General features: G+C 39.7%; 1 protein-coding gene across 1 annotated transcript; it reads right to left on the minus strand.

The window, feature by feature from the left end:
* Nucleotides 1-3224: 3224 nt before the first annotated feature.
* On the minus strand, nt 3225-41406 carry elovl6 (ELOVL fatty acid elongase 6). Its single transcript, XM_061976595.1, has 4 exons — nt 41077-41406; nt 15254-15385; nt 12394-12545; nt 3225-4008 (listed from the first exon to the last, which is right to left on the minus strand). The coding sequence occupies exons 1-4, from the start codon at nt 41157-41159 to the stop codon at nt 3563-3565; spliced, it is 813 nt and encodes a 270-aa protein (XP_061832579.1). The 5' UTR covers nt 41160-41406; the 3' UTR covers nt 3225-3562.
* Nucleotides 41407-62500: the final 21094 nt, after the last annotated feature.

Raw genomic sequence — 62500 nt, forward strand, 5'->3', positions numbered from 1 at the left:
TAAAGTCATTTTGATAGTAGGCTAATATAGACACTTACATTATTTGTTGTCTTCATTATAACACTTATGTAAGACTTTTAAAGTCATTTTGATAGTAGGCTAATATAGACACTTGCATCATGTGTTGCCTTCATTATAACACTTATATAAGACTTTTAAAGTCATTTTGATAGTAGGCTAATATAGACACTTACATTATTTGTTGTCTTCATTATAACACTTATGTAAGACTTTTAAAGTCATGTTGATAGTAGGCTAATATAGACACTTACATCATGTGTTGCCTTCATTATAACACTTAGATACAGCTTTTCATTTTTTTGCGGCTCCAGACAGATTTGTTTTTAGTATTTTTTGGTCCAGTATGGCTCTTTCAACGTTTTGGGTTGCCGACACCTGGTCTAAGCAACGGCCCAAAAGGGGCGTGGTCACTGTTCAACACCGAGGCCATTCTAGGGTTGCTAGTATTAGGATGCTGAAATAAGCATATTTAATTCAGGAACAGAGACGCTAAATCCTGTGATGTAAGATTTTAGACCAGTGTGTTTCAACCTTTTTTGAGCCGAGGCACATTTTTCGCGTTGAAAAAATGCGGAGGCACACCACCAGCAGAAATCATGAAAAAACTAAACTCAGTTGACAGTAAAAAGTCGTTGTCGCAATTGTTGGATATGACTTTAAAGCATTACCAAGCATGCATCACTATAGCTCTTGTCTCAAAGTAGGTGTACTGTCACCACCTGTCACATCACACCCTGACTTATTTGGAGTTTTTTGCTGTTTTCCTGTGTGTAGTGTTTTAGTTCTTGTCTCGCGCTTCTATTTTGGTGGCTTTTTCCTGTTGCAGTTTCATGTCTTCCTTTGAGCGATATTCCCCGAATCTACTTTGCTTAAGCAATCAAGAATATTTCAGTTGTTTTTATCCTTCTTTGTGGGGACATTGTTGATTGTCACGCCATGTTCGGATGTACATTGCGGACGGCGTCTTTGCTCCACAGTAAGTCTTTGCTGTCGTCCAGCATTCTGTTTTTGTTTACTTTGTAGGCAGTTCAGTTTTAGTTTCGTTCTGCACAGCCTTCCCTAAGCTTCAATGCCTTTTCTTAGGGGCACTCATCCATCCATTTTCTACCGCTTGTCCCTTTTCTTTTCGCCTTTTGTTTATTTTTGTTTAAGCATTAGATACCCTTTGACCTGCACGCTGCCTCCCGCTGTTCCCGACATCTACAAAGCAATTAGCTACCGGCTGCCACCTACTGATATGGAAGAGTATTACGCTCCTATTTTGGTGGCTTTTCCTGTTTTGTCGGTATTTACCTGTAGCAGTTTCATGTATTCCTTTAAACGATATTTCCCGCACCTACTTTGTTTTAGCAATCAAGAATATGTCAGTTTTTATCCTTCTTTGTGGGGACATTGTTGATTGTCACGCCATGTTCGGATGTACATTGTGGACGCCGTCTTTGCTCCACAGTAAGTCTTTGCTGTCGTCCAGCATTCGATTTTTGTTTATTTTGTAGCCAGTACAGTTTTAGTTTTGTTCTGCATAGCCTTCCCTAAGCTTCAATGCCTTTTCTTAGGGACACTCATCCATCCATCCATTTTCTACCGCTTGTCCCTTTTTTTCACCTTTTGTTTATTTTTGTTTAAGCATTAGATACCTTTTGACCTGCACGCTGCCTCCCGCTGTTCCCAACATCCATCCATCCATCCATTTTCTACCGCTTATTCCCTTTGGGGTCGCGGGGGGCGCTGGAGCCTATCTCAGCTACAATCGGGCGGAAGGCGGGGTACACCCTGGACAAGTCGCCACCTCATCGCAGGGCCAACACAGATAGACAGACAACATTCACACTCACATCCACACACTAGGGCCAATTTAGTGTTGCCAATCAACTTATCCCCAGGTGCATGTCTTTGGAAGTGGGAGGAAGCCGGAGTACCCGGAGGGAACCCACGCAGTCACGGGGAGAACATGCAAACTCCACACAGAAAGATCCCGAGCCCGGGATTGAACCCAAGACTACTCAGGACCTTCGTATTGTGAGGCAGATGCACTAACCCCTCTGCCACCGTGAAGCCCCTGTTCCCAACATCTACAAAGCAATTAGCTACCGGCTGCCACCTACTGATATGGAAGAGTATTACGCTCCTATTTTGGTGGCTTTTCCGGTTTTGTCGGTATTTTCCTGTTGCAGTTTCATGTCTTCCTTCAAGCGATATTTCCCACACCTACTTTGTTTTAGCAATCAAGAATATGTCAGTTGTTTTTATCCTTCTTTGTGGGGACATTGTTGACTGTCATGCCATGTTCGGATGTACATTGTGGACGCCGTCTTTGCTCCACAGTAAGTCTTTGCTGTCGTCCAGCATTCGGTTTTTGTTTACTTTGAAGCCAGTTCAGTTTTAGTTTCGTTCTACATAGCCTTCCCTAAGTTTCAATGCCTTTTCTTAGGGACACTCATCCATCCATTTTCTACCGCTTGTCCCTTTTTTTCACCTTTTGTTTATTTGTTCATTAGATACCTTTTGACCTGCCTCCCGCTGTTCCCGACATCTACAAAGCAATTAGCTACCGGCTGCCACCTACTGATATGGGAGAGTATTACGCTCCTATTTTGGTGGCTTTTCCTGTTTTGTTGGTATTTACCTGTAGCAGTTCCATGTCTTCCTTTGAGCGATATTTCCCGCACCTACTTTGTTTTAGCAATCAAGAATATGTCAGTTGTTTTTATCCTTCTTTGTGGGGACATTGTTGATTGTCAACGTCATGTTCGGATGTACATTGTGGACGCCGTCTTTGCTCCACAGTAAGTCTTTGCTCTCGTCCAGCATTCGATTTTTGTTTATTTTGTAGCCAGTACAGTTTTAGTTTTGTTCTACATAGCCTTCCCTAAGCTTCAATGCATTTTCTTAGGGGCACTCACCTTTTGTTTATTTTTGGTTTAAGCATTAGACACCTTTTTACCTGCACAATGCCTCCCGCCGTTTCCGACATCTACAAAGCAATTAGCTACCGGCTGCCACCTACTGATATGGAAGAGTATTCTACGATTACTCTGCCGGGCTCTAGACAGCACCGACACTCAACAACAACCCATCATTTGCAGACTATAATTACTGGTTTGCAAAAAATATTTTCAACCCAAATAGGTGAAATTAGATCATCTCACAGTGGTTGAAAAACACTGTTTTTGACAAACGATATACTTAGTCACTGACACGCCTCAAAATTAAGAACTTTATTGACAGGTGAGCAAAAAAACAACACTGGACAGACAAACAAAAGTTCACTTATTTCATCTTTCATATGCTTTTTTTTTTTTAAAAAGTCAAGTAAACACTTGTGGCAGAGTTTTTGATCATGTGATTTAGACTATGAGGGTCATTTTTTAGTCGCGATGGCTTTGTCACGGTGGCGTTGCTTCCTTCCATTGGGTTATTTTAGATTTTTCACATTAGGTTTAAGTGCAAACATCCACCTTTCATCCCCGCCATCTTGTCTTCATACAAGCTTCAGACCCCGACTTATCCCCACACGTTTTCTCCCTTTTAATTTTGTGCTCTACTTGATCTTCTTGGCGGCGGCGGCGGCGGCGGGTGCTTTGGACGTGCCGACGTAGGCCCCGACGAAGAACTGGATGAAGAGCACGAAGTAGCTGAGGTACATGAGCGAGGACCACACGATGTTGTGCATGTGCGACGGGCACTCCTGGCCCCGCTGCATCCAGGAGTACACCAGGTAGTTGACCACGCAGCCCATCAGCATCTGGGTGATCTGCGTCAGCGTGATGAACATGGCGTAGTTGCGCGACACCTTGAAGCCGGCCGCCCGCAGCGCGTAGTAAGAGTACATGACGGCGTGCACCAGGTAGTTCATGGTCATGAACCAGCCGCCCCCGGCCACCATGTCCTTGTAGGAGTACCAGGAGTAGAGCAGCACCGTGATGTGGTGGTACCAGTGCAGGAAGATCAGCTTCTGCTTCCTCAGCACGATGAACAGCGTGTCACCTGCACCACAATCATCACAATCATTTAGAGAAACTCACGATTTTTAAGTTAAACAGGCATGTGATTTGACCACAATGAAAAAGACTGAGAAAATTTCCGGGGGTCTGGGGGCCAATTTAAAATGCTAAAATGAACAAAGACAGCACCATTTGAAGAAAATATTTTAGTGTTTAAAGACATGAAAACATCATTAATAGAACATACATAACCCAATTATCCTGGAGCTTTCCTCTCGATGTCTACGGCAGTTGTCGATGTAAACAAAGGATGAAGTCTGTAAGGTTTGCTCACTTTCGGTTGACATTCAAAAGTACCAGCTAGTGAAAAGTTTGTTTTCCTTGCTTCAAGTTGTTTCATATGTTTTTGGCGTTTCGCATGTACTTCCAAAGCCTTGAAACCTCGTGATCTATAGTCAATATTATCATGACACCACGTGCACAAAACCTTTCCGGGACGATCGATTTTCCGAATAAAATCACCGAACAAAGTCGTAACTTCCTTCTTCCCAACAGTATCAGTGATTTCCCTTTCCATCCAGTCCCATCGAAACTTATTTTTGACATGTTTATCAATTTATTTTACTCGTAAAGCGTCCTTTCTCTCGAGAACAGACATCGTTTACATATGGAAAATGGCGGTAATAACCATTATGAATGATGACGTTATTAACGTCATCATTCATAACAGATGTCCTGATCGGTCACAAGGAACATATCGACCGATCAACTCCGGCGTAATTTAAACTACGTCTCGAATCTTGATTTCGGGTCGGAAAAAAAACCGGAAAAACGGGAGATAACTTTTTTTTCCCCGAGATTAAAAAAGACGGAATTCCGACTTTAGACGGAAAAATCACATGCCTGGTTAAACACAAGCTCATATTTCAACACATTCCCCCGTAGAAGCTACATTGATTCACTAAGATCCAAAAACCATGCGATAAACATAAAGAGTACAACAACAATAAATGTCAGATTAATCAAGATTCTTAATCGAATAAAAAAAAGAAAATAAATAAAAATTCGGATTTTTTTATTCATTTTAAAATGTATTCTTTTAACTATTTTCAAACTGTCCTGTCCAGCCACTCAGGCAAATCCTATTGTTGATGTAGATGATCATATCTGCTATACTCTTAAAATCCTTCTTTTTGTTCTCAAAACTCGACAGTGCGCCTTAAAACCCGGTGCGCCTAATGTAAGGAATAAGTTTGGTTGAGCTTACCGACCTTGAAGCTATTTTATTTGGTACATGGTGTAATGACCAGGTGTGAGCAGTAGATGGCGGTCAAACATAAGAGATACGTTTAGACTGCACTATGATGGCAATATGACTCAAGTAAACACCAACATTTTATAGGTTCCATTGAAAATATAGAACATTACACACGGCGCTCAAAAATCTACCAAAATGGTTTTGTACGACTTTGGCAAGCTATGAAGTCGCACCGCTTGATGGATTGTACTGTGCTTCAACATAAGAGTATTATTATGGTGTGTGTATAAGGTAAAACATATTATCTGGCGTTTTGTTTCGCAATATTATGCAAAAGAAACGTTTCTGACCTTCTGGTACTTGCTGATCTGTATTTGGGATCTGCATAAATCCTGAAAAATTGTGCGTTTCCGCCTTTGTACTTCGTGCCGACCCCGTAGTGGATAAACCTCTTCTTTTTCTCTATCTTTTTGTTATGTGACATATATCCTCCACAGTTGCCATTTCTAATATAAAGTAGTGTAAAGTTCTTACTTATATCTGTCAGTAAACTCGCCATGAAAGCGCTAAAACATACCGGTGTAGTGAGTATACATTATTCACCCAAGGATCTTTGGTTATTAGAGAGTTCCGGTCGGACGGTTTTTCACGGGACAAATTTCCCGGCCTTGTTGTTTCCGGATGAGGAGATGCTGCTCCGTTATTGATTAAAGTCAAGTCTGAATGTCATTAAAACAGTTAGCGCCATCTTTTGACACTTCTTCCACTCCCGTCCTTGCACGCTACACCGCTACAACAAAAATGACAGGGAGAAGACGCTGTCGAAGGTGAGCCACGTAAATAACGCTCACAAAACGGCACATCCGGAAGCGAATGTCAGAAAGCGGCTTGAAGATGATGTGTAAAACATCATCTATGCAACATTTTGACCAAAGAACCACCATTACATGTTATGTAGACCACAAGGAAGTCTTTTACATTTAGAAAAAAATTATAATAATATACTCCTTCAATGCGCCTTATAATCCGGTGCACCTTATATATGAAAAAAGATCAAAAATAGACCACTCATCGGCAGTGCGCCTTAAAATCCGGTGCGCCCTACGGTAGTTACCCCCAGGAAATATACTTATTAACATCAAGCATTGTGTGTGGTCGTTAATACTTCAAGTTATTTTGGTTTACAGTAGGAATTAGTGGAAATTTGAATTGCAGAAAAAGTAGCATAGAAATCCAGTCAGGGTTATGCATCGTAAAGTGGTGCGAGGTCATCATATGTAATCCATAATGTTGCCTCACTTTGATAAGATCTTTCCTCAGGTACATTTTACACAGCAACAGATAACATGTACACTGGCAGTTGACAAAATTCTCTTAGTTGATAAAAGACAGGAGTCAACGAGGCCAACAAAAGGCAGTTTTGAACTAAAGACAGCTAAAAACGATGTTTACATGACATATTTAAGTCTGGTCCTTCAATATTATTTCATACCTTTTAAGTAGCAGTAGAATGGACAAACAAGTTTCCCCTATATTGAAGCTATTTTCATAAACATCTTATTTATAACACCAAAAGACTTACAAAGTTAATAGATATGATCAAAATAGTATCAATCTCACAGAGATTCCCGAGCCATTTTGAGAAGATAATGAGCAAGCCAATCACGTGATCTGTGTCGTAGAGATGGGAACCACAGATCCCTTCCACATCAACAACAATGCAAATCATGTAGACTTTGTGAGAGCCAAGACTATTTGGGAAAAATGAAAATCCAGAACTGTATATTTTGTTAGCCTGAGTATTAGGAGGGTCATCTACAAGTTTTAGAAGCTGCGTGCTAAGCAGATCCAGCTTTAGTAAAACACTAAGCATCATGCAGCAATATTGCTAAGCGCCAAACAAGAAATACAAACTGCGGACATGACAAAATGATCGCTTACTGCACAATGTCTGCTCTCGCTGCGATGATGACTGATGGTATATTCATATCTTCCACACGAAGGGTTAAAAGGAAAAGATGCTGCCTGCAGAGACCGTCTTAGGTTTTGTGTCTTTGTCTCAATCGCCAGGTATGAATTGAATGTGACAGATGAACAACTTCTAGATTTATAACTAAATCTTGGATGGTCTTTTATGACTCCCCAATTGAATCCATTATTAGCAATAGCCAGATAGCAGCAATGCAACTGCTTTTATGTTTTGGCTTCTCGTGTCTTTGCTAGAACTGGGCAATGCATCGATTTTTTTCAATGAATGAGTTTTTGTTGCAGACGATTTGAAAAATAAAAAAAATCTATTTTCTTTTATCTCCTCTTGCATTATTTTTGCCCTCGCCCGCCCCCTTAGTTCCTTAGCGGACATTCAAAACATGGCTAACGCTAACAAGAGTGAGACGTTCGTTCCAAAGGAAAGGAAAGTGTTGTCTGTACTTTTGTTTTGCGGCAATCGGTGTGCAGGGGATTTCTTTTTAGGCCATATTGCCTAGGCCTAGTCTCTGCTAACATTATATTCAGGTGTTGAAAGTGCAAATATGCAAACAACAATGCTTTGAACAGGATAAACAAAGGAGCAATGTCACAGCCACTAACCACTAATTAAAACTGTAGCATGTTGTCTAGACAATATAACGACAATAGAACATTTTATATTAAATGAGTCCTATAATCCAGTTCGTCTTTTCAATAAAAATGAACCTGAATAGACCCGCTGTGTGCCTTTTATTAGGTTCACATTTGAAGTTGAATTGCGAAAAAATGAATGGCCTTTTACACGATTGAGTTGTCTGAGTGTGCGACCAAGTCGGACGGGGTTCACTGTGTATCACACGATTACCCTTGGCAATGGAGTCAAATGTAAACAGCAGCAGACAGTTGTGTAATGATATCGATATGGGACTATTTACGTGATCCAATATTGACATTGTGCAAGTGTCGCGTCTCCAGCCTGCTGACTCAAGCTGAACTGCTGCATCATCACCACCATCCCTTGTTACCTTGCAGTGCCTTGAGTCTAGGCTAAAAACCGCTGAGGTGGAATGTGTCTCCCCTTTGAAGAGCCCCAACTCTGCAGGGCTTTTAACATTTTGATGGAGATTTTTGCTCTGAATTCGCAACCAGGATGCACTTTTTCGTTTTGATTATATTTAACATTTCTAAAAGGGACGACGTGGATTTTTTATGTATTCTGCAGTGTGTATTGTTTCTGTATCATATCTCTCCTGTACAGTGTATAGTATAATTGAGACTAAACTATGTTATCATCCTTCGTATTGTGAGGCACATGCACTAACCCCTGTACCACCGTGCTGCCCTGTACACCGTGTTTGTTTCTGACCTAACGTATATTCCACTGTATACCGGATAAACCACAGAAACCTCGACTATATATATATATATATATATATATATATATATATATATATATATACACATACATACATACATATATATATATATATACATAAAAGACTTATACTTCCTTTTTATTGTCGTTCAAATTTGAACTTTACAGCACAGATAAGAACGAAATTTCGTTACATAAGCTCATATATATATATATACCGTATTTTCCGCACTATTAGCCGCACCTAAAAACCACAAATTTACTCAAAAGCTGACAGTGAAGCTTTTAACCCGGTGCGCTTTATATATGGATTAATATTACGATTAATTTTCATAAAGTTTCGATCTCGCAACTTCGGTAAACAGCCGCCATCTTTTTTCCCGGTAGAACAGGAAGCGCTTCTTCTTCTACGCAAGCAACCGCCAAGGTAAGCACCCGCCCCCATAGAACAGGAAGCGCTTCTTCTTCTACTGTAAGCAACCACCCGCCCGCGTAGAAGAAGAAAAAGCGCGCGGATATACCGTACGTTTCATTTCCTTTGTGTGTTTACATCTGTAAAGACCACAAAATGGCTCCTACTAAGCGTCAGGGATCCGGTTCATGAAAAGACGCAATCTCTCCATCCGCACACGGATTACTATTTCACAGCAACTGATATTCCTGTGAACCGCACTGTGGATACAACGGGAGCACGTACGGTGAATATTCGCACCACAGGGAATGAGAAGTCATCCTTCACTGTGGTTCTAGCTTGCCATGCTAATGGCCAGAAACTTCCACCCATGGTGATATTCAAAAGGAAGACCTTGCCAAAAGAGACCTTTCCAGCCGGCGTCATCATAAAAGCTAACTCGAAGGGATGGATGAAGAAAAGATGAGCGAGTGGTTAAGGTAATTTTAAGTTTACGCGAAGAGGCCGGGTGGCTTTTTTCACGCAGCTCTGTCCATGTTGATATACGTATGTTTGTGATTGCACATTTGCGTACATTTTGGGAGTGAACAGAGTTGTTAGAACGCTGGTTTTTAATATATTATTAAAGTTTGACTGACCTATCTGACTGTTTTTTTGACATTCCTTTAGCGCAGTTAGATGCGGCTTACAACACCGGGCGGCTTATAGGTGGACAAAGTTTTGAAATATGCCGTTCATTGAAGGCGCGGCTTTTAACCCAGGGCGCCTAATGGTGCGGAAAATACGGTATATATTTATATATATATATATATATATATATATATATATATATATACACACACACACATGTACATACTAGGGTTGTGAACGATAAACCGATGCGACCGAGTATTCGATTCAACAAGTGAGCGATTAGGCTGCATCGGTAGCAGACTCCTCAATCAATGCGAATAATTCATGAATTCCTAGCTGAATCGGTTATAGAGTCATGGATCGGTTATCGCGAGACTTTGCATGGGTTGGCTAGATTACAATATGCGCCAGAGTCTCTAAAACAACGCGAGAGCTGAAGCTACTCGCCAAACGCGGTAGCCGCCTAGCTGGTATTAGCACGAGTGATAAACAAGAGACAACACGGAAAATGAAGGAGGAGGAGAACGAAAGCGTCAGTCTGACCGAAGGTGATAATGGACCGAGAAAGATTTTCAACGCATCGGGGAGACAGAAATCCAAAGTGTGGAAAGTTTTTGGGTTTTATAAGAAGGAAGGGAAGCTCGACAGAAGCCATGCTATTTGTAAATAGTGTCGAGCATCGTTGACGTACACTGGCAGCAGGTTGAAATATTGAATCTTTGTTACCTACCTCTAGTGTTCAAAACTATGCTCAGGCTGAAATATTGCACTTTGTTGTTACGATTCTGTGCTACTTTTACCTCTGGAGTTCCCATCCTACAATTCAGCCAGACTTTTTTTGGTCCATGTCTAAAAATAAATACATTGACATGTGATTTTGTTGTTCTGTTTTTTTTGCCAGTGCCATAAAGCCATAATGCTTGGGGATTTGGAGTCTTGAATATTAACCGTCAAATCGAATCGTATCGTTCGGAATCGAATCCAATCGAATCGGTCTGTAATAAAAGGATATCGTTTTTGAATCGAATCGTAACCTGTGTATCTAGATGCATATCGAATCGTTTATCAGAGAGAGATGTGCAACCCTAATATATACTTATATATACACATACATATACATACATACATACATACATACATACATACATCCATCCATTTTCTACCGCTTATTCCCTTCGGGGTCGCGGGGGGCGCTGGAGCCTATCTCAGCTACAATCAGGCGGAAGGCGGGGTACACCCTGGACAAGTCGCCACCTCATCACAGGGCCAACACAGATAGACAGACAACATTCACACTCACATTCACACACTAGGGCCCATTTAATGTTGCCAATCAACCTATCCCCAGGTGCATGTCTTTGGAGGTGGGAGGAAGCCGGAGTACCCGGAGGGAACCCACGCAGTCACGGGGAGAACATGCAAACTCCACACAGAAAGATCCCGAGCCTGGGATTGAACCCAGGACTACTCAGGACCTTCGTATTGTGAGGCAGACGCACTAACCCCTCTTCCACCGTGCTGCCCTACCTACATACATACATATATATATATATATATATATACATATATATATACACATATATACATATACACATATATATATATACATATATACATATATATACATATATATATATATATATATACATACATATATATACACATATATATATATATATATATATATATATATATATATATATACACATATATATATATATATATATATATATATATATATATATATATATATATATATATATATATATATATATATATATATATATATATATATATATATACATATATATACACATATATATATATATATATATATATATATATATATATATATATATATATATATATATATATACATATATATATATATATATATATATGTATATATTAAATGTTTAAACATGTCCTCTTAAACCAAGGCACGTTATTTCACATTTTGTTCGTTTGTGTTTTTCTTAGCTAAATAATTGAGCAAAGCTAAATGTTTTTTTTAAAGATTCGAGATTATATTTGACATTTCTCGTAATATTTTCAAGGCTTTTTGTCAAGGATCCTATTCTTGCTTGTTGGAACCAGTTTTTGTGTATTAGGATCCCCCCATCAGTCCCGGAATTTTAAAATCAAGACAAGGTAGAGATATTTATTTCCATTTATGGGTTAGTTTATGGGCCAAACTATATCGGGATAAGAGTTTGGTTCCATATGGCCCAGCCCTACACTCATTTTACCGACAGAGCTAGCACTGTTTAGGGATGTTCTGTATTGAATTGAGCGTTGCAGTAGACCTTATGATAGCATTGTGGTTATATGTATGAGAGCACATGTGTACCTGTGTTAACAATGAAATTGTGATATTTTTTCTGTAAAACAAAAAAAATGATTTCCTTCATTTAGTAGCACCGTTGCTACTAGTGAAAAAGCTAGCCGTACAGCCCTGATTTGTATGTATAAAATATACAAATCCCAATACGAATCGCAATCGCAAATTTGGAAAGAAAAATCGTTATTAGGTTTTTTCTCAAAATCCTGCAGCCCTATTTTAGACTGCAATATTGTTCAATTAAGGACACTTACTTCAAAATGTCTAGCTTGTTTGCTATCGTGTGCTTAGCTGTTGTGTAGCTGCTTGCTCATACACTTGTGCATTTGGCGATAACCCGGACCCATATCCAATTTGATTATTGACTTTGGAGGTTCTACCATATGTTGATATGTGGTATTTTACTCATTTAAAAAGGGGGAAGAAAAAGCCACTACTTACCAAGTTCTGGTGCTTTACTTAGTACAAACGCATAGGCCCAGAATTTGCTGACCGGTCCGTTGTAAAAGCTCTGGTCGCAGACAGATTGTTTAAGCCCTTTTGTCATCAGGATGTACGTCATGTAACTTCCGGTGCGGACGGCACCAAATATACTGCAAGGGAGGAGAGAGTAAAAAAAAGAAGAAATATGAGTAAACATCATTAACTTTGACAGACAACGTTGATGCACACTTGTAAAGGTCTTTTGTGTTCCATGTCTGCACCATTGAGCCTTGAAACTGGTTCTTAAATCTACAACATTCCATCAACTGTGGAGCAATGGGAACAAATAACCCCCCATATTACGCGTGGCGAAGTTGGGAGAGTGGCCCTGCCGGCAATCTGAGGGTTACTGGTTCAATCCCCACCTTCTACCATCCTAGTCACGTCTGTTGTGTCCTTGAGCAAGACACTTCACCCTTGCTCCTGATGGGCCTGGTTAGCGCTGTGCATGGCAGCTACTGCCATCAGTGTGTGAATGTGTGTGTGTCAATGGGTGAATGTGGAAATAGTGTCAAAGCGCTTTGAGTTCCTTAAAAAAGGTAGAAAAGCGCTATACAAGTACAACCCATTTACCATCTTACCATTTATATTAGTCCAGCTCAGCTTGGTACTGTTCAGGTTGGCAAATTGTATTTAAAAAAAATAAATAATCAAACCTTGCGTCGTGGCTACATGAACTGAAACGGCAGTGATTAGTCAGCTTTTACTACGTAATTTTATGTATGTATAAATCTTGTTTTGATGGCCTACCTTCGTCTTTCACACTGCAATTTATATGTTGCGTCACAGATAGTGGAGTCATGTCAGATTCTGCAAAAGTCTTAACTTGTTTTGTCGCTCGTTGCTTTTATCAAAAAGGACTTAGACTTAGACTTCCTTTTTATTGTCAGTCAAATTTGAACTTTACAGCACAGATAAGAACGAAATTTCGTTACATAAGCTCATGGTAGTGCAGGATAAAAAAGCAATTAGGTGCATATATAAATAAATAAATATATATAAATAATATATAAATATATATATAAAATATCCATCCATCCATCCATCCATCTTCTTCCGCTTATCCGAGGTCGGGTCGCGGGGGCAGCAGCCTAAGCAGGGAAGCCCAGACTTCCCTCTCCCCAGCCACTTCGTCCAGCTCTTCCTGTGGGACCCCGAGGCGTTCCCAGGCCAGCCGGGAGACATAGTCTTCCCAACGTGTCCTGGGTCTTCCCCGCGGCCTCCTATCGGTTGGACGTGCCCTAAACACCTCCCTAGGGAGGCGTTCGGGTGGCATCCTGACCAGATGCCCGAACCACCTCATCTGGCTCCTCTCGATGTGGAGGAGCAGCGGCTTTACTTTGAGCTCCCCCCGGATGGCAGAGCTTCTCACCCTATCTCTAAGGGAGAGCCCTGCCACCCGGCGGAGGAAACTCATTTCGGCCGCTTGTACCCGTGATCTTGTCCTTTCGGTCATAACCCAAAGCTCATGACCATAGGTGAGGATGGGAACGTAGATCGACCGGTAAATTGAGAGCTTTGCCTTCCGGCTCAGCTCCTTCTTCACCACAACGGATCGACACAGCGTCCGCATTACTGAAGACGATCCACTCTTCCCTCACTCGTGAACAAGACTCCGAGGTACTTGAACTCCTCCACTTGGGGCAAGATCTCCTCCCCAACCCGGAGATGGCACTCCACCCTTTTCCGGGCGAGAACCATGGACTCGGACTTGGAGGTGCTGATTCTCATCCCAGTCGCTTCACACTCGGCTGCGAACCGATCCAGTGAGAGCTGAAGATCCTGGCCAGATGAAGCCATCAGGACCACATCATCTGCAAAAAGCAGAGACCTAATCCTGCAGCCACCAAACCAGATCCCCTCAACGCCTTGACTGCGCCTAGAAATTCTGTCCATAAAAGTTATGTATATATAAAATAAATACATAAATAGATTACTGTACAGATAAATATATTGCACTTTTTCACATGCGTCCACGTTTATGGATGTATGTTATATTGTCTTTTTTATTCCAGCGAGTTAATCCATTTTTGGGGGGAGTAGAGGGGATAATTTAATTATGATGCGTTCAAGAGTCTTACGGCCTGAGGGAAGAAGCTGTTACAGAACCTGGAGGTTCTGCTTCGGAGGCTGCGGAACCTCTTTCTAGAGTCCAGCAGTGAAAACAGTCCTTGGTGGGGGTGGGAGGAGTCTTTGCAGATTTTCTGAGCCCTGGTCAGGCAGCGGCTTTTTGCGATCTCATGGATAGGAGGAAGAGGAGTCCTGATGATCTTTTCTGCCGTCCTCACCACTCTCTGGAGAGACTTCCAGTCTGAGGCATTGCAGGCTCGAGTCCAGACAGAGATGCTGAGTACCATATTTTCCGGACCATAGGGAGCACCGGATTATAAAGCGCACTGCTGATGAATGGTAAATTTTTTATCTTTTTTCATATATAAGGCGCACCAGACTATAGGGCGCATTAAAGGAGTCTTATTTGTATTTTTTTTTTCTAAATGTGAAATAAAAACTGTAGCATGTGTCAAGAAACAAAATATTTCACTCTGAAAAATGTGTTAAAAGTGGCAAAGTTAGCATACATTAAGTACCAAAATATGGCTAGTATAATACGGCTATAGAAGCCAGCCAACTAACGTTAGCATGCTAACAGATTAGACACCGAAACGTATACCTACAAAATTAGCAAAAATAAATGCTCTCATACTAATATTAGAATGAACGATTATGTTGCAGGTTGTTAAAAAATTAGCGTGAACTCGACAATCAATCACTGAGAATCCTGTCTTTGATTTTGAACGATCAGTCATTCTGCTCTCACCTGAAAACGGCGAGTGTGAGGGACCACAGCACCAAAGGCTTCCGCAGTTCAAACTTCTCCCTTTGCTTCATGACATGGCGACCGCCCAGGATGCAGGCGGCGTAGAGGGCGGAGAAGAGAAAGGACTTCTTCCTGTTCAAAGAACAACATCGGAGGACGATTACACACCTTCTGTTCAGAGGTCAAACATACACAAATGTTCTTGGATGCAATTTACACTTATCCAACTATGGGAAATTACACGTTTGTACTAGTCTTGTCCCAATACCAATAATATTTCAATACTTTTCTAAATGAAGGAGACCACAAAAAATTGCATTATTGGCTTTATTTTAACAAAAAACCTTAGGGTACATTAAACATATGTTTATTATTGCAAGTTTGTCCTTAAATAATTATAGTGAACATACTAGACAACTTGTTTTTAGTAGTAAGTAAACAAACAAAGGCTCCTAATCAGTCTGCTGACGTATGCAGTAACATTGTGTCATTTATCATGTTATTATTTTGTCAACATTATTAAGGACAAGTGGTAGAAAATGAATTATTAATCTACTTGTTCATTTACTGTTAATATCTGCTTATTTTCTCTTTTAACATGTTCTATCTACACTTCTGTTAAAATGTAAAAATCACTTATTCTTCTGTTTTTTGGATACTTTACATTACTTTTGGATGATACCACAAATTTGGGTATCAATCCGATACCAAGTAGTTACAGGATCATATATTGGTCATATTCAAAGTCCTCATGTGTCTAGGGACGTATTTCCTGAGTTTATAAACAATATACATTTTTAAAAAGCGAAAGAAAATAGTGTGATGCTAAAAAAATATTGATTTAATCAGAGTAGTATTGACTAGATATGCTCCTGTACTTGGTATCATTACAGTGGATGTTAGGTGTAGATCCACCAATGTCGTTTGTTTACATTGTCCCGCCGGTGAGCTACGGTGTGTAGTGAAGCACGTTTAGCTATTCCTCGTCCTGCAGGGATGATACTTGTAAGAGACTTAGTCGCCATGGAGGCTTAGTGATTTAGAAGTAGCTAAAACACTGCAGACCGGGGATGGACGTTAGCCGCTAGCTAGCTAGCCATGTCAATGCCAGGGCGTTTCAGTGTTATAACTTCACCTTTATCTTAAATGGTGTCAGTTCTCCCTTTTCTGTCGACACACTGTGTCTGCTTGTAAGTACTCCGTGATTGTGCGCTGCCGAACATGCTCCTTTGCTCGTAAACCAGCAATGTCATGACGTGACGACGACAGGGGTGCGGGGGGAGTTGGGGACCGGTACTTTTAAGAGGCGGTATAGTAATGAATATGATTCATTAGTATCGCGGTACTATACTAATACGGGTAAACTGTACAACCCTAGTTTGTACAAACACATGCATGCTAAAAAACTTTTTCATCAATTGTTCTTTAAACACATTCTTTACACATGAGAGATGAGCAGGCTGTGGCAATCCTGCACTCCAAATTAAAATTGTGTCATCTTCAAGAATCACAGGCATCTGCGGTAAACCCGTCTTTCAACGTATTTATCCGTGCAGGGCCACACAAGCACCTGTTTGCAGTTTAAAAGACTCATCACTGCATGGTTTTACGCAACCATCACGTTATTGTCATTTTTCTTTAAAGCATGTAGCTCCAACTGTCCTTGATTGTTATCTGCGCTTCCATTCTGGCTCAAAAGCACCCACCAGGCTTCTTTGTGTGTCGACGACAAGCAGGTGGCGACTTGACTGGATGCAGTTTAATGCCAACATAAATACACGGCAGGTGGACGGGCAAATCAACAATTGTTGTTGTTTTTGACTGAAGCCAACAACAATTAAAGCCCAACCTATGCCATTAAAGTTGCAGGTGCCTGTGGGAAAGGACACCTGCCAAATAGTTTAGTGGAAACATTTAATATTTCTGCCAAATTGTACATGTTTATTGTTGTATAGTTTGCAGCACAGTACAATACGGAAACATTTAAACATTTTGGGGAATCACACATGGCGCTAGTGCTGGGCGATTATATGATCGTGATCGTTAGTCGCGATTATTGAGTTCGATCGCGGTGATCAGTTTTTAGAATATTTCCTCAAACATGGTAGAAATGTCAGTTAGAAGTTACTGCCATAGTAAATCAGAATCATCAGAATCAGAAATACTTTAATAATCCCTGAGAGGAAATTAAATTAATTTTCAGCGCAATCCCATTCAAGAGCAGACAAACATTACAGGGAGACAGAACAGGATTGCTGACAGGTCTGCCAACTTCAGCCGCCCCTTACAAAAAAGGTGAGGAACAGGTTAACGCTGGGGAAGGGGGGGTTGGGGAAAAAAAAAAATTCAGTCTAAGCCTGGGCCCCTGGAGAGGGGGTCCAGACTGAGGCCAAGGAAAATAAAACCTCATAGCCATTGCACACAAGAGGGAAACATCAAAGATCACAAAGGACACTAAAGAGGAACATTATCACCAGACCTATGTAAGCGTCAATATATACCTTGATGTTGCAGAAAAAAAGACCATATATTTTTTTAACCAATTTCCGAACTCTAAATGGGTGAATTTTGGCGAATTAAACACCTTTCTATTATTCGCTCTCGGAGCGATGACGTCACGTTGTGACGTCACATGGGAAAGCAATCCGCCATTTTCTCAAACACATTACAAACACCGAGTCAAATCAGCTCTGTTATTTTCCGTTTTTTTCGACTGTTTTCCGTACCTTGGAGACATCATGCCTCGTCGGTGTGTTGTCGGAGGGTGTAACAACACGAACGGGGACGGATTCAAGTTGCACCAGTGGCCCAAAGATGCGAAAGTGGCAAGAAATTGGACGTTTGTTCCGCACACTTTACCGACGAAAGCTATGCTACGACAGAGATGGCAAGAATGTGTGGATATCCTGCGACACTCAAAGCAGATGCATTTCCAACGATAAAGTCAAAGAAATCTGCCGCCAGACCCCCATTGAATCTGCCGGAGTGTGTGAGCAATTCAGGGACAAAGGCCCTCGGTAGCACGGCAAGCAATGGCGGCAGTTTGTTCCCGCAGACGAGCGAGCTAAACCCCCTGGATGTCTTGGCTCACACCGTCCCTTATGCCACCGAAGATGATCAAGAGAAGAATATCGACCCTAGCTTCCCTGGCCTGCTGACATCAACTCCAAAACTGGACAGATCAGCTTTCAGGAAAAGAGAGCGGATGAGGGTATGTCTACAGAATATATTAATTGATAAAAATTGGGCTGTCAGCACTCTCAAAGTGCATGTTGTTGCCAAATGTATTTCATATGCTGTAAACCTAGTTCATAGTTGTTAGGTATATTTACAAATATTTCTGAACTCTGATCATGACCATACAGATAAACACCAGCATTTAATTTACTAAAATAGTTATTTAACAGTTTTATTTACATGATACCTCTCTCTAGTCCCATGTCCTGAACGGCGAATAGCGTTGCAAATAACTGCAACCTCTGCCGCGACTCGTTCAGAAGTTGCACATGTCCATCTTTACAAATGTGATTTCCTTTGGTTTAAAAAGGTAAAACGTCCATTAGAGGTAATCTGATGATTGTGAATGATTAGTTCCAGTGTAGAAACATATGTCGATGTCACTTGACAAGAAGGAAACACAGTATCTAGTCAACAACAGCTGCAGTTGCTCTTTCTGGAGACACACTTAGTGTTTTGGAAGAGAATTACAGCTATAGCGCCACCCCCCACGGAAGAACTACTCAAATTAATCAAACAAGACGCCGACGTGAGAGTATATTCCAGGTTTAAGAATGGGCTGCAGGATGACATCATGGGTTCTGAAGAGCTCTGGACATTGAGTGAAACATCTGTTGCGAGGCAGGTTCATGATCACCTCATTACAACACCCTATTCTATCAAAGTTAGATGTGAATTCAGTAAAGTACATGGACAAGTCTGGTTGTAAATGACCTACTGGATTTCCTCATGTATGTTTGTATACAAGTTTAATAAAACATAGTGACTGTAGAGCACAGGTGGAAAACTTAAAAGGCCGGGGGGCGCCATAAGTGGCCACCACATCATTTTATGTAGCCCGCAAAAGCCTGAAAATATTGCGTTAAAATAATGGACCTATCTTTTCTTACTAAATGTATTTCTTCATTCCATTTTGACATTACAAAAATGTACTGCATTTAATGGCATATCATTTAAACTTTAATAGTGTCTAATATCGCAATAAAATATTATCTCGGGGCATTCAATCGATCGCAACTGGACTTTTTGGTTTGTCCTAGAAGACGTTTCGCCTCTCATCCGAATAGGTTTCATCAGTTCATGCTCATATACTTAGATTGGTCAGATCAAGTCTTAAGACTTGGATTGGTCAGATCTACTCTAGCGGCGAGTGCCAATACCTCATTAAGTTTCATCAGACTAGATTTGACTAATCTAAGTCTAAGACCAGATCGGACCAATCTGAGTATATGAGCATGAACTGATGAAGCCTACTGAGGTATTGGCAGCAGCCGCGAGACATGGCGAAAAACGTGTTCTACTACAAAGTGTCCAGATGTTCCTGACATGCGAAGGACAAAACTGAACATGCTCAACTTGAATGCCGCAATTGTCATATTTGCATAACTGGCTATGATGCATTTTCTACAAATGAATAAAAAAGACACGAAAAGGAAAACAAATATGTTTAGAACTACAAATTAAATTATCTTTTGTCTGTTAGCAAAAAGACAAAGCCGCCTGAGAGAGCATGTAAGATACCCAATACGTGCTTTGACATCAGACTCTACAAACCAGTTCCAAGGTTTCTCGTTGTTCCTGTTGGGTTGAATTTTTCATGGGTCTGAGCTGAGGATGTTGTTGTGGCTTGTGCAGCCCTTTGAGACATCTGTGATTAAGTGATTTATAAGTAAACTTTGATTGACTGATTGTAGGGCTGGGCGATATATCAAGATGCGCGATATATCTGTCTCTGTGCGATACAGAAAATGACTATATCGTGATATTTGAGTATGCGTTCTCACGCAGTTGCTTTTAGCTGCGGGCATTAAACTACATGCTCTACTTGCTCTTTCCTGTCTCTCCTTCTCACAGACAGCAAGCGCACCTTCTTACACACGTCACATACTGTCACGACATACGTCACATACGTATACGCCCTCGCTGAGCAGAGAGGTAGCAGCATGGCTAACGTTAGCTGTGATGCTAGCGGTAATACGAGCGAAAGAAGGTGTGACTCTGGTAACAAACGAAGGAATAATTAATTCCCCCAAAAAACAGCAGGGGGCTTAATTGTCTGGCGGTGGTTTGGCTTCAAGTGGGAATATGTCGAACAGACAACCGTAATTTGTCAAGTGTGGGGCGAAAGCGTTGCTATAAAAAGTAGCATTACTGCTAATATGTAGCATCATTTGAAAAGTCACCTGTTAAAGTTAAAGTACCAATGATTGTCACACACACACTAGCTAGAGAATGAACAGTGCTTACTCCGCACGTCAACATCTCCGTTCGGTGCCACACGCCCACACCATCAAAATGCCGAGGCAAACATTTCCAGATCAACACCGTATGAAATTTTTTTTGATTTTTTTAGTTGTGATTTCCTTCTCTGCATGAAAGTTTAAACGAGCATATATTAATGCAGTATGAAGAAGAATGTTTTAATGTAGACACATAGAATCATCATACTGCTGTGATTATATGCATCAAGTGTTCATTCAAGGCTAAGGCAAAATATCGAGATATATATCGTGGATCGCGATATGGCCTTAAAATATCGCGATCTTAAAAAAAGGCCATATCGCCCAGCCCTAATTGATTGATTGATTGATTGATAAGTTAGCAACACTAATCTATTCTGATTTGTTGTCTTATGTTCTGGCAGACAAGAGCCCTCTTGTAACAAGCTAGCTCAGACACAAAAAACGGTCATACGCCCTTTTTCAAGGAAAAAAAGAGATGTGTGCTGCGTCATGCAAAATTCATGACTTAAGTACAGATACTTGTTCAGGCTGCGGATACTTTGGCGACATCCAGAGATGGTCGTTCGGGCTTTGCCAACATTTGATTTCAACAATGTAAAAAGCATCGAGACAAAGACACAACATTCACTTTTTCGCCAAAGCATTTTAATCAATCAATCAAAGTTTATTTTTTCAGCCTTAAATCACAAGTGTCTCAAAGGGTTACACAATCGTATGTTTTGAAGATTCTGTCTCTTGTTTTAGAGAAATCAATGTGTGTTATGGCTATTTCTAATCTGGAATAATGCTGACTGTGTAAAACCATATAGCACAATTTAATACTTATTATTCGCATTTATATTTGTAATTAATTTATCTAGGTGATAATTTTTCCATCTATAACTTATATTCCGACAACTGAGAGTGAAAACCAGTGGTGGTCACCAAGCCAAGATGGCAGCGCGCAAACTATTCGAGACCTACTCAGTGGCCTAGTGGTTAGAGTGTCCGCCCTGAGATCGGTAGGTTGTGAGTTCAAACCCCGGCCGAGTCATACCAAAGACTATAAAAATGGGACCCATTACCTCCCTGCTTGGCACTCAGCATCAAGGGTTGGAATTGGGGGTTAAATCACCAAAATGATTCCCGGGCGCGGCCACCGCTGCTGCCCACTGCTCCCCTCACCTCCCAGGGGGTGATCAAGGGTGATGGGTCAAATACAGAGAATAATCTCGCCACACCTAGTGTGTGTGTGACAATCATTGGTACTTTAACTTTAACTTTAAACAAGACGCTTAAACCTTCCTTAAAAAAGCATAAACAAGCAAAAAGTCACAATGTGCAAGGGAATAGATCCCTATACATTATCAAAAAAAGATTTGTCGAGTGATAAAGGATTATAAGTCAGTCGCGTTCCCAGACATATCGAACTATTGTTCTCCAGACGCCATTCTACACGACAAGGGCATTCTTTGCGAAAGGCTAAATGGCGCCTAGTACCTATTGAAAACAGAGCTAGCTTGAACACCTTTATTTCCATATTCGTTGAGCGGGTCGTTAGCCGGGCGTGACATCAGTAACATTCCAGCAATTGCTGTCAAAACGTGTTCCTGTGACTCCTTGGTTGCGTAACATTAGCACCAGAGACACAGGAGGATGTCACATATACGACTGCTAACGCAAGAAGCTTTCCTGTGTTTTAATAATAAATTGAGTAATCGAACAAGAGTCAAAGTCCTTTGTTTTGTTTGTGATTTGCTGGCATGTTTACATTTAAAAGATTGCAAAATTACATCATTTTCGAGCGTTGTCCTTATTGGGAGGTGGGGTGGTGACCCATGGAGCAGTGAGGAGGGGACCACCCGCCTACAGCCAGTTGCAGCGACTATATCTTTTTGAACACTGGTATGTTTTGGTGATGTACAGCCATCTTTTTCTTCCTGTTTTGTTTCAGCCTGTCTGTGGTTTTCGGAGCACACGGTATTCTCAGTAGCTCAACCCAATCACAAGGAAGAAGCACATCCTACTGAGTCCTGTCAGCCACACGGCTATTTTCAATATGGTTTGCGTATTTATAAGGGGGCGTGATAAGCCAAGCAAAGCAGGCATCAGGGATCAATTTAAAGTTGATCGACGTAACAAAGAAATGTGCTTGGATTTGTATGCGCACACACTTTCATACATCTGAATTTTTCCTTGCGTACGTTGTTTTCTGGATTTGAACTAATGTTGTCCCGATACCAATATTTTGGTACCGGTACCAAAATTATTTTGATACTTTTCGGTACTTTTCTAAATAAAGGGGACCACAAAAAATTGCATTATTGGCTTTATTTTAACAAAAAATCTTAGGGTACATTAAACATATGTGTATTATTGCAATTTAATCATTAAATAAAATAGTGAACATACTAAACAACTTGTCTTTTAGTAATAAGTAAACAAACAAAGACTCCTAATTAGTCTGCTGACACATGCAGTAATATATTGTGTCATTTATCATTCTATCACTTTGTCAATATTATTAAAGACAATTGGTAGAAAATTAATTATTAATCTACTTGTTCATTTACTGTTAATATCTGCTTACTTTCTCTTTTAACATGCTCTGTTTACACTTTTGTTCAAATGTAATAATCACTGTTTCTTCTGTTGTTTGATACTTTACATTAGTTTTGGATGATACCACACATTTGGGTATCAATCCGATACCAAGTCGTTACAGTCAAACCAATCTTTTATAATAACACTCAAATGACAGGAGTAATTTTCATGAGATTATTTTGTAATATTAGTGATTTGGCCCACTTGTAATGAAAATAATAGAAATCTTGGTTTTCATAAGCTATGGATTTGTATTGTGCAATATGTCTGGGTGGGGGTCCTGCTTTGGAAATCCTTTGTACCCCTTTCAGAGATCACATTAGGTCCCCTTAAACATCCTCATGTTGCATAATGAAATGTAAGCATAGGATGAAGTGTGCATTCCTGTAACTTTCTCTTGTAACAGCATTCAGTCATAGTGTAACTTTGTGTGGTATTTGAGTTGTCCGACTTTTTATGTGGCCATAAACGCACCAGTGGCTTAGTGGTATGCGTGTTGGTGACAGATGACAAGTTGCTTTTGGCCTGATTTGTACGGCAGAAAATGACTAGTTTTTCGAGATAGAAGTTTTTTACTCATGTTTTTGGTGCGGTTATGGCCGAATATAAACAGTTTTGCTCAATAAAGTGATCGATATAATTCCTGTCCTCGAAGCATCTCGATAGACGTTACAATAATTGAACGGTGTTCAATTGAACGGTGTTGACGAACACCGTTAGGGCCGCTTGTCGTCACTGTCGCTCAGAGTTGCATTGCAAAATTACACAGAATAAATGTGTTTATTTTGTTTAGAATTCAGATGGGATTTGATTTTGTGCGCGGCATATATTTGCTGTGCGCAGAGGACGCTTGAGCAGTGCGCAATTGCGCAGGCGCGCACCTGAGAGGGAACGTTGGTCATATTCAAAGTCCTCATGTGTCCAGGGACATATTTCCTGACTTTATAAACATAATATGAATTTTAAAAAAACGAAAGAAAATGTGATGCCAAAAAATATCGACGTAATCATAGTAGTATCGACTAGATACGTGCCTGTACTTGGTATCATTACAGTGGATGTCAGGTGTAGATCCACCAATGGCGTTTGTTTACATTTTGACACCGGTGAGCTACGGTGTGTAGTGAAGCATGTTTAGCTATTCCTCGTCCTGCAGGGATGATACTTGTAAGAAACGTACTTTATTTGTCGCCATGGAGGCGAGGATTAGTGATTTAGAAGTAGCTAAAACACTGCCGACGGTGGATGGACGTTAGCCGCTAGCGAGCCTGCCACGTCTTAAAGCACCTCTTCCTGAGGGCGTTTCAGTGTTATAACTTCAACTTTATTGTCAGTTCTTAAGCCAAAATGCGTCCATTCTCCCTTTTCTGTCTACACACTGTGTCTGCTTGTAAGTACTCCGTGATTGTGTGCCGCCGAACATGCTCCTCTGTTCGTAAACCAGACGTGACGACGACACGGGCGGGTGCGGAACCGGTAGGTTTCAGAGGCAGTATAGTACCGAAAATGATTCATTAGTCTCGCGGTACTATACGAATACCGGTATACCGTACAACCCTAATTTGAATGTATGTTTATTTTTAATTGGGAAATTAGTGTAACTGTTGTTACATTAGGTCCCGGGTGCATTACAATGTGTTTATCAGCAAGGGTGAACAGATTGCACCAAATCTAATTGTGGAGATCCAAATTTATTTGTGGCAAGCTGCTGTTAGAGTGAATTTAAGTGTGTATTTGCATTTAATTATATGTAGTTTTGAACTGGATTGACTTCAATGACTGTTTTGGTTAAGCGCACACGTGTGTCTCTTTGGCCTTCAGGCCTGCTGATTACACAATCTTATGTTTTGAAGATTCTGTCTCTTGTTTTAGAGAACTCAATGTGTGTTATGGCTATTTCTAATCTGTAATAATGCCGCCTCGGTGTAAACCCATATTGCAAAGTTCAAGGATATTAATATTTTAGATCAGAAGAGTAATTTTAGTTGGCTACACATCCTATCTTTTTAATTAGTTACACAAATTCCTTGCATCGATTGATCGCACTACATCTTCATGAACTGTCGTTGGACTCACCCACATCTTCGCAAGGACTCTCTAACCCAGTGGACTTGTGACTATAAAAATTACTGATGTATGCTCATTCTTAGCAGGGACTTGCTTATGGAGAGTGAGACCAACACGCTAACAATTACCTGTGACCCGTTTTGTATAAATCTTTTTAAATATTTCAGAAGACCTGGCCTTTGACTGTTCAAGAACACAGGTAGAGTCGAACACCGCTTTGTCTCATCTTCTAGATTCCTGTAGTTTTTCGGCCCAAATGTTCAGTGTTCTTTTGTGTGTACGTAATCTGCCCCATGGTCTGGCCACAAATACTACTTTGAGGTGGCAAACAATATTGAGTACAAATAACTTTGGCTTCTCACGTCAGCCAGTAGGGGGAGAAAAGCCATCATCTCTGGTCAATGGAGAGCATTCAGAGGTAGCACAAAACGTAATATCTCGGAGTAATCTTTGATTGAAACTTTGCTTTCAAAGACCATGTTAAAAAAATACCTTCCATAGATATATTTAACTTGGCAAACTTTAAACATATAAGGCCATACTTGACGGTAGAGTCTGCAAAGGAGATCACATTATTATTGACTAATGGCCTATCAAAATAGTAATTTAGTTGCAGCCCTTATTTGTACCTGTGGCGTTATTGTTCTTCTATTGTGTATTACTGTGTGTTAGTGTTTTCCTAACTATCTTAGGACAATGGATGCAATGTAGCTGTTTTAGCATATTTATATTGAAGCTGTTTTGCTGACATATTGATTGATATGTACTGTCCTAATTCAAATAAAATAGGACTGGAGGTGGGGTAAATAATCGATTATAGATGCATCACAAGTCAGACATGGACAATAATAGAATTGATTAGTAAACATCAATAATCGATAAACGATTTATTTATTGTAAAAGAAATGCAGACAGTTATAAAATGTGGCTGACTGCAGTGAGCCACCTCACCAAGAGAGCCGACCAGCTCCTTAACTATCGGGCACTTATGGTCCAGATTTACATTTTCATTAATTTAATAAATGTGGGAATTAATTTAACTGTTTCTTATTCCAAATGAATTGTTTTTTTTAAAGTTGCAAGTAGGGTTGTACGATATACGGTACTATACCACCTCTGAAAAGTACCGGTCCTACACCTAACATACACTGTAATAATACCAAGTACAGTAGCGTTTCTAGTCGATACTACTATGATTACGTCGATATTTTTTGGCATCACAACATCTTCTTTTGTTTTTTTTTTTAATTTATATTATGTTTATAAACTCAGGAAATATGTCCCTGGACACATGAGGACTTTGAATATGACCAATGTATGATTCTGTAACGACTTGGTATCGGATTGATATCCAAATTTGTGGTATCATCCAAAACTAATGTAAAGCATCAAACAACAGAAGAATAAGTGATTATTACATTTTGACAGAAGTGTAGCTAGAACATGTTAAAAGACAAGGAGGCAGATATTAACAGTAAATGAACAAGTAGACTAATAATTCATTTTCTACCACTTGTTCTTAATAATGTAGACAAAATAATAGAACGGAAAATGACAATATGTTACTGCATATGTCAGCAGACTAAATTAGGAGCCTTTGTTTGCTTACTTACTAATAAGACCAGTTGTCTTGTATGTTCACTAATTTATTTAAGGACTAACTTGCAATAATAAACATATGTTGAATGTACCGTAAGATTTTTCGTTAAAATAAAGCCAATAATGCAATTTTTTTGTGGTCCCCTTTATTTAGAAAAGTGTCGAAATAATGTTGGTACCGGTACCAAAATATTGGTATCGGGACAACACTAGTTGCAAGTGATAAATGCGTTTTTAGTGAAACGAAAAGTAATGCAAAACCGCATCAATATATTGTACATAAATTAAAAGCTGCCTGTCTCTCTGAGGTCTTTATCAACCATTGGTCCCTTTAAAATGTCTCTTTTTGTTTATTTTAAAACTGAATGCCACTGTATGTAGTATGTCCTTGGTTGGAATTAAATGTATTAATATTATATTTATTTTACTGCATTACATGTTATTCTTTTGTAAATATTGTAAATTCTGGGAGAGCTGTGTGAGTTGAGAGGTATCTTAGCGCAATTGTCTTTAATGATTGTCTGTAATTGTTTGTTGTGTAACTTGTCCTGTGTTGTACTGTATTGTGTTCATTTTAAATGTATTTGGTCCCCCTTGAAAACGAGATGCTGCATCTCAAGAGGTTTTCCATTAATAAATGAAAAATTCTAATTCAATTATCGATCTTTAATCGAATCGTAGCTCCTGAATCGTAATAGTAATCGAATCGTGAGGTGCCCAAAGCTTCCCACCTCTGATTAAGACCACGGTGGTCCGGCATATTCTGTAGTCAAGTCTGTATTTCTGACACATGTCTGTGAATTCACATCATGTCAACACTGAAGGAACTCATTGTCAAGTTATAAATATAGACTTGATGCATTTGGTATTGTCATGTAATGAAATGAGGATGATTATGTATGGATAACACAAACTGTACATCTCATCTGTTCTATCCAAGTAAGTTAGTGGTACTCATGCTGGTGCAGCCAAGCATGAGTAACGAAGGAGGAAGTTGGAGTATCGTGCCAAATATAGGAATCCCTTGGGTGCAACTACCCTCCCCTCGCCCCACCGGCAGCACTGTATGGAGCTGCTGGCTAACCTGCTGTGGAACTTGGATCCCTATTAGCCGGTCCAGGAGATTTCAGCAGTTACGTAATCCCGAGTTTGCAGTCTGAGGATGAGTCTGCAGTCTCTTCCTGGCGACGTGCGCTTACAGTGCGCTAATGTATGTAAACTATGTAAACGTCGGCATGCAGCAGTCGCACACCGTCGCAGGGGAAGGATATTTAATTTGCAGCACAGGACACGTGACTGCCATGTAGCAGGGAGCCTCAAAAGGACCAAAAGGTTCGCAAGGAAGCAGGCACATGTAATCCAATTAGCATAGCACCCCCGGTACTAATTACATCACACAAAGAACTGTAAAATGAACGAGTCAGTACAGTGCAAACACCAGTTTTTTTTAATCCCCAAATCAACCCTAAACTTAAAGGGAAATGTTTTTATTTTTTTATGTATTCTAAGTCGTAAATACAGCCAGTACGTGGTGGCTAACAATGCAACTAATAGAAGTACTCTATTGCGCCCATAAAGCCCTCTCAAAACATCATCCAAAAACTGCCAACAATACTACATTTACACTTGTGACCTGAATTTTGACCAAGTATTCGCAATATTTTTCTTATAATTGCTAACACAGACAAACAATTTTTAGCTGTGCCATGATCAAAAGAGCTAACTAGCTCATGCTGCTATATTGACATATTGAGCTGGTGAGCTGCTGCATCGCCTCTGAGCTGGTGAAAGTTAAATCATGCTTCTCACTTGTATTGTAGAAGGATGTGGCCATAATCCGAGAAATTGGTAGATTTTGACATTCAACTTTTTACCTCCGGGTGGATTATGTTTAATTCTTTATCTAAAAGGGAAGCTATAAAGATCCAATCAGTCCGCATCCCAGTGAGTAATTATTGTTTTATGTTCATAGTTTGTATATCTTGTGTAGCACTTCGTAATATTGCTACATTATGCTGAGTGTATCACTAAAGTTTAATTATCCATCAGCTTTTAAATCTTGTAGAGCCACCTCCTCAAAAATATCAGGTTTTGGATCAACATTTGTCCCAAAGTAGTCTTTGTTGTCTCATAAATTCTGCCATGATTAGCAATGGTGTTGTTGACCAAAATATGTAAATATCAGATGCTATGAATGTGCCGGTTACTATGTTACATATGTACTGTACTTACAGTGTGTTTATAAAACGGAGCGCTTGGCTGAAATTTGCTCGTGGCTATTTACGAATTAGAATGCGTAAAAAAAGCAACATTTGTGTTCTTCTCTTACATACACTATATTGCCAAAAGTATTTGGCCACATGCCTTGACTCACATATGAACTTGAAGTGCCATCCCATTCCTAACCCACAGGGTTCAATATGATGTCAGTCCACCTTTTGCAGCTATTACAGCTTCAACTCTTCTGGGAAGGCTGTCCACAAGGTTGCGGAGTGTGTTAATAGGAATTTTCGACCATTCTTCCAAAAGCGCATTGGTGAGGTCACACACTGATGGTGGTCGAGAAGGCCTTGCTCTCAGTCTCCGTTTTAATTCATCCCAAAGGTGTTCTACAGGGTTACGGTCAGGAAACTGTGCAGGCCAGTCAAGTTCATCCACACCAGACTCTGTCATCCATGTCTTTATGGACCTTGCTTTGTGCACTGGTGCACAGTCATGTTGGAAGAGGAAGGGGCCCGCTCCAAACTGTTCCCACAAGATTGGGAGCATGGAATTGTCCAAAATGTTTTGGTATCCTGGAGCATTCAAAGTTCCTTTCACTAAAACTAAAGGGCCAAGCCCAACTCCTGAAAAACAATCCCACACCATAATTCCTCCTCCACCAAATTTCACACTCGGCACAATGCAGTCCGAAATGTACTGTTCTCCTGGCAACCTCCAAACCCAGACTGGTCCATCAGATTGCCAGATGGAAAAGCGTGATTCATCACTCCAGAGAAGGCGTCTCCACTGCTCTGGAGTCCAGTGGCAACATGCTTTACACCATTGCATCCCACGCTTTACATTGGACTTGGTGATGTACGGCTTAGATGCAGCCGCTTGGTCATGGCAACCCATTCCATGAAGCTCTCTGCGTAGTGTACGTGGGCTAATTGGAAGGTCACATGAAGTTTGGAGCTCTGTAGCAACTGACTGTGCAGAAAGTCTTTGCACTATGCGCTTCAGCATCCGCTGACCCCTCTCTGTCATTTTACATGGCCTACCACTTGGTGGCTGAGTTGCTGTTGTACCCAAACTCTTCACTTTTCTTATAATAAAGCCGACAGTTGAGTTTGGAATATTTAGGAGCGAGGACATTTCACGACTGTATTTGTTGCACAGGTGGCATCCTATGACAGTTACACGCTGATAATCACTGAGAGCGGCCCTTTCTTTCACAAATGTTTGTAGAAACAGTCTCCATGCCTAAGTGCTTAATTTTATACACCTGTGGCTGGGCCAAGTGATTAGGACACCTGATTCTGATCATTTGGATGGGCGGCCAAATACTTTTGGCAATACAGTGTATGTGAAACATACGAGTTCCTCTGGTGAATGATATATTACATTAAAAAAAAAAAAGTTCAGCTCCCCTTTAATGAGTTGAAGAGTACCTACTGATTTGTGAAATGAACATATGATGACAAGACAAAAGTCAAAGGTTGCCCAGCAAAAAGTCAACATTGAGATGGCAAAAATGATTTGTTCATGTACAGCAGTTGCATAATTGAGTGCACAGATATTCTCCCATAAAAGCTAAAACCTTCATTGTACTTCCTTAAACGTTATGATCTGAGCTTTGTTAATATGTTCGATAGACTGAGCTATTTAAAGAACCAGTCCAAAAACTATGTGCCCACATTGCTTCACTCCATCAGCTACAGCATGTCTGCCCTACAAGGTTGCAGAGCAGCTTCTGTCCTTGAAAACAAGACAGAGTCCACGCAGGCCAGCGCTGGGCAATATTTCCTTCCATCCATTAGCTTGAACATACATAGGGTCAAGCTGGAGCCCATCTCAGCAGCTGATTCGATATAGCGGCGGGACACACCCTGGATGCAATCATCCATCAATCTTTACCAATTCAAAGAACCACATTCTTTTACTGCTCAGTCAAGATGTGCCGCTATCAGATTGTCACACTTTCACTGTTTACATTGCGCAAGTCTGCAGGGCGCAGTCGGTTTAAATTTTAAATTGCCTTGTGGCATACTTGCCAACCTTGAGACCTCCGATTTCGGGAGGTGGGGGCGGGGGAGTGGTTGGGGGCGTGGAGTATATTTACAGCTAGAATTCACCAAGTCAAGTATTTCATATATATATATATATATATATATATATATATATATATATAAGTGACGTGCAGTCAAATCGCTGAATTTTCACATTTGCCGTTCAAATACTGAGAAGAGACTTGCTGTGATCAGCAGCCAGTTGAGGCACGACACTGCCACCATGGATTGCGAACTCGGCTAACTGCTGGCCTGCTGTGCAGTGAGACCGTATTGCTATATGAATTATATTATACATTTCCATAGTTTAGTTAGCTGAGGTATATAATGTACAGTGTATTTTGTCAACAACTGTATGTGTGTAAAGTATTTCTTGTGCTGAGCAATCATAAAACGGCTGCGAAGACGCACTGTGTGAGGCTCGCAGTAATCCCGCCTCCTGGTGGTAGAGAATGCACCCCCGCCGTAGAATGCACCCCCTGACAGGAGTGTAATATTAACTAAGGCCCACACTTAAACTTTCCATGTGCAAGATTGAATCTATTTAAAAAAGTTATTTAATAAGAAGCCAAAAAGTGCAAAAACAATAATGTTCGTGTTGGGGGAGTTGTGAATGACAGGGCCACAACATTAGGTACACCTGCAGACTGCAGCACGAATTTCATATTTCATTCTTTCAGTGAATTCTAGCTATAAATATATATTTATTTTATTATATATATATATAAAATAAATACTTGAATTTCAGTGTTCATTTATTTACACATATACACACACATAACACTCATCTACTCATTGTTGAGTTAAGGGTTGAATTGTCCATCCTTGTTCTATTCTCTGTCACTATTTTTCGAACCATGCTGAACACCCTCTCTGATGATGCATTGCTGTGTGGCACGCACAAAAGTGCTTTCATTAAATGCACTAGATGGCAGTATTGTCCTGTTTAAGAGTGTCACAACATTGCTGTTTACGGCAGACGAACTGCTTTACGGTAGACAAAAACGTGACTGCTGTTGTGTGTTGTTGCCGCGCTGGGAGGACGTTAATGAAACTGCCTAACAATAAACCCACATAAGGAACCAAGAACTCGCCCTCGATCATTCTACAGTTATGACGTGATTGGGCAGGTACGCTGTTTATATTGTGGGTTAGTGGACTCAGGTCCGCATGGACCTGAGTCCACCTGAATTTCGGGAGATTTTCGGGAGAAATTTTTTTCCGGGGAGGTTTTCGGGAGAGGCGCTGAATTTCGGGAGTCTCCCGGAAAATCCGGGAGGGTTGGCAAGTATGCCTTGTGGAAACTCACTGTGAGGTCCCACATACTCCGTTTTTTTTTAGGTAAAATAGAATTGAAGGACTGATAAGATGTGCAAGCACAGCAGCAGAAATAGCACTGGCGGCACACCGCCGTTCCTAAAGAGCCGGCCCACATCTTCCTGGCTGACCTCATCAGTTGTGAGAAGGCTGGCAGCTCAGCCTGCGGCGGCTGACTGAACACAGTCGGGACTGATCAGCGTCATTTGATGGCAGCAGCATTCTGAGGCTCTGTACATGCGACTTGCACAATAACCATTTTATCTTGCCAAAAAACCTACACTGACATACTTTAAAGTAGTCCACGTACACATTATACAGCAGCAGAGATTGACTATCTACTGAAAATAACTCAACGCAGCTTTTCTCAAAGCCATTGGACCCAATTTGGTCATGTTCATGGTGAGGTATACTCACTTGTGTTATCAGACGTTTAGACAGTAATGATTGTGTGTTGACTCATGTCCATTGACTTCTCTAAAGTATATCCAAATTTACCGTCTTTTAAGACTTAGCCAATAAACAGATATCAATATATATTGCAATGGATACGTAATCGATATCAATGAAAAATGTATTTGATAAAAATATATTTTTTGGTCGGAGGGAACCGGAAGTCACGAAGTAAGGTTGGTTGCATGAACAAAGGCACCCGTGTTTTGGTATCCTAGCAAAACAGGGAGTGATCATTGAGCAATGGCAGGGACACGCTAAAAGCCAATCACGAAACAGTATCGAGTTTGGTTGTGTCATCGTGTTGTCTCGCTGTTGATTCTCTGCATGGAGTGAGAATAAAACAGTAAAAAATGAGTGCTGCAAAGAGCGAAGAAATCGTGGATAAAACAGGAAAAGTCACCCGGACAGTATGGCCGTTTACATTTTTTTTTTTTAAACGAATCGTAGTCCTTCGGTAAGTACAGTACAATCCATCAAGCTGCGCGGCTTCATAGCTTACCAAAGTCGTACTAAAACATTTTGATAGATTTTTGAGCGCCGTGTGTATATTTTCAATGGAACATACAATTTTGGTGTTGTTTTTTTGCTTGAGTCATATTGCAGTATATACGTATCTCTTATGTGTGACTGCCATCATATTGCAGTCTACCCTTATCTCTTATGTGTGACTGCCATCTACTAGTCACACTTATTTCACCACATACCAAATACAAAAGCTTCAAGGTCGGTAAGCAAAACCAGAATTATTCCGTACATTTGGCGCACTGTCGAGTTTTGATAAAATGAAAGGATTTTAAGTGCCCCTTATAGGCCGAAAAATACGGTACATTCAGTGTTTTCCATGCTAGTTCCATTTCCTTTCTGTCTTGATAGCTGAAAGGATTATAATCAGAGGAAGGTTACATTTTAATAAAAATGTTTACATTTAATATGTTTTTTCTTCTGGTCCCTATTTTTAATAGGTCATAAACACAATATCATCGATATCAACCGATATAAAACACTTATATTGTGATACAGTTTTCAGCCATGTAGACCAGCCCAACGTTCTAAAGTATTGTACCTTGACATGGTACAATGAAGAGCTTGCTGAAGTTTTACTTTTGTCAGATGCTGTAGATGGATAAGGAGCTTTAATCATTGGCATCTTCAGCTCGAGTCAAACTACAACACTCTTGTGTGGAATGACTACAAAGAACAAAAGCCAGCATACAATGACAAATCTAAACTATAGTCGTCAGCTCCCTCTAACAGAAGTGATTGATAATTCTGCTATTTTTAAAAGGTCACCTGAAGACACAGAGGATGCAGTTCCAAAAATAAAAGTGACAGAAAATGTTTGCTTGTAGTCTTTTTCCAATGTACGATTACAAATTTACTGTAGGGGTGTTCTGATCAGAGGTTTGCGCTACCGATTCTGATCATCCCTGAAGTGGCAAAACACAATATTTAAAGTAGTTGGAATTCTGTAATTTTCTCTTATTACATAAAATTGTTTGATCAAAACAATGTCAAAAGTACACAATAACTAAACAAAAAAACAAACCACTATCTACAACTCATTGAAGTTCTTTGGTTTTGGCACTAAAAGTTCTCCTGTGTCCAGGGAATAATTACCCAAATTTGTAAACGATAACAAAAACAAACAAAAAACTGATTTTGTGAAAATAAAAATATTGATCCAATCACTTTAGTATCAATCATATACTCCTCTTAGTATCGACACCAATATACTGGTCGATACGCCCTCACCTTCAACTCTGGCTGCTACACAGCAACAGAGCACAGTTAAATTCTCTCTAGATACTTATGTTACTTGTTAATTTCCTGTTAATGGCTGCTTACTTTCTGCTGTAACGGGGTTCCCTCTACTCGGGCTGTGAATCTTTGGCCACCACACGATTCGATTCAATTCTTAGGGGTAACGATTCGATTCAGAATGGATTCCCGATTCAAAACAATTCTCGATTCAAAATCAATACTTTTTTAATAACATTGGGTGCTTGTTCAATGATTAACTACATTCCTCCATAAAATAGATACACAGGTATGATACATTTCTAAATTACTTCAAAGAAAAACTGGTTTTGTTTAGGAAAATTCTACCCAAACATTTAATAAAGTCAAATACAAATAAGGCAACAGAGCTTCCCTTTTCTTATTTAAATCTGTACAGCAGATATGGGTATCTACATCAACAATATGATTTTCTTGAGTGGCTGGACAGGACAGATTTAAAAATAATAAAATAAAATAAATTAAACATTTTATTGTATTTTTTTTTATTTAATCGTTTTTTGATTTTTTTTTTTTAATCAATTAAGAATTGTTCCGAAAAAGAGTCGCGATGCATTCTAAAATCTATGTTGTTTGACACCCCTGCTACCATCTACACTTCTTTAACCTTTACTAGCACTTATTTTGTTGTGTTGTTTCAAGCTTAGAGACACGCTTAGCGATTAGCATGCCTTCTTTTTGGCGCCTTACTGGGTGTGTAACATGTTTAGTCTCGCCCTCCAGTGACAATATTAGAAATTCAGTTTATTTGTCGCAATGGAGGTGATGATTGTTAACTTAGGGGAGCGGCTTCGCAAGGCGTATGGAGATAACTGTTGGACACATAGTTGACAGAACTGTTTAAGTACTAACTAGAGTAATCAGCATTAAAAGGCATCAATCGGCATTGACTGATCACTTACTTTTTTACGCAATTCAGCCAATAGTTTGGCACATCCTTAATATTATGATAACATAGTTTAGTCTCAATTATACTATACACTGTACAGGAGAGATATGATACAGAAACAATACACACTGCAGAATACATTAAAAAATCCACGCCGTCCCTTTAGAAATGTTAAATATAATCTAAACCAAAAAGTGCATCTTGGTTGCGAATTCAGAGCAAAAATCTCCATTCAAATTTTAAAAGCCCTGCAGAGTTGGGGCTCTTCAAAGGGGAGACACATTCTACCTAAGCGGTTTTTAGCCTAGACTCAAGGCACTGCAAGGTAACAAGGGATGGTGGTGATGATGCAGCAGTTCAGCTTGAGTCAGCAGGCTGGAGACGCGACACTTGCACAATGTCAATATTGGATCACGTAAATAGTCCCGTATCGATATCATTACACAACTGTCTGCTGCTGTTTACATTTGACTCCATTGCCAAGGGTAATCGTGTGATACACAGTGAACCCCGTCCGACTTGGTCGCACACTCAGACAACTCAATCGTGTAAAAGGCCATTCATTTTCGCAATTCAACTGGAAATGTGAACCTAATAAAAGGCACACAGCGGGTCTATTGAGGTCCATTTTCATAGAAAAGACGCACTGGATCAAAGGGCGCATTTAACATAACATGTTCTATTGTCGTTATATTGTCTAGACAACATGCTACAGTTTTAATTACTGGTTAGTGACTGTACACATTGCTCCTTGGTTTAACCTGTTCAAAGCATTGTTGTTTGCATATTTGCACTTTCAACACTTGAAAATAATGTTAGCAGAGACTAGGCCTAGGCAATATGGCCTAAAAATAAAACCCCTAACCACGGCGATTGCCGCAAAACCAAAGTACAGACAACACATTTCCACAGGGAAGTGTTTGCAATTTAGAAAACAAATTATAATAATATGACCCCTTTAATGCGCCCTATAATCTTTTGTATGAAAATAGTCCTGACTAGACCTGCTCATCGGCAGTGCGCCTTATAATCCGGTATGCCCTATGGTCCAAAAAATACGGTAATCGTGTTGGCTCTCACAAAGTCTACATGATTTGCATTGTTGTTGATGTGGAAGGGATCTGTGGTTCCCATCTCTACGACACAGATCACGTGATTGGCTTGCTCATTATCTTCTCAAAATGGCTCGGGAATCTCTGTGAGATTGATACTATTTCGATCATATGTATTTACTCGCACCCCTTGTAAGTCTTTTGGTGTTATAAATAAGATGTTTATGAGAATAGCTTCAATATAGGGGAAACTTGTTTGTCCATTCTACTGCTACTTAAAAGGTATGAAATAATATTGAAGGGAGAAGTCTGCAACCATACTTAAATATGTTTGTCATGTAAACATCGTTTTTAGCTGTCTTTAGTTCAAAACTGCCTTTTGTTGGCCTCGTTGTCTCCTGTCTTTTATCAACTAAGAGAATTGTGTCAACTGCCAGTGTACATGTTATCTGTTGCTGTGTAAAATGTACAGTACCTGAGGAAAGATCTTATCAAAGTGAGGCAACATTATGGATTACATATGATGACCTCGCACCGCTTTACGCTGCATAACCCTGACTGGATTTCTATGCTACTTTTTCTGCAATTCCAATTTCCACTAATTCCTACTGTAAACCAAAATAACTTGAAGTATTAACGACCACACACAATGCTTGATGTTAATAAGGTATCTGCTGTTGTGTATTTAGGACATGTATCAGTATCAAACATTTTAAAACGTAACCGTAGATATATTTAGAAACTTGCCTTCCATCATACTTCCTGGAAATGAGCCATTCGGAATTCACCCATTAGTGATTTGTTCCCAAGTCATCAACATCAGCGGATTATTCATATTTGGTACAAATTTACCCAAAGTGCTTTGCGCTGGTCCACCATTGTAGTCCACTTTGTAGTCAATAAGCTACTTCTTTTTCTCTATTCACTTGTTGTTGGGCAGACAAGAGGTGGGAATCTTTGGGCACCTCACGATTCGATTTGAGAGCTAAGATTAAATTAAAAATCGATTATTGATGCATTTTTAATTTTGTATATTTGTATATTCGTGCAGTTTTACATTTATTTTTGTTTCACTAAATAAACCATTGTCACTTGCAACTTTAAAGAAACATAATTTGGAATAAGAAACAGTTAAATTAATTCCCACATTTATTAAATTAATGAAAATGTGTAAAAAACTGGACCATAACTGCCCGATAGTAAAGGAGCTGGTCGGATTTTTCTGTGACGTCTGCATTACTTTATTTACAATAAATAAATTGATTATCGATTATTGACATTTACTAATAAATTCTATAATCGTCCATGTCCGAATTGCGATGCAACTCAAAATAGATTATTTACCCCACCTCTAGGGCAGACTGGCTCGTACATGCACATGCATCCTCCGCTGTTGCCATTTCTAATACAAAGTAGAGTACAGTTCGAACTTATATCTGTCAGTAGACTCGCTATGGAAGCGCTAAAAACTACAACAGTGACGTCATCACTCGTGTTTTTCCGTCCGGAAGTGGGTCACTCACAAAAACATCGCCAGTGACAACATGTGAATTCTTAGAGCATATCCTCTAATACACACACACACACACACACGTACGTACGTGTGTGTGTATATATATATATATATATATATATATATATATATATATATATATATATACACACACGTACGTACGTGTGTGTGTGTATATATATACACACACACACACACACACACACACACACACACACACAGGTAAAAGCCAGTAAATTAGAATATTTTGAAAAACTTGATTTATTTCAGTAATTGCATTCAACAGGTGTAACTTGTACATTATATTTATTCATTGCACACAGACTGATGCATTCAAATGTTTATTTCATTTAATTTTGATGATTTGAAGTGGCAACAAATGAAAATCCAAAATTCCGTGTGTCACAAAATTAGAATATTACTTAAGGCTAATACAAAAAAGGGATTTTTAGAAATGTTGGCCAACTGAAAAGTATGAAAATGAAAAATATGAGCATGTACAAAACTCAATACTTGGTTGGAGCTCCTTTTGCCTCAATTACTGCGTTAATGCGGCGTGGCATGGAGTCGATGAGTTTCTGGCACTGCTCAGGTGTTATGAGAGCCCAGGTTGCTCTGATAGTGGCCTTCATCTCTTCTGCGTTTTTGGGTCTGGCATTCTGCATCTTCCTTTTCCCAATACCCCACAGATTTTCTATGGGGCTAAGGTCAGGGGAGTTGGCGGGCCAATTTAGAACAGAAATACCATGGTCCGTAAACCAGGCACGGGTAGATTTTGCGCTGTGTGCAGGCGCCAAGTCCTGTTGGAACTTGAAATCTCCATCTCCATAGAGCAGGTCAGCAGCAGGAAGCATGAAGTGCTCTAAAACTTGCTGGTAGACGGCTGCGTTGACCCTGGATCTCAGGAAACAGAGTGGACCGACACCAGCAGATGACATGGCACCCCAAACCATCACCCAACCATGCAAATTTTGCATTTCCTTTGGAAATCGAGGTCCCAGAGTCTGGAGGAAGACAGGAGAGGCACAGGATCCACGTTGCCTGAAGTCTAGTTTAAAGTTTCCACCATCAGTGATGGTTTGGGGTGCCATGTCATCTGCTGGTGTCGGTCCACTCTGTTTCCTGAGATCCAGGGTCAACGCAGCCGTCTACCAGCAAGTTTTAGAGCACTTCATGCTTCCTGCTGCTGACCTGCTCTATGGAGATGGAGATTTCAAGTTCCAACAGGACTTGGCGCCTGCACACAGTGCAAAATCTACCCGTGCCTGGTTTACGGACCATGGTATTTCTGTTCTAAATTGGCCCGCCAACTCCCCTGACCTTAGCCCCATAGAAAATCTGTGGGGTATTGTGAAAAGGAAGATGCAGAATGCCAGACCCAAAAACGCAGAAGAGTTGAAGGCCACTATCAGAGCAACCTGGGCTCTCATAACACCTGAGCAGTGCCAGAAACTCATCGACTCCATGCCACGCCGCATTAACGCAGTAATTGAGGCAAAAGGAGCTCCAACCAAGTATTGAGTATTGTACATGCTCATATTTTTCATTTTCATACTTTTCAGTTGGCCAACATTTCTAAAAATCCCTTTTTTGTATTAGCCTTAAGTAATATTCTAATTTTGTGACACACGGAATTTTGGATTTTCATTTGTTGCCACTTCAAATCATCAAAATTAAATGAAATAAACATTTGAATGCATCAGTCTGTGTGCAATGAATAAATATAATGTATAAGTTACACCTTTTGAATGCAATTACTGAAATCAAATCAAATCAACTTTATTTATAAATAAATCAAGTTTTTCAAAATATTCTAATTTACTGGCTTTTACCTGTATATACACACATATACATATATAGATACACACACACACACGTATATAGATACACACACATACATATATATGTATATATATATATGTATGTATGTATGTATGTATATATATATATATATATATATATATATATATACATATATATATACATACATACATACATATATAAATACATATATATATATGTATATATATATATATATATATATATATATATATATATATATATACATATACACACACACACACACACACACACATACATGTATATAAAGAGGCAACTTGTTTACTGGTACTTTAAATGTAGGAAAAAAAAACATATGACCTCTTTAATCTCCACTGGCCAGCTGTGTGACAGCTACTACACAGCTGGCTCCAAGGAAGTGGGTACAGAATGCTGCGACCTGATTGGCTGCTGCCGGGTCAGCAGACATCAGTAGATGCATCTCATTGGTGGACACTCAGTGCCAGGGGATGGACGCGCTCCTACACGCTTGTTGCCTGTCCTTCCATGCGGCCTCACACGCACACACACAGCCCTACTTGGGCTAGAAAGTGGAATGTAAGTGTCTAATCATTTTTAACCATTTAATATCATATTGGGACACATCAGAATGAATGCTTCTTGTTCCTAGTAATAGAGCGTCTGTCACCTTTAGTATGCATTTTGTACTGCCAAACTAAGAAGCTATGCAGGCTCTACCCTATGAGCATCACCACTATCAGGGACATGGCTGCAGGGACACGGCTGCAGGGACGTGGCTGCAGCCGCGGGGCCACGATGACCTTTATCATCCCAGTGACTGATACCGGCGGGGGTAGAGCGAGGCGGCGTTAAATCAGAGGGATGACAGAGTGCATGGTTATGAAATGCAACGATGTGCTAAGGCGGATGGATGCCAGCCGTTGTAGGTTGGAGCAGTTTTGTGGGCGCTGCGGTACAAAAGGCCGGGCATGGTCTTACCAGTTCTCCTGCATCCAACGAATGGCCTCCTCCTCGTTGAACTGCCTCTCGAACTCGTACTCTTGGAGGGCGAGCACCGACATGCTGGCGGCGGGGCTGGCTCAGGCGTCACGCCGCGTCAAACGTCACGGGTGTGGGGGCCGAGGTAGGTGATGGTCGTCGTCGTCGTAGTGGTGGTGGTGGGGATAATGACGGCGGTGTTCTCTCCTTAGTCGCAGCCCGCCTCTCTCATCGCCCTCGACTCAGTCAGGACGTCGCGGTTGCGCGCGAAGGGAGGTATGAGCAGATGGACTGCAGCTTCCTCCTCCACCCCGCCGGCCTGGCCACGCCCACCTCCCCAAGGTGACGGCACCCGGGTCCTAAAGCCGTCCCAGTTAACTCTACCCCATCGTCACATGTGTAATAAAAGACACCAACACAGTGTTAATTAGCAGAGGTGTGGACTCGAGTCACATGACTTGGACTCGAGTCAGACTCGAGTCATGAATTTGATGACTTTAGACTCGACTTGACAAAATGTAAAAAGACTTGCAACTCGACTTAGACTTTAACATCAATGACTTGTGACTTCACTTGGACTTGAGCCTTTTGAATTGACATGACTTGACATGACTTGCTACTTTCCCCAAAACCCAAAGATGAAAAAGTCATTCGGGAGCGCTCCGTATTTTTCATTGTGTATTTGTCTATCAGCGTTGCGTGTGTCAGCTGTGGTCTCAGTACAACAGCCAATCAAATTAGATCTACTTTGTTTTCATCACACAGCATTCATCCAATCAAATTGCAGGACAACCAACGAAGACGACATGTCCAAACCACACGCCAGTGAACAAAAAATGATACCTAAAATAATTTTGTTTGGGTATAAAAATTACGAGGTGGTCAACACAAAACGGTTTGCAGTATGCAACACATGCGGTTCGAATATTACTGATGGAGAGGCAACAACTTCCAACTTCGTCCGGCATTTGAAGTTGCACAAAGAACGGTAAGTTTTGAATGTAAGATAACGTTTATTGGCTAAGTAACGTGACTTTTATTTGCTGTGTAGTTAAATCAGTGAGGCTGTAAACTCACTGCTAACGTTATAACGTTATTGCAAACATGGGAATCTGTTGCAGTTCACTACCTTATTCATACTTTTTGTTCAGTGATTTTTTTTTCAAGCAGGGTTACGTTAGTCAATATATCACACGTAACGTTAGACGGCGGTCAGCAGCACCGCGTATTTTAGCCACCTAAAAAAAGACAAAAATAGTAAAATAAAGGTCAGTTAAAATGTATACTATATTATGAATATGTGTACCGTTTTAGCTAGCTTTCTGACATACTGTTGGTTGTTTACCTCAGTGGTCCCCAACCACCGGGCCGCGGCCCGGTACTGGTCCGTGGATCGATTGGTATCGGGCCGCACAAGAAATAATTATTATTTTTTCTATTTTTTTAATTAAATCAACATAAAAAACACAAGATACACTTACAAGTAGTGCACCAACCCAAAACAACTCTCTCCCCCCTTTTGTTCTGGGCATTGAACATGAAGACTCTTCCTTCACTGTTCCGAGTGGCCATGAGAGTCTTGGCAGTGCCTGCCTCCAGTGCTCCAGTGGAGCGAGTTTTCAGCCATGGTGGCATCATACTACGCCCCCATCGTGCACAAATGACTGACAGACTCTTGGCTAATTTGGTCTTTTGCAGATGCAATGCAGCATAGGGCCCTGACATATAAAAAGTACAACTTTTTTGTTATGTTCACGTATATGTCATGTTTTTTCAATGCTAACACTTTTGTACAAATAAGTACATTTGCACTTTATTTTTCAATGTGTTTGTTCTGTAAAGGAATGAGTTAATGTTTAAAATGACTGGTTAATAGTGCTATTATAAAGTGCAATGTCAGCACAATTTTCTTTCCTGCAATTTAAAATGCACTTGTTTTAATAAATAAATACAGCGTTTGAAAAGCATACACAATCTGTGTTAATATATTAGTCTGTGGTTAAAAGGACTTGAAAGGACTCGAAACTCAAAATGCAGGACTTAGGACTTGACTTGAGACTTTCCAGTCTTGACTTTGGACTTGACTCGGGGCTTGCCTGTCTTGACTCGGGACTTGACTCGGACTTGAGGGCAAAGACTTGAGACTTACTTGTGACTTGCAAAACAATGATTTGGTCCCACCTCTGTTAATTAGGCCCTATTGAGAAAGGGACAAGCGGTAGGAAATGAATGGAGATTGTTTAGTTTATTATTTATTTTTAGCACAGCGGCCAACACTAAAAGATGAGCCCGTTTTGATGCGAAGATAAATGTTACGTTGTGATTAGAGATGTGACGTCCGATAATATCGGACCTGCCGAAATTATTGGCCGATAAATGCTTTAAAATGTAATATCAGAAATTATCGGTATCGGTTTTTTATTATCGGTATCGTTTTTGTTTTGTTTTTTTAATCAATATAAAAAACACAAGATACACTTACAATTAGTGCACTAACCCAAAAAACCTCCCTCCCCATTTACACAAAAGGGTTGTTTCCTTCTGTTATTAATATTCTGGTTCCTAAATTATATATATGAAGTGAAGTGAATTACATTTATATAGCGCCTTTCTCTAGTGACTCAAAGCGCTTTACATAGTGAAACCCAATATCTAAGTTACATTTAAACCAGTGTGGGTGGCACTGGGAGCAGGTGGGTAAAATGTTTTGCCCAAGGACACAACGGCAATAACTGGGATGGCGGAAGCGGGGATCGAACCTGCAACCCTCAAGTTGCTGGCACGGCTGCTCTACCAACCGAGCTATACCGCCCCATATATCATCCATCCCATCCATTTTCTACCGCTTATTCCCTTCGGGGTCGCGGGGGGTGCTGGAGCCTATCTCAGCTACAATCGGGCGGAAGGCGGGGTACACCCTGGACAAGTCGCCACCTCATCGCAGGGCCACATTATATATCAATATATATCAATACAGTCTGCAAGGGATACAGTCCGCAAGCACACATGATTGTGCGTGCTGCTGGTCCACTAATAGTACTAACCTCTAACAGTTAATTTTACTCGTTTTCATTCATTACTAGTTTCTATGTAACTGTTTTTATATTGTTTTATTAAACAAAATGTTTTTAATTTATTTATCTTATTTTATTTTATTAATTTAAAAAAAAAAAAGGACCTTATCTTCACCATACCTGGTTGTCCAAATTAGGCATAATAATGTGTTAATTCCATCCATCCATCCATTTTCTACCGCTTATTCCCTTCGGGGTCGCGGGGGGTGCTGGAGCCTATCTCAGCTACAATCGGGCGGAAGGCGGGGTATACCCTGGACAAGTCGCCACCTCATCGCAGGGCCACATTATATATCAATATATATCAATACAGTCTGCAAGGGATACAGTCCGTAAGCACACATGATTGTGCGTGCTGCTGGTCCACTAATAGTACTAACCTCTAACAGTTAATTTTACTCGTTTTCATTCATTACTAGTTTCTATGTAACTGTTTTTATATATATATATATTTTTTTTTATTAAACAAAATGTTTTTAATTTATTTATCTTATTTTATTTTATTAATTTTCTTAAAAAAAGGACCTTATCTTCACCATACCTGGTTGTCCAAATTAGGCATAATAATGTGTTAATTCCATCCATCCATCCATTTTCTACCGCTTATTCCCTTCGGGGTCGCGGGGGGTGCTGGAGCCTATCTCAGCTACAATCGGGCGGAAGGCGGGGTATACCCTGGACAAGTCGCCACCTCATCGCAGGGCCACATTATATATCAATATAGATCAATACAGTCTGCAAGGGATACAGTCCGTAAGCACACATGATTGTGCGTTCTGCTGGTCCACTAATAGTACTAACCTTTAACAGTTAATTTTACTCGTTTTCATTCATTGCTAGTTTCAATGTAACTGTTTTTATATTGTTTTATTAAACAAAATGTTTTTAATTTATTTATCTTATTTTATTTTATTAATTTTTTTTTTTAAAAAGGACCTTGTCTTCACCATACCTGGTTGTCCAAATTAGGCATAATAATAAGTTAATTCCATCCATCCCATCCATTTTCTACCGCTTATTCCCTTCGGGGTCGCGGGGGGTGCTGGAGCCTATCTCAGCTACAATCGGGCGGAAGGCGGGGTATACCCTGGACAAGTCGCCACCTCATCGCAGGGCCACATTATATATCAATATATATCAATACAGTCTGCAAGGGATACAGTCCGTAAGCACACATGATTGTGCGTGCTGCTGGTCCACTAATAGTACTAACCTTTAACAGTTAATTTTACTCGTTTTCATTCATTACTAGTTTTTATGTAACTGTTTTTATATTGTTTTACTTTTTTTTTTATTCAACAAAATGTTTTTAATTTATTTATCTTCCATCCATCCATCCATTTTCAACCGCTTATTCCCTTTGGGGTCGCGGGGGCGCTGGAGCCTATCTCAGCTACAATCGGGCGGAAGGCGGGGCACACCCTGGACAAGTCGCCACCTCATCGCAGGGCATTTATTTTTCTTATTTTATTTTATTAATTTTTTAAAAAAGGACCTTATCTTCACCATACCTTGTTGTCCAAATTAGGCATAATAATGTGTTAATTCCATGACTGTATATATCGGTATCGGTTAATATCGGTATCGTTTGATTTCGGTATCAGTAATTAAAGAGTTGGACAATATCGGAATAGCGGATATCGGCAAAAAGCCATTATCGGCCATCCCTAGTTGTGATGTATTTTATTTGTTATCATATTGTGTATGTATTATGTGTTGTTGTTTTTTTTTTCTCTCTTTCTTTTTTTTTAATAATATTTATTTATTCATTTGATAGGGAAATCACAATACAAGTACTGAGAAAACAGACACATTTTTTGTCGCCCCCCCGATTTCCGAACTCTAAATGGGTGAATTTTGGCGAATTAAACGCCTTTCTATTATTTGCTCTCGGGTTGTGACGTCACATCGGGAAGCAATCCGCCATTTTCTCACTTTCGTCGGTGTGTTGTCGGAGGGTGTAACAACACGAACAGGGACGGATTCAAGTTGCACCAGTGGCCCAAAGATGCGAAAGTGGCAAGAAATTGGACGAAATTTGTTCAAAATACGAGGCTGTGGGGAAAGCCGACGAAATGGTCAGTCGTTTGTTCCGCACACTTTACCGACGAAAGCTATGCTACGACAGAGATGGCAAGAATGTGTGGATATCCTGCGACACTCAAAGCACATGCTGACATCAACTCCAAAACTGGACAGATCAGCTTTCAGGAAAAGAGAGCGGATGAGGGTATGTCTACAGAATATATTAATTGATGAAAACTTTATTCATTTTACGTAAATATTTATACATAAACTGTGTTTACCAATAATTTGGCTTAAAAACATTATTTTTTTTCAATCATTCGAGTACATTCGGGTAGTCTTGTGTAATGCAGTATTTTGTGTCTATTTAGGTATGGTTAACCTGAGTGCTGAAATCGTGGAAAAATATATGTTCTTAGCGCGCCTGAAATGGGCTGTCTGCACTCTCAAAGTGCATGTTGTTGCCAAATGTATTTCATATGCTGTAAACCTAGTTCATAGTTGTTAGTAATTATCTTGTCAGACAGTGTTAAGCTGCTGAAATCCGAGTCTGAATCCGAGCTAATGTCGCTATACCTTGCTGTTTGTTTGTATTGGCATCACTGTGTGACGTCACAGGAAAATGGACGGGTGTATATAACGATGGTTAAAATCAGGCACTTTGAAGCTTTTTTTAGGGATATTGCATGATGGGTAAAATTTTGAAAACAACTTCGAAAAATAAAATAAGCCACTGGGAACTGATTTTTAATGGTTTTAACCCTTCTGAAATTGTGATAATGTTCCCCTTTAAGTACATAACTCCACATGTGTTCACTCGTAGTTTTGATGTGACAATCGACAATGTAAATAGTCATGAAAATAAAGAAAACATATTGAATGAGAAGGTGTGTCCAAACGTTTGGCCTATACTGTGTTTTTTTTGTATTTCTCTTTTTTAGATAAATAAAAACCTTTTTACATTGTCATTATGGGGTATTGTCTGTAGTATGTTGAGGACAAATATTACTTTATTCTATTTTGGAAAAAGGCTGTAACATAACAAAATCTGGAAAAAGGAAATTGCTGGGAATATTTTGTGGATGTATATTTAGTACTATATGTTTAGAGTGTCCGCCCTGAGATCGGTAGGTTGTGAGTTCAAACTCCAGCCGAGTCATACCAAAGACTATAAAAATGGGACCCATTACCTCCCTGCTTGGCACTCAGCATCAAAGGTTGGAATTGGGGGTTAAATCACCAAAAATGATTCCCAGGCGCGGCCACCGCTGCTGCTCACTGCTCCCCTCACCTCCCAGGGGGTGATCAAGGGTGATGGGTTAAATGCAGAGAATAATTTCGCCACACCTCGTGTGTGTGTGACAATCATTGGTACTTTAACTTTAACTATATGTAGTCTTGTTAGAACTAGTGTTGCATAATAAATAAATACATGTCAATTTTGATAAAATATATAAACTATGTACAACAGTTTGAAAACAAGACCATATTTTGGAAAAATATAAAAATAAAAGCAGCACAATCCCAACTTTTGCTGTACTATTTTAATTTCATTGCACATCCAAGAGAAATGTGATAATGAAGGGGGTAACTCAACATAGTAGTCTATAATGAATGACTAGTTTGAGTCAGAGTTCTGTTTGGCGGATATCTCAGGATACAACAGGACACTTAAAATCAGAATCAGCTTTATTAGCCAAGAATGTTCACTCTCTTTGATTAATGCAAGAAATAAAGTAATAAAGTACTGCCACCATGCACTTGTAAAACGGTGCTGTGTTTGTTTTTGACTAAGTCGGAGGGCTAATTCCTTTGTTTTTTCATTTCAACCGATATATTATCTGGTTGTGTCGGAGCCACATTAATGTCTCAGGTGTACACAGGTGGCAATATGACATCGGTTATATAAACACAGGTGTCGTGAATTTAGAATTAGAGATGGGATTTATGGCTCTTCGAAGGGAGACGGATTTTGAAGAGCCGTTCCTTTCAAAGAACTGTTCAAAAGACCGGCTCGGTATTATAGTTTATTTTTTTCACTGTTTTTTTTTAAATCAAGGAAACAAACACTTGTAGCAGATGTGGAACAGAATTATTGACATTTACGCAAGTAAGAATAAATAGAAAGTAAAAGTAAAACTGCAATAAAAGTTTGAAATAGTCAAATGTGACTTACAGAATTGTATACAGTACTACCTACCTGGTGTGTGTACGCTTGAATTACTTCAGATATCAGAATAATTACCCAGACAGGTGGATACAAATTAATAAATCAAAACATTTAAAAGTAAAAATAATTTGAAAAAAAAAAAAAGTGAATCCAAATTATTTTCTGTTTTTTTTTACTCTAACTTATTTTCATGTGCATAAAAAACTGCGAATCATTCTCATTTGTTAAAAAGACTCCAATCGTTCGTGAACATCACATCTGGACAGAGGTGGGTAGAGTAGCCAGAAATTGTACTCAAGTAAGAGTACTGTTACTTTAGAGATTTATTACTCAAGTAAAGGTAAGGAGTCGTCACCGAAATATTTACTTGAGTAAAAGTAAAAAGTATGTTGTGAAAAAACTACTCAAGTACTGAGTAACTGATGAGTAACATACACACACATATCATATATATATATATATATATATATATATATATATATATTTATATATATATATATATATATATATATATATATATATATATATACATACATTGATATATACAGTATATAATTTATATTTATTTATTTTGCCGTTTTTGTTTACATGTTTAAGGTGTTTTAATGAATATACATGCATGTTTAACACATATAGATTCCTTTCTTTCACGAAGACAAGAATATAAGTTGGTGTATTACCTGATTCTGATGACTTGCATTGATTGTAATCAGACAGTAGTGATGATAACGTCCACATTTTCAAATGGAGAAAAAAAGTTACTCCTTTCTGTCTAATACCACATGAAAGTGGTTGGTTTTTGGCATCTTATTTGTCCAGCTTCCATATTCGTTTTTATACACTTTACAAGAAATACATTGGCGGCAAACTCCGTAGCTTGCTAGCTTGTTTGCGCTGGCTTTCGGAGACTCTTATTTTGAAAGCGCAGGCGCAATGGAGCGGCACTTTTATTGTGAAGACAGGAACTGTGCAGTCAGTCTTTAGGCTTTTGACGGGATGTACGGTTGAAATAAAATAAAAAAATGTTTCCTTCACAGTTTTGATTGATTGATTGGAACTTTTATTAGTAGATTGCACAGTACAGTACATATTCCGTACAATTGACCACTAAATGGTAACACCCGAAAAAGTTTTTCAACTTGTTTAAGTCAGGTCATGTGACCCCTGGCTCTGTTTGATTGGTCGAACGTCACCAGTGACTGCATCTGATTGGTGGAACGGAGTGAACGTCACCAGTGACTATTTGTTGAAACGCAGGCACTTTGAAGGTCTGTCTGACAGACCAAAACAAACAAAGCGTGCATTAACAGATCGATAAAAATTAGTAGCGAGTAGCGAGCTGAATGTAGATAAAAGTAGCGGGATAAAAGTAGCGGAGTAAAAGTAGCGTTTCTTCTCTATAAATATACTCAAGTAAAAGTAAAAGTATGTTGCATTAAAACTACTCTCAGAAGTACAATTTATCCCAAAAGTTACTCAAGTAGATGTAACGGAGTAAATGTAGCGCGTTACTACCCACCTCTGCATCTGGAGTCAGGTGTTAGGTGTTTTTCTTTTTTTCTAGCTCTTCCCAGACACACACACTTAAACCACTTTTGTGTTCCAGCAGCGGTCGTTTATTTCTCTCACCACTGAAGTCATGGTTTGTTTGGTAGAATTTCATGTTATTAAATGGGAAACTCAAACTACACATCATCATCTGGACAATATCATTAGGATGGACCACTACCGGAGGACAGTCACTACACAAGTCAAAACCTCTATCTTTTGGAAAAGACAAGTAAGAAGGAAAAAAGGAAACAATAACGTGGATTTGTTGAGGGGAAAAAGACACAAGTAAACATTTGGTGGATGTTAAGGACGCCTTTTGGACAACTCCTGCGAAAAGATGTCGCACACCTGCATCATATCTGGTGAGTGCAATCATTACATGCAATTTAATAGCCACTTTGAATCACGGCGTGGTGCAGTGGGAGAGTAGCCGTGCGCAACCCGAGGGTCCCTGGTTCAATCCCCACCTAGTACCAACCTCGTCATGTCCGTTGTGTCCTGAGCAAGACACTTCACCCTTGCTCCTGATGGGTGCTGGTTAGCGCCTTGCATGGCAGCTCCCTCCATCAGTGTGTGAATGTGTGTGTGAATGGGTAAATGTGGAAGTAGTGTCAAAGCGCTTTGAGTACCTTGAAGGTAGAAAAGCGCTATACAAGTACAACCCATTTATCATTTATCATTACATGTACTCTCTGTAAAGCAGCAGTTCCATTGGCAGCAAAACAGGCCCAGAGCATAATACTACCACCACCATGCTTGACGGTAGGCATAGTGTTCCTGGGATTAAAGGCCTCACCTTTTCTCCTCCAAACATATTTCTGGGTATTGTGGCCAAACAGCTCCATTTGTGTTTCATCTGAGATCACATGGACAAAGATAAGACCTTCTGGAGGAAAGTTATTTTTTTGTGACCAACAAGTATGTGCTCCAATCACTCTATCACAAAAAAATAAGAGTTGTAGAAATGATTGGAAACTCAAGACTGCCATGACATTATGTCCTTTACAAGTGTATGTAAACTTTTGACCACGACTGTAGGTATCTGGGTAACAGCCCTGTATTGACAGCAGTGACGTGCAGTCACTAGAGGCAGGTGAGGCCCCGCCTCACCTGCCATCATGGAAAGAAAAAAAATGTAAAAAAAAAAAAAAAAAAAATTAAATTGTTATATGTATCCAGTGATTATACTATAAAGTTATTTTCCATTTAACTTCACCAGTTTTAGATTATTTTTATTCAAAATCGCTGAATTTTCACATTTGCCGTTCAAATACTGAGAAGAGACGGTGCGGTGAACAGCAGCCAGTTGAGGCACGTCACTCAGTGCCGCAACATGGATTGCGCAATGACTCGGCTAACTGCTGGCCTGCTGTGCAGTGAGACTGTATTGCTATATGAACTATATTATACATTTCCATAGTTTAGTTAGCTGAGGTATATAATGTACAGTGTATTTTGTCAACAACTGTATGTGTGTGACGTATTTCTTGTGCTGAGCGATCATAAAACGGCTGCAAAAGACGCACTGGCTGAGGCTCGCCTCCTGCACCCCCGCCGTAGAATTGTTATATCAACTAAAGCCCACACTTAAACTTTCCACGTGCAAGATTGAATCTATTTAAAAAAAATATTTCATAAGAAGCCAAAAAGTGCAAAAACATAATGTTGGTGTTGGAGGAGTTGTGAATGACTGCAGGGACACAACATTAGATACACCTGCAGACTGCAGGTGTACCTAAATCACAACTCCTCCAACACGAACATTATTGTTTTTGCACTTTTTGGCTTCTTATTAAATAACTTTTGTAACCTATTTTCATGGGCTTTCCTCTTTGTGATGTTAAGTTCCTGTTATGCGCTGTTATACAGTATATGCCTTGAGCTCTTATTTTGAAGGCGCTAAGAGCGGAAGTGATGTCACGTTGCGGAGGTTTTTGAAAGAATGTAAATAAAGTGGTCCTCGTGTAAACTGGAGCCTCCGTGTTTGTTATTTTGTAGTTTCATACAGTATAGGCGACATTTATAAACCCTCCGTTACACTTTTTTAAATAGATTCAATCTTGCACGTGGGAAGTTTAAGTGAGGGCTTTAGTTGCGGCGCATGGACTTAATTTCTAAGTAAAGGTAAGACCATATTAACGTTTTTTTTTATTAAATGTGCTTTTTTGTGTGCTACAGTTTGTATGTGTAAAGTTAAAGTTAAGTTAAAGTACCAATGATTGTCACACACACACTAGGTGTGATGAAATTTGTCCTCTGCATTTGACCCATCCCCTTGATCACCCCCTGGGAGGTGAGGGGAGCAGTGGGCAGCAGCGGCGCCGCGCCTGGGAATCATTTTTGGTGATTTAACCCCCAATTCCAACCCTTGATGCTGAGTGCCAAGCAGGGAAGAATGCTGGTATGAGCTTTTAAACATAACCCGTTAACTGCTGCCAATCAAATGGTGAATAAGATACTCTTTAGGGTTCATATGTTTGTAAATCTGACTGTGATGAAGTCAGTGCCTCACCAGCCATCAACCTCACCGCACGTCACTGATTGACAGGATGTAAGATTGATGCCAAAAATTGCAGTATCGTTCAACCCTACCCAACTTAGGATTCCACTATTATTCAAAAGTCAGTATTTGATTTGTTGATTTAGCAATGCCATAGCAACTATAGTTCAGCAGTGCATGACTGAGTGGTGAGCGCACACACCTTATAAGTAAAGTAAAATACCAATGATTGTCACACACACGCACTAGGTGTGGTGAAATGACTCTGTGCATTTGACCCATCCCCTTGTTCCACACCCTGGGAGGTGAGAGGAGCAGTGAGCAGCAGCGGTGGCCGCGCTCAGGAATTATTTTGGTGATTTAACCCACAATTCCAACTATTGATGCTGAGTGCCAAGCAGGGAGGTAATGGGTCCCATTTTTTTTTTTTTTTATATATAGCAAGACTATTAACTATGTACACATGTACAGACATATATTACTGTATATGCAATTAAAACAGACACAAGTAGGAAACTGACCAAAAAAATGACCAAACCCCTTTTAAACCTAGTTAAGGTGACCTAATGCATATCACTGCTAAGAGCGAACACTTGTCCGACTATTTGCAGTTCTACTATGTTGAAAAGGTCATTGACCTTTGTAGAGTATAGTGCATTTCCCCTCACCCTAAAATGATGCAAATCGGCTTTGTGTTGTGTTTGCACCCTGAGGCCAGCCCGAGTGCTGAGGAATTCTGTGTATTCCTGGCCAGGGAATGTCACGGAACAGAAGTCACGCATACTGTACACACCTTTTGTTTGCATTGTCATATGTACCATCACTAAGTGCTTCCATAGTCTCCTTGTCAAGAGGAACGCATCTGCTGTATTTATCTATCCATCAATCTACAGTCACGGTCAAAAGTTGACATACACGTGTAAAGAACATAATGTCATGGCTGTCTTGAGTTTACAATCATTTTTACAGCTCTTATTTTTTTTGTGATAGAGTGATTGGAGCACATACTTGTTGGTCACAAAAAACATTCACGAAGATTGCTTCTTTTATGAATTTATTATGGGTCTACTGAAAATGTGAGTGGGTCAAAAGTATACATACAGCAATGTTAATATTTGCTTACATGTCCCTTGGCAAGTTTCACTGCAATAAGGCACTTTTGGTAGCCATCCACAAGCTTCTGTTTGAATTTTTTGACCACTCCTCTTGACAAAATTGGTGTAGTTCAGCTAAATTTGTTGGTTTTCTGACATGGACTTGTTTCTTCAGCATTGTCCACACGTTTAAGTCATGACTTTGGGAAGGCCATTCTAAAACCTTCATTCTAGCCTGATTTAGCCATTCCTTTACCACTTTTGACGTGTGTTTGGGGTCATTGTCCTGTTGGAACACCCAACTGCGCCCAAGACCCAACCTCCGGACTGATGATTTTATGTTGTCCTGAAGAATTTGGAGGTAATCCTCCTTTTTCATTGTTCCATTTACTCTCTGTAAAGCACCAGTTCCATTGGCAGCAAAACAGGCCCAGAGCATAATACTACCACCACCATGCTTGACGGTAGGCATGCTGTTCCTGGGATTAAAGGCCTCACCTTTTCTCCTCCAAACATATTGCTGGGTATTGTGGCCAAACAGCTCAATTTTTGTTTCATCTGACATCACATGGACAAAGATAAGACCTTCTGGAGGAAAGTTCTGTGGTCATCCATCCATCCATCCATTTTCTACTGCTTGTCCCGTTAGGGGTCGCGGGGGTTGCTGTAGCCTATCTCAGCTGCACATGGGCGGAAGGCGGCGTACACCCTGGACAAGTCGCCACCTCATCGCAGAGTTCTGTGGTCAGATGAAACAAAAATGTAGCTGTTTTTATTCCGATCAATCACAATTACTTACAGTCGTGGTCAACCGTTTACATACACTTGTAAAGAACATAATGTCATGGCTGTCTTGAGTTTCCAATCATTTATACAACTTTTTGTGATAGAGTGATTGGAGCACATACTTGTTGGTCACAAAATACATTCATGAAGTTTGGTTCTTTTATGAATTTATTATGGGTCTACTGAAAATGTGAGCAAATGTGCTGGGTCAAAAGTATACATACAGCAATGTTAATATTTGCTTACATGTCCCTTGGCAAGTTTCACTGCAATAAGGCGCTTTTGGTAGCCATCCACAAGCTTCTGCGTGGTTGGGGGCGTGGTTAAGAGGGGAGGAGTATATTTACAGCTACAATTCACCAAGTCAAGTATTTCATATATATATATATATATATATATAAGAAATACTTGACTTTCAGTGAATTCTAGCTATATATATATATATATATATATATATATATATATATATATATATATATATATATATATATATATATATATATATATAAAAATATATAAATAAGAGAAATACTTGAATTTCAGTGTTCATTTATTTACACATATACACACACATAACACTCATCTACTCATTGTTGAGTTAAGGGTTGAATTGTCCATCCTTGTTCTATTCTCTGTCACTATTTTTCTAACCATGCTGAACACCCTCTCTGATGATGCATTCTGCTTCGTGTCCTTGTTGTGTGCGCAGTTGTGCACTGCATTCTCTAAAAGCCGTAGATGTTAATGTCACATATGCATGTACAGTAGATGGCAGTATTGTCCTGTTTAAGAGTGTCACAACATTGCTGTTTATGGCAGACGAACTGCTTTACGGTAGACGAAAACATGACTGCTGTAGTTGTGTGTTGTTACCGCGCTGGGGGACGTTAATGAAACTGCCTAACAATAAACCCACATAAGAAACCAAGAACTCGCCCTCGATCATTTTACAGTTGTAACGTGATTGGGCAGGTACACTGTTTATATTGTGGGAAAGCGGACGTGAAAACAGGCTGTCGGCACGTCACTCAGGTCTGCCTGAATTTCCGGAGATTTTCGGGACAAAATTTGTCCCGGGAGGTTTTCAGGAGAGGCGCTGAATTTCGGGAGTCTCCTGGAAAATCCGGGAGGGTTGGCAAGTATGAAGTCAGGACTTTGGGACACCTGATTCTGATCATTTGGATGGGTGGCCAAATACTTTTGGCAATATAGTGTAAAATGAGTTTGGCGCCCCTGTCTTAATGTAACTGCACATTGTCCTTCAAATAAACAAATACAAACAAACAAATAGAAAAGTATGTTTCTGATTTTGTTCATGTAAACACAAAACTACTTCAGATACAAAGCAACTTATGAGAGGCCATAAAACACATTGAATGTACACATAAGCACCATCTGGTGGCCACAGCCATGCATGCAGCCCCCTTGACCTATTTTGCAAATAGCCTTTGTCCCCCCCCCAACAAATATGATTCATAATGTATGGTTTACATTACACGGCGCTGATAGCATATGGCTGCGTCTGTGTCTGATCTAGTGTGTAATATCTGCCAGGCATGGGTGGAAATGATGTACGGCGGGCCGAGGTGACGATATTGTTTTAAGCAAAAGGGCACCAGCTGCTGTCACGGAGTCGTGGCGTGGAAAGTGGGAATCTGACCTATTGGTTTGGAGCGGATGAGAACACATTCGCCGTGACCTTTCCGCTTCATTACCTTCCATGATGCCTCATAAAAGTGAGGAGAATACGCCGCCGAGGCCGCCGGCACTTTTATTCAGCCCACCCCCCCCTCCCCCCCATTTATTCATTTATTGCTTGGATATGACAGGAGGTACTCACAGTCCTGCTCCATCACTGGCCACTATATTAGGGACGCCTGCACAGAACAAAACATGAGCTCCGATAGCGAAGCTGTTTAAAAAGTCATGATATGATGCTCAATTTTGAGATATTAGAATTGAACATATTTTCATCATCAAATGTCGAGTCAAATGTATTGTTTGCATTTAACTTCTTTTTACACTTTAATGACACTGCTGCTGATTGGATTGTTTGACCTTAGGACTGTCCTTCATCACTGCATGCACACTACAAGCACTTATTTAAATACATCTGGTGCCCTCTGCTGGTTAATGAGTATATTTTTTTAATTTTAAATCAGGAGTGTCAAACTGGAGGGCAAGCTTCCCTTGCAAGAGTAAAAATGCTTTTTTTTTTTTCGGTCACAATCATAAAAAAACGTCATAAACGATTTATAAACACCTGCTCACTCTCCGATCGATACAGAGCTGCATCAAGATGATTGTGAAAAATTCCCCTAAAAAGTGCAATCCCCCATTAAAGCATCTTCCTTCATTGGGTTTCATCGTCGACATAATGTTGTGGCAACAGTCGGTTTTACACAAATTTAAAATAGCTGTTCTCTGGTCTAAGTGCATGATTAAGATCAATCATCAATTAATAAAAAAATAAATTCACAAGAAAAAAAACACAATTATTTATAACATAACATCAAAGCTAAGTTTTTGTGTTACTAACAAAAAGCGCACTCAAAGGGAGTGGTGAAACAACAGAACAAAACAAATAACAACAAAAATGGGACAAAGGCACTGACAAAAGGTTAACTATCTGTGGAGCCATCTGATAGGGGTGTAAAAAAAAAATATATATATATATATTTTCGAATTAATCGCGATTCTTATTTGTAACGATTCTTAACCGATAAAAAAAAAATCAAACATTTGTTTTAAATCTGTCCTGTCCAGCCATTCAGGCAAATCATATTGTTGATGTAGATGCCCATATCTGCTGTACAGATTTACTTTATAAAAATAGGAATGTGTCATGACTTGGACTTTGGCTTGGTTTGTTCTCCCGTGGTGCAAATGAACTGGACTGGTCATGGCGTGAAGGTAAATACATGATTTATTTAAACTATCAAAAAAAAGAATAAACGAAAAGCGCGCACAGGGGCGGAGGTACAAAACTAGACTATAAACACAAAACTTGCACATTGGCAGAAACTATGAACAATTAAACAAAACACTAACTGTGGCTTAATAAACAAAAACTTACTTGGCATGGAACCGGCATGAAAAAAGAGTAGCAAGGGTCATCAGGGTGTGGAGAGTGTGCAGGAGCATAAATGCGGGGATGTCGTCAGCACGAACAACAGAAAATGAATGAACTTAAATACTATGGACATGATTAGTGAAAGCAGGTGCGTGACTCAAAACGTGAAACAGGTGCGTGACGTGACAGGTGAAAACTAATGGTTGCTATGGTGACAAACAAGAGTGCACAATGAGTCCAAACGTGGAACAGGTGAAACTAATGGGTAATCATGCAAACAAGACAAGGGAGTGAAAAGCCAGAAACTAAACAAAACATGACTTAAAACAAAACATGATTACACAGACATGACAGAATGTTGGATACTTCTCTTGTTGCCTTATTTGTATTTGATTTTGTTAAATGTTTGGGTAGATTTTTTATTAAAAACAAAACCAGTTTTCTTTGAAGTGATATAGAAATTGATCAGAGCTGTTTATCTATTTTATGGAGGAATGTAGTTCATCATAGAACTGGCACCCAATGTTATTTGGAAGTATTGATTTTGAATCGAGAATCATTTTGAATCGAGAATCGAATCGCAACCCCCAAGTATCGAATCAAATCGTGTGGTGCCCAAATATTCACATCCCTAATATTTGAATATAAATGTAGAATCACCCCATGATGTCATCACACAATAGCCTTTGCATTTGATTATTATATACATATATTTTTTACGTACAAATTGATGGATAAGGTGACTATATATATATATTTCAATATTTATTCTGACAAAACATGTTTGAAATATCTTGTACACAAATAGATGATAGTTTAATCAGATATTAAAGTTTCAAACAAATATGCCATTTAATTCAGTACTTGCAATTTGTTGGGTCAGCATTGAAAGAACAAATATTTTTTAGTAAGGCATATTTGAATTTTGTTTCATTTTTCAGGCTTTAATGGGCTCATTAGCTCATTTTGTAATTTGATGCCTGCAACATGTTTAAAAAAAGCTGGCACAAGTGGCAAAAAAGACTGAGAAAGTTGAGGAATGCTCATCAAACACTTATTTGGAACATCCCACATGTGAACAGGCTAATTGGGAACAGGTGGGTGCCATGATTGGGTATAAAAGCAGCTTCCATGAAATGCTCAGTCATTTCAACATTTCTCAACCAGCTATTGCAAGGAATTTAGAGACTTCACCATCTATGGTCCGTAATATCATCAAAAGGTTCAGAGAATCTGGAGAAATCCCTGCACGTTAGCGATGATATTACAGATTCGATCCCTCATGCGGTACTGCGTCAAAAAGCGACATCAGTGTGTAAAGGATATCACCACATGGGCTCAGGAACACTTCAGAAAGCCACTGTCAGTAACTACAGTTGGTCGCTACATCTGTAAGTGAAAGTTAAAACTCTACTATGCAAAGCCAAAGCCATTTATCAAGAACACCCAGAAACGCTGCCGGCTTCACTTGGCCCAAGCTCATCTAAGGTGGACTGATGCAAAGTCGAAAAGTATTCTGTGGTCTGACGAGTCCACATTTCAAATTGTTTTTGGAAACTGTGGACGTCGTGTTCTCCGGACCAAAGAGGAAAAGAACCATCCGGATTGTTATAGGCGCAAAGTTGAAAAGCCAGCATCTGTGATGGTATGGGGGTGTATTAGTGCCCAAGGCATGGGTAACTTACACATCTGTGAAGGCACCATTAATGCTGAAAGGTACATACAGGTTTTGGAGCAACATATGTTGCCATCCAAGCAACGTTGTCATGGACGCCCCTGCTTATTTCAGCAAGACAATGCCAAGCCACGTGTTACAAAAGTGTGGCTTCTTAGTAAAAGAGTGCGGGTACTAGACTGGCTTGCCTGTAGTCCAGACCTGTCTCCCATTGAAAATGTGTGGTGCATTATGAAGCCTAAAACACCACAACGGAGACCCCCGGACTGTTGAACAACTTAAGCTGTACATCAAGCAAGAATGGGAAATAATTCCACCTGAAAAGCATCAAAAATGTGTCTCCTCAGTTCCTCAGAGTGTTGTTAAAAGGAAAGGCCATGTAACACAGTGGTAAAAATGCCCCTGTGACAACTTTTTTGCAATGTGTTGCTGCCACTAAATTCTAACTTAATGATTATTTGCAAAAAAAAGGTTGAATATTAAATATATTGTCTTTGCAGGTTGAATATAAGTTAAAAATGATTTGCAATTCATTGTATTCTGTTTTTATTTACGAATTACACAACTTCACTGATTTTTGGTTTTGTACGATATCGTTACATCCCTATAAAAGACTGTACTTTAATCAAGCGATCCTTTGGCGTACCGCTAGATCGGAGCCCACGTATCACCAGTGGTACACTTATAGACAAATATAATATTCATATACAGATGTATAGGAGGATCTTTGGTGTGTCGTATAATTTTGCAACAGACACTTCATTCCTAACAAAATCAACCAGTGAGTAGAGTGGGTGTATTTGGTCTCGTTGCCATAGCGATACCTCGCTGTGTGCAGTATGAATCTATATGGTTACCATTTTCCGCCTCTCAGCTGAACATGCATGACCACGTTTGTGTGCGTGTGTGTGTGTGTGTGTGTGTGTGAGTGTGTGTGTGTGTGTGTGAGACTTCCGTTTCATTAACGCAAGTGTACAACGGTGCCCCCCCGGCCGTGATTAGCACACTGGCCTCCCCTGCAGGGCGCAGTAATGAAGGATCACCAACATTGACAGGAGGCTCTTACTGTCTAAACGAGGCGTATAAAAGACATGTGGAGGAGGCTTGCATATCCATTGGTTACTTGCCGGATGACCGACTTGTTAGTGCTTTCGCTGACTGATAGAAATATGTCTCATATGTTGCATGTTGGGTGTTGATTAAGCCAATTAGATTAGTGCATGTGTACATGCGGAATTAAAATGTGTATAATATCATTTTGGTGAGTGGCCCTTCCCACCAAGTCGTTTGGCATCCTGTGGAGATCAGCCACAGAGAGCAGATCTTGGCCAGATCAATACTCCTTAGTGGATTTCCTATATCAACCACACTGAAATCCCACCATCTGTGACATATAGGTTGAGCGTATACAGCACTGCGGGCCGGGGTCCAATCTTGTAATTTGCTCAGGCGCCGTCTGCTCGCTTCCGATGTGAATTTTTTCCTCAATATGAGAGATGCAAGATCAGTGGGGGAAAACCTGCAGTCATTGTTGTCTGCTTATGTTGGCAGACACAGCTGCTCTTTTTAAGTAAAAGTTTTTCAGTCAAAAAACCGGACGCTCCTCCACTTGTTGTGAATTCTACACCTTAAAAAGACATTTCGGCAGTGATGGGCAGTGACGACCTACAGAAGCTTGGCAGTAGCTTTGCTACTTTTTGAACGAGTAGAGATTCCTGTAGCTTAGGTAGTTTTAGACCCATGTTATGCTTACATCAAAGCTACAAAGAGAGAAAATGGATTGTGAATCCAGGCTGAAAAAAATCTGGAGAAAATACAAGGACTTGGATGAATAAAAACATCCATACATACGGAGAAAATCCATGATGATTGGTTGGTGTTCCTATGTTGAGTCACAATTGGCCAGAGGTGGGTAGAGTAGCCAGAAATTGTACTCAAGTAAGAGTACTGTTACTTTAGAGATTTATTACTCAAGTAAAAGTAAGGAGTAGTCACCCAAATATTTACTTGAGTAAAAGTAAAAAGTATGTTGTGAAAAAACTACTCAAGTACTGAGTAACTGATGAGTAACATACACACACATATCATATATATATATATATATATATATATATATATATATATATATATATATATATATATATATATATATATATATATATATATATATGTGTATGTATTTATATATATATATATATATATATATGTATATATATATATATATATATATATATATATATATTTATATACACATAAATTGATATATACAGTATATCATTTATATTTATTTAGTTTGCCGTTTTTGTTTACATGTTAAAGGTGTTTTAATGAATATACATGCATGTTTAACATACGGATTCCTTTCTTTCATGAAGACAAGAATATAAGTTGGTGTGTTACCTGATTCTGATGACTTGCATTGATTGTAATCAGACAGTAGTGCTGGTAACGTCCACGTTTTCAAATGGAGGAGAAGAAAAGTTCCTCCTTTCTGTCTAATACCACATGAAAGTGGTTGGTTTTTGGCATTTTATTTGTCCAGCTTCCATATTCGTTTTCACACACTTTACAAGAAATACATTGGCGGCAAATTCCGTAGCTTGCTAGCTTGTTTGCGCTGGCTTTCGGAGACTCTTATTTTGTAAGTGCAGGCGCGATGGAGCGGCACTTTTATTGTGAAGACAGGAACTGTGCAGTCAGTCTTTAGGCTTTTGACGGGATGTACGGTTGAAATAAAAACGTGTCTTTTTTCCTTCACACTTTTGATTGATTGATTGAAACTTGTATTAGTAGATTGCACAGTACAGTACTTATTCCGTACAATTGACCACTAAATGGTAACACCCCAATAAGTTTTTCAACTTGTTTAAGTCAGGTCATGTGACCGCCTGGCTCTGTTTGATTGGTCCAACGTCACCAGTGACTGCATTTGATTGGTGGAACGGAGTGAAACGTCACCAGTAAGGCAGGCACTTTGAAGGTCTGTCTGACAGACCAAAACAAACAAAGCGTGCATTAACAGATCGATAAAAATTAGTAGCGAGTAGCGAGCTGAATGTAGATAAAAGTAGCGGAGTAAAAGTAGCGTTTCTTCTCTATAAATATACTCAAGTAAAAGTAAAAGTAAGTTGCATTAAAACTACTCTTAGAAGTACAATTTATCCCAAAAGTTACTCAAGTAGATGTAACGGAGTAAATGTAGCGCGTTACTACCCACCTCTGCAATTGGCTAGGGTTAGGGCGAAACATTATGGACTGGTCAATCAGAGGCAAGATAAGGCGGGTCGTCAAAATCAGGAAGCAAAATCATAACAGACACGCACTAATGTCACATGACTACGAGGGAGTCCGAGACAGAGGGACGCTTCAAGCTGACGACTCAAAAAAAATAAACATACCGTATTTTCCGGACTATAAGGTGCACTTAAAATCCTTTTTTCCCCTCAAAAGTCGACAGTGCGCCTAATGTAAGGAAT

The sequence above is a fragment of the Nerophis lumbriciformis genome, linkage group LG16 (assembly GCF_033978685.3).
Source record: "Nerophis lumbriciformis linkage group LG16, RoL_Nlum_v2.1, whole genome shotgun sequence".
Taxonomy (NCBI): domain Eukaryota; kingdom Metazoa; phylum Chordata; class Actinopteri; order Syngnathiformes; family Syngnathidae; genus Nerophis; species Nerophis lumbriciformis.

Excerpts from the sequence above, each read along its gene's own strand:
- elovl6 (XM_061976595.1), bottom strand. The coding sequence starts at position 41,159 with ATGTCGGTGCTCGCCCTCCAAGAGTACGAGTTCGAGAGGCAGTTCAAC. Across the intron at positions 15,386-41,076 it reads CGTTGGATGCAGGAGAACTG|GAAGAAGTCCTTTCTCTTCT; the intron begins GTAAGACCATGC and ends TTCTTTGAACAG. Across the intron at positions 12,546-15,253 it reads CTCACACTCGCCGTTTTCAG|TATATTTGGTGCCGTCCGCA; the intron begins GTGAGAGCAGAA and ends CCTCCCTTGCAG.